Source organism: Danio rerio, chromosome 24 (genome assembly GCF_049306965.1).
Source record: "Danio rerio strain Tuebingen ecotype United States chromosome 24, GRCz12tu, whole genome shotgun sequence".
NCBI lineage: Eukaryota > Metazoa > Chordata > Actinopteri > Cypriniformes > Danionidae > Danio > Danio rerio.
In genome coordinates, this window is record NC_133199.1 from 33,307,172 (window position 1) to 33,379,260 (window position 72,089).

Here is a 72,089-nt window from a genome sequence, read left to right on the forward strand (position 1 = left end):
TAATAAAGGGACTAAGCCGACAAGAAAATGAATGAATGACAGACAGCAAGTGGAGCGCCCCCTACTGGCTTCACTAACCCCACTTCCAACAACAACCTAGTGTTCCCTTGTGGTCTCCCATCCAGGTACTGACCTGGTTGGCTTCAGTGAGTAAACATTCTTGGGCTGCATTGTGATATGACTATGAAATCCGGATGACAATGGTCTCAAAATGTTTTTATTATTTATCAGCTGAAAAAAAGTTATTTCAACAATTTTTTTTAAAACTCTGCTGTTATTGTCGATTCTATTTTTATGTAAATTAATAGATTTTTAGCTCATTATATATTATAGTTGACAGACCTCTGGCTCTTTTCTTTTGCACATGATTCTTGTTTACCACACTGTATTAACTGTAGATTCAATCCTTTAGCAAGCACTTTTATGATCAAATGAGACGTGTGCAAACACTATAACATTGTAAATGTTTGATCAATTCATAATGAAAACTTGTCCTCTATTAGCAGCATCTCACAAGCTTGAACATTAGTTTGTGCATGGACTACCTCGGAAATTAGCAATTGGTGTTCAGATTCTTTTTCTACTTCAAGTCTCCCCGTGTTCCTCGGGCACTTTGAGGATCAGACCTGATAGTAGGAGCCCTAGAACAGTGTAGAGCAATCTATCTGAGTCCCGAAATAACAGCTCTGACCGCTGACCCGTTCAAACTGATCAAAAGTCCATGATGTCTCCACCACAAGTGCCATCACTCCGCAGCTACAATAAGACAGGTGGAGAGAAGCTCTCAGTAAGAGGACAATCCCTCATAATCTTTAGATCTCCTTTATTGAGCGTAGAGCCAAGTTTCCACCGTCATGCGTGCTTGACACAGTGTAGTGATTTCTCACTGGATATTTGCCACAATTGCAGCAGCCACATCTGACAGAGATGGAGAGAATATTGTTTAAGGGTGAGAGGGATAGATTTATCGTCCGGCCCGCCATCAGAGCAAAGAGAGATGTGATAGATGGACTAATACTCTTTCTGTCCTCTCTGCTCTTGAGTTGAGGCGTCAGATTCGAATTTGATTCGGTTCCTCGCTGCTGCCAGAGTATTTAAACATCTGAATCAGTGGTGTAGTGTGGTGCTTGGTAAGGTGGGAATATTTTTAAAATTATGCCTCATGTTTAATTAAGGCGAGGCAGTGGCGCAGTAGGTAGTGCTGTCACCTCACAGCAAGAAGGTCGTTGGTTCGAACTTCGGCTCAGTTGGCGTTTCTGTGTGGAGTTTGCATGTTCTCCCTGCCTTTGCGTGGGTTTCCTCCGGGTGATCTGGTTTCCCCCACAGTCCAAAGACATGTATGTGAATTGGGTAGGTTAAATTTTCCGTAGTGTATGAGTGTGTGTGTGGATGTTTCCCAGAGATGGGTTGCGGTTGGAAGGGAAGTTGTCGGTTCATTCCACTGTGGCGACCCCGGATTAATAAAGGGACTAAGGCGACAAGAAAATAAATGAATGAATGAATGTTTAATTAATTTATTTATTCTAAGCAAGGGATAAATGCCTACTGTTATAACATGACCTGATGTAAGATTGTCTTGAGTATTACATTAACCTCAAAATTTGCCAGAATTATAGGTACATTGTCATTTAATGGGAATGTTCATCCAAAACCGTCTGGCTATTGTTCTATCTACTGTTCTATCTTTCTATCTATCATTTTATCTATCGTTCTGTCATTCTATAATTCTATATCATTCCATCTATCTTCTTATCATTCTATCTATCATTCTATCTATTGTTCCATCTAAAATAAAATATTTTGAAGAATGACATTGACTTCTGTAGTAGGAAAAACAAATTATAGGAAAATCAATGGTTACTGGTTTCCACCATTCTTCAAAATATCTTCTATAGTGTTCATCTGAAGGAAGAAACTCTAGGCTTGTGACAAGAGATGATGACAGAATTTTCAATTTTTAAAATAATATTGAATTAAATAATATAGAAGTCACCTAGTTGCAAGTTCTGCAATTAATTCTGGCCCACAAGCCATAGGAAGTAAATAACTAATAATTATGACACAATGAAATTGGAAAACTGTCCTGTCACCTAGAGAGAGATGTAGTCATTTAAATATTTTCTTTTTTTACACTACCTCCTGCAGCAGTTTATTGGTAACCAGCAGTATAGATATAATCAAAAAAGCAGCAAAATTACTAAAGTTAAAAACCTACAAAGCGTGTAACGTTTCGAGCACACCGGCTCTTCATCAGATGGTATTCAACACAGCATGTTGCTCTTTTTATACAATTACTAATCTCCCACATTTCACAACACAAAAACATTAGTAAATTACACAACTTGCATATTCAAAATGAAAATACAAAAACAAATCTTAATTTTATATCCCAAAGAAAAAAACATAACAGAATATAACATAAAAAGCAAAACATTATAGCCAAAAAGACTACCCAAACAACTGATTAAACATCAAGAAAAAAGATGAATATCAAACTTCTCATCTAAACTTCTTGGAGAGGTTTAGACCTATCTAGAGTGATCCAAAAGGCTTTACGTTATAACAGCAATTTATTATGATCTTTATATATATATATATATATATATATATATATATATATATATATATATATATATATATATATATATATATATATATATAAATATATATATATACAGTATATATATATATATATATATATATATATATATATATATATATATATATATATATATATATATATATATATATATATATATATATATAAAATGACAGCAACATAAATAAAAATTATAGACAGAGTGCATTTCAGGACTTGGGCCCTATGACTGGAATTGCTTAGGGCCCTAAAATCACTAAATCTGCCACTGAGTTTCATGATGGCAAATAGCACATCGATGTTCATTTATTCATTTTCTTGTCGGCTTAGTCCCTTTATTAATGCGGGGTCGCCACAGCGTAATGAACCGCCAACTTATCCAGCAAGTTTTTACGCAGCGGATGCTCAGAAACACCAACTGAGCCGAGGTTCGAACCAGTGACTACCTACTGCGCCACTGCCTCGCCCCACATCGATGTTTAGAAATACACATTTTTTAAAGGCCTATTTGTCTAGCTAACGTGACATAAACCACACAGGCATTGCAACATCCCGTTAGCTGTCTTGCATGAACCAACAGCATAGACCATTATTTTAGAGATGTATATATTGAATATTTATTTAGCAAATATTGCCAGTCCTACACAGGCCTAATAGATGAATATAAAAAAAAAAATATATATATATATATATATATATATATATATATATATATATATATATATATATGCATTCCATTTCAGATAGAGATTAGCTCTTTTTTTAAAAAAACATGAAAATAATCAAAGATAAAACAAAATAGCTTGATACAAACTATCTATTTGCTAAATGACATAAATAATGCATCTGAATTCAGGGTTTCTAAATAAGCAGAGAGTGTACTGTACACTGAATACCTGCATATACCAACCATTACACCAATGAACTTTTGGAATTGTATGCATTTTTGAGGATTCTAAAATCAGGCAAATAAGCAGATCAGAGTTACTGTAGAGACAGGGGGAAGAGGAGCAAATAAGAGATCAATTGAGAGGCGAGAACTTTCCAATAAATTGATGCGAATGGGACCGGCACCAGTCCGACACAGAGGGAGCATTGATTGGTCTGTGATGTTCTGATGAGACAGTTAGTGTCTCTTCTGTGCCAAGATCTGGTTCTTTAAAGACCTCCTCTTATAGATTGTTAGCACCAGTATCTACTAAAGAAGTAATAATATACCTGCCTGACATAGTCTATTACTTAACCTAGCCTGTTAATGAACACGATGAGATAACTAATGCAGTTCTGCAGCTGTTCTGTTCCTGTAATTCCTTTATATTCTATTCACATTTTTTGATTTAACAAAAAGTAATGAAGCAGCTTGGTAATGGTATATTTCTCAAATCATCGCTGACACATTTAAAGTTTGTGGATTTATGCCTTATGTTCATATTCATCTCCTTAAAGGGATAGTTTAGGAAAAACTGAAAATGACTTAGAGTCAAGTGGTGAAACCAATGCTAAATGCAAAAGATTTATTTTGAAGAAAATGGTAGCCATTTTTTTTTTTTTTTCTACTAGAAGGCGAATTTTGGAACAAACAGTGAGTAGATTTTGATACACTTTTGTTTTTTGGGTGAACTGCCCCTTTTATTTTCATACTTAAAACGAATTGAAACTACGGGAATGGCAAATTGCTTGGATAATGAAGATTCTTTATTATGTAAGCAGTGTTTTGTTTATGAACGTGAGAAGAGATTCAATGCTTTCTATAACACCTCCATTAACCTGCTGTTCAAAGGTCTGTGTTCCTGTTTTGCTGGGCCAATTGGGGTTGTAGTGTGATAATTATTCTGCCTTGATCCAATGCCAATATTCTCCAGATTTTTCTCTTCATTTACCCACACAAGTGCTGTTGTGATATGAAAGACACGTGTTTTATTTAGCAGACACTGACTTTAAAATATCATATTTTGAACAGAATTGTTCAATGAGTTTATTACTAGGTAATACCTTTACAGTGCATCCAGAAAGTATTCATAGCGCTTCACTTTTTCCACATGTTTTTATGTTACAGCCTTATTTCAAAATTGGATTAAATGAATTTATTTCCTCAAAATTCTACACACAAAATCCCATAATGACAATGTGAAAAAAAGATTTTTTTAAATTGTTACAAATTTGTTAAAAATAAAAAACCCAGAAAAATCACATGTACATAGATATTGACAGCCTTTGCTGCAAAGCTCTAAATTGAGCTCAGGTACATTCTGTTTCTACTTATCATAATTGAGATGTTTCAGCAGCTTAATTGGAGTTCACCTGTGGTAAATTCAGTCGATTGGACATGGTTTGAAAAGGCCTGTCTTTATAAGGTCCCAGGGTTGACAGAGCACAAACCAAGCATAAAGACGAAGGAATTGTCTGTAGACCTCTGAGACAGGATTGTCTTGAGGCACAAGGCTGGGAAAGATTACAGGAAAATTTCTGCTTCTCTGAAAGATGAGCACTGTAGTCTACATCATCCATAAGTGGAAGATATTTGAAACCACCAGGACTCGTCCTAGAGCTGGCCGGCCATCTAAGCTGTGTGATCAGGGGAGAAGGGTCTGAGTCAGGGAGGTTATCAATAACCCGACGGTCACTCTGTCTGAGCTCCAGTGTTCTTCTGTGGAGAGAGGAGAACCTTACAGAAGGACAACCATCTGTGCAGCAATCCACCAATCAGGCCTGTATGGTAGAGTTGCCAAACGGAATCCACTTCCCGCCTGGAATTTGTCAAAAGGCATCTGAAGGACTCTCAGACCATAAGAAACAAAATTCTCTGGTCTAATGAGACTAAAATTAAGCTCTTTGGAGTGAATGCCAGGCATTACATTTGGATAAAACCAGGCACCGCTCATCACCAAGCTAATACCATCCCTACAGTGGTATAGTGGTTGCAGCATCATGCTGTGGGGATGTTTTTTCAGCAGCAGAAATTGAAACACTAATCGATAAGGATAAAGGGAAAGATGAATGCAGCATGTACAGAGACATCCTGAATGAAAACCTGCTTCAATGCACATAGAAAATATCAATGGAGTGGCTTCACAACAACTCAGTGAATGTCTTTGAGTTGCCCAGCTAGAGCCCAGACCTAAATCCAGTTGAACATCTCTGCAGAGATCTGAAAATGGCTGTACTGCAAAGAGGTATGGGCAAAAATTCCCAAAGACGGGTGTGCCAAGCTTGTGGCATCAAAAAGATTTGAGGCTGTAATTGCTGCCAAAGGTGCATCAACAAAGTATTGAGCAAAGGCTGTGAATACATATGTACATGGGATTTTTCAGATTTTTATTTTTAATAAATTTGCAGCAAAAAAAACAAACAAAAAAAAACATTGTCATTATGCGGGTTTGTACGTAGAATTTTGAGGAAATAAATACATTTAATCCATGTTGGAATAAGGCTGTAACATTAAAAAAAATGTGTATGAAAGTGAAGCGATATGAATACTTTCCGCATGCACTGTATATTGAAACTGCCTAAAGGGTACCACTGAACTAGCCACTGTTTAATTTTGCAACAGGGATCCTCAAGATCAAACCCATCAAGACCAAACTAAACAACACCCTGCAATAAATTATTTCACTTAGAATTTAAAAAGAGCTTTTAGTTTACATTTGACAGAGAGAGAGAGAGAGCTGCTAGTGTCTTACACAAGCGTTTTGATAAGACTTATTGCCAGTACATGTAGCAGCCTTGTTCCCCACAACAACATTGCACACCTCAGTGGCTGCACAGGGCAGATTGTGTAAATCTGTTGCGAGATGGCATTATTAACTCTATTTTCTTTCCTGCTGTCCACACATTGTCACCCGTTCAACCTTATTTCAGCCTAAGTGCCTCTTAATCATTCCATTCCTGGGTTGATAGATATCCCCCTCTCCTTGTTCAGCCCCCTCTTTCTCCATTTCGACTGTGAATCCGCTGTGGATGTAACTTTCTGATTATATGCAGAGCGCCTTTGTCCAATCAGTGCTTCTGAGAGCCTCTTACTAAAAAATCCCAGAGGAGAAGAACCTATCTTGAATACATGCATACTGGATGGCTGCAGAGCTGCCCACTGCATGAGTAACAGAGGCTGGCTATTAGAAGCTGTGTGAGGAAACCTTGCTACTCTGGCCTGAAGAGACACTCTTGTGACTCATACTGTGGGCTGTGGTCTTTGGCGTGCTTTTTAGAGCACCTCCACCCCCCTGTTGAAGACACCAGTTCAAATTGCACTCAGCAACACGATTAGAGCCAGAGAGGTTACGCCTATGACCTGGATTGAATTGAGGTTTATAGGGGTAAGTGTAACTGATGCCAGCTAGCAAGAGTTGTGTAAGTAAACCTCACTCCCCTGGTCTCAAGGCGCACTAGCGACTGGCACTAGGGGCTACCGACTTCAGTGTCATTTCTAGTGCACCCATTTGTCACTGGCTCAAATCCTATTCAGACCAGAATGAGTGGAACCAGAATAATTATGTTGGTGCCATGAATGGACTGGGATTGATGTTTAGGATTGTAGCAAAGTTCAAACGTCACACTTGAAGAGTTAAAGTTCAATTTAGTTCCATCAGTGTGGTTTAAATTTTACTGCTGAACGTCCAAACACTGAAGAGCAATACATCGATGCGCAGCTCCACAAGTCCCAAACCATGCAAGAAAGTGACTACTGTGGCAAGAAACAAAACTTCATCACTTGACGAAAGTTAAAGGAAAAAAACCTGAATAGAAACCAGGGTCAGTTGGGCACGACCATGTCTCCTCTGGCAAAACTTACTGTTTAGAGTTTTACCCCTAGCCCCGGAGGCTGGAGAACACTGGATGTCCATCGTGAAGAAGCTGCAAGTGTGAGCAGGTCACCGGTGGGCATTCAGGTTGGCCCATGGGATCAGTGCGAAGACTTGCCTGTCACTTTGGTCCCCCAGGAATCCTCCATGACCACCACAGCATCTGCTCAGGATACGGCCTGGTCCAGTATCATGGATACCTCCATGAATGGGATGGGACTGATTTTAGGATTGTAGCAAAGTTCAAACTTCATACTTGAAGGGAGGTAGGAGCAGGAACCGGAAAACGTCCATTTACTTTGGCTTAGTCTCTAATTTACCAGTGGTTGAAAGTAACGAACCACCAGCAACTGTGGCATATGTTTTATGCATTTCCAGCTGCAGCCCAGCACTGTGCTGGGAAACACCCATACACACTCATACACAAAGACAAATTTAGTTCAATTGAATTTAGTTCAAGTTCAATTGCCACATGTCTTTGGACAGTTTGGGAAATCCGAGGACCTGGAGGAAAGCCAGCACTGTGAACACTGGAAAATGGCCCAGCTAGAATTCAAACAATTGACCTTCTTGCTATGCTAACCACTGAGCCACTGTGCTGCCCACAACCCACCCCCCACGTTGAAGAAAATAGGTTTGAGTCCTCAGACCTGGAAGAGTAGTACCAGATGTGTTACGTTGTTGCCATGACCCTGATAATAATAGGGGGCTAGTGGAATACAGGTGGACATTGCAGTAGCTTTTATAGACTGAGAATCAGCATTGTCTCTTGCTGTTATTAGAAATATATAAATAAATAAATACATAAACCTTATCTTGTTGGTCATGGTTATTACTCATCCTCTGACACAAGTGGTTCTTTTAGCCTAGTAATGTTTTGGTACTTCTGGTGAATAAGGTTGTCACGATAATGGAATTCGGTATCAATCAATACTGACATTTTCAAGAGTTCACACTCTAGCTGATGATTGATAATAAAGCGTATTTGGCATACTTTCCCGGGAGAGAGCCCAAAGCTCAGAATATCCTTGAGGCTGGGGCTCCCTCCGGTTTGAAGGGCAAGAGGGAAGTTTGAGCGCAGGTAGGTCTCGAACTCCCCTGCTTGTAAATGTGCTGAGATATATCTATATTTCTTTATTTAAACAGATAAAAACCCATTGGGATCAAGATCTCATTTACAAGGGTGACCTGGCCAAGAGGTCTGCAAAACATGATTAATATAAAAAAATCAAATAATAATGATAATAATAATAATAATAATATAATATTAATAATATCTAGATGAGAGTTTTCTTAAGATTCTATTTTGTAGTACTTTTGTAGTACTATTTTGTAGTACAATTTACTAATGGTGTATGTCTTTGGATGGTGGGAGGAAACCGCAAAACCAGAAGGAAACCCACATGAACACAGGTAGAACATGCAAACTCTTTTTGATACGATACCAGCCCTGTTCAATCATAAGCACATAATCCTCTAAAAATGAGTTTATAAATAAACCACACTTAAAAACGTCCATTTGCACGTTTAAAAATGTCAATTGGTGTTTAAGAACGTACTCAACAGCTAATTTTTTTAAAGACAGAAACAGAACTGATTTGTAACTTGCCGTTGGCTCGGAACTAGCACTCAAACTTTTTTAGTGGAAAAAGGGTATGCAATGCTTATTTGGTGCTGTGACCAAATATGTAAATGTAAATTGTGGGTGATTTGTAAGTGCTGTATCAGAGAATCAGAGTAATGTGCCCATGAGAGACACAAAGGACAGATTCTAAGGAACATGGTCTTTCTTGGGTGGCATTGTTAGTGCATCTTGCTCCCATCTCGCAGATTTGAGTAGAACTAAAGGAATTAACCTGAACTCAAATAAACTAGTTAAGTAACAATTTCTTTGGCTTTTTAAATAAACATGAAATGTAGGTTTATTTCAAACAGTTGTTACCTATATGATTTCATTACCTGGGTGCTCTCCGTCTAGACCAGGCCCAGTCCAAGCAGGCAGTCATTACCCGTAGAAAATAGCTTAATTATTCAGGCAAGGCATTTCGACTGCTTGGGAGAGAAACATATGTTACGCTTAACAACAGGGGGAAGTTTGGAGCTCAAGCAGCCAGGCTGAAACAGCTGACGGAGCCAGTGCATACGAAGGGCTTTCCCTAGGAAAAGCAGAGCAGGCAATAATCTAGCTATAATTAAGGCCTATAAACCATGTCAGACTGCCATTAGACCAAATGGCTTGCAACCAATCAGCTATGACATTAATAGCATCAGAGCTATATAAATCATGTTTGTTGTAATAAGAGAATCTGTTTAAGCATTTTTTGTTCAACACCTTCAACAGTTTGTGTGTGTGTGTGTGAGTGTGTGTGTGTGTGCGTGTGCGTGTGTGCGCTCTTTTTCTTCGCAGCAATGACCTGCTAGCCCAATGAACTGCAAATCTCAGCAGGTTCAGTGTTATTTTGGCTTGTGTGCAAAGTTACTCATTGTAAATATTTTAAAGATTCTGATTCTGATTAATTAATTTTATTATTTTTAATATTTGTTATTATTTTATACATTGTATTTGTACTTTATAGTCATTTATTTTTTTGTTACTGTTAGTAATATTCCTTTTCTATTTTTAATAATATGTAACATTAGACATAACTGTTGTTCATAGTTAAGTTATAGTCAAAAGCAATTGTTTTGTTTGAATTTAAATTATATTATTATTATTATTAGTAGTAGTAGTATTATTATTATTACTATTATTATATTATGCTGGGGCATTTGCACACTTACATTTCCTTTTTGTGTTGTGTGTTTTTATAATACTTACTGTATTGCAATATTTCAATACATACACTCACCGGCCACTTTATTAGGTACACCTTACTAGAACCAAGTTGGACTCATTTTGCCTTCAGAACTGCCTTAATCCTTCGTGGCATAGATTCAATAAGGTACTGGAAAATTCCAAAGAGATTTTAGTCATTATTGACATGATAGCATCACACAGTTGCTGTAGATTTGTCAGCTGCACATCCATGATGCAAATCTCCTGTTCTAAAACATGCCAAAGGGGCTTTATTGAATTGAGCTCTGGTGACTGTGGAGGGCATTTGAGTACAGCGAACTCATTGTCAAGTTTAAGAAACCTGTCTGAGATGATTCACGCTTTATGACATGGTGTCTAAAGATGGGTACACTGTGGTCATAAAATAATGGACATGGTCAGCAACAATAATCTGAAGGCTGTGACATTGCCACAATGCTCTTTTAGTACTAAATGGGTCCAAATTGTGGCAAGAAATGATCTCCCACACCATTACACCATCTCCAACAGCCTGAACTATTGGTACTAGGCAGGATGGATCCATGCTTTCATGTTGTTGACGCCAAATTGTGACCCTACCATCTGAATGTCGCAGTAGAAATCAAGACTGATCAGACCAGGAAACATTTTTCCAATCTTTTCACTAATTGTCCAATTTTGGTGAGCCTGTGCACATTTTAGCCTCAGATTCCTGTTCTTAGCTGACAGGAGTGGCACCTGGTGTGGTCTTCTGGTGCTGTAGCCCATCTGCCTTAAGGTTGGATGTGTTGTGCATTCAGAGATGCTCTTCTTCATACATTGGTTGTATTGAGTGGTGTTTTGAGTTACCGTTGCTTTTCTATAAGCTCAAATCAGTCTGGCCGTTCTCCTCTGACATCAACAAGGCATTTGCACCCATAGAATTGACGCTCACTGAATATTTTCTCTTTTTCAAACTATTCTCTGTCAACCCTAGAAATGGTTGTACGTATCATAGTAGATCAGCAGTTTCTGAAATATTCAGAACATGCCCATCTGGCACCAACAGCCATGTCACGTTCAAAGTCACTTAAATCAGTTCTTCCCCATTCTGATGCTTGGTTTAAACTCCTCAGATCATCTTGACCATGTCTACATGCCTAAATGCATTGAGACAGGTGTACCTAATAAAGTGACCAGTGAGTGTACTGTATACAGATGTTGTATAAATTATGCTTAATGCATTTAAATGTCTTTTTTATTTCTATCATTAAGGATAACCCATACATTTCCAGAATAACATTAATTAATAATAATTTTAAACATCCTATATTTCCTTCAAACTTTTGTTTAATGGTCTCAGGAAAGTTACCTGTATTCGAGTCATATTTGTATCACTTTTACCCAAGTAGCTGTGTATCTTCCTGCTTCGTGGCGACGAACTCTTCAATAACACAGAAATTGGGCCGTGCTGGGAGAAATGAACAGCGGGGTAAAAGAAGTGCGCTTGGCCTATTATTCACCTCTAGAGGTGCTTTTTAGGGCAAAAATACACTTTAATTCATCACCATGGAAACAGGGAAACATTCCTTTCTTGGTGCTTTTTAAGGTGTTCTTGGTTTTTTCATGTGTTAAAAAAAACACAAAAAAGCTATTATGTCTAGTTTATGGGTTAGATAGAAGATGTGACCTGGGTCAAAATTGCAGTTGCTTATCAGAGATGACGAATTTATTAAGCTACACCGGAAATCTCTTATGAACTTTAATCATCGTTGGGTTTGCAAACGGCATCTGAATTATTGCAATGCTCAGCAACATCACTAAAGTGCACCGGGGGAATCTGCTTCCAAAAACACATGCAGGCGGGTTTACTCAGCAGATTATTTTAACAGACAGTTTCTTAATGGAAAAAGTGGATCCTTCCCAACAGCTCTTTACCGGCGCATCTCCATGGCCTTCCGGCCTTTTCTGTGTCTGACATGCATTGATTCAGCAGTAAGTTCTTGCCAAAAGTGGACTGGTTAAAGGTGTCTGGCCTGTAATGTCAGCACTCAGTGGTGAAGTACATTCGCCTGGTTATTTACTCATCCAAACACTCGAGTTATGAGTAATAAATAGCTGCTTTTAACGTATTTACCAACTTGTATTTTAGGAGTAGGAACATGCTGTTACACTATACATTTTAGTGACTAAAATGATGAACAGTAATGATTATTTAAACGATTGGAATAATAATTACATATAATATCAACTTAATATATATTATATTATATTATATTATATTATATTATATTATATTATATTATATTATATTATATTATATTATATTATTTTATATTATATTATTTATATTATATCATATGTCATGTCATGTTATGTTATATTATATTATATTATATTATATATTGTTATTATTATATTATATTATATTATATTATATTATATTATATTATTTTATATTATATTATTTATATTATATCATATGTCATGTCATGTTATGTTATATTATATTATATTATATATTGTTATTATTATATTATATTATATTATATTATATTATATTATATTATATTATATTATATTATATTATATTATATTATATTATATTATATTATATTATATGTGCAATTAATAAAGCCATTTTTCCCCAATTATTGTAATTTCTCTGTAACTCTGGCTGAATGGCCATCCTGAATGTTGAGCCCTCCTCTTCTGTTTCTGGTATGAGGTAAAAGGTTTGCTAACTTTCTTCGTTTCTTGTATCGACTGACAAACAATGCCTGTGATTAGAGAGAAAAATGACTCCATCGTAACAATAGTTGACTTTCTGCTCCAAGATATTTTCACATAAATCAAACAGAGGAAGATAATAGCATCAAAATGTATTGATCTAAGTGAGATAACCCTGACTTAGAGCAGCAGGAAGCCCCTAAATGCAATATAAAGGTATTTTATAGATTACAGTTTATCTCATTTGGAATTGAGGAATCATTTTTCTTCAGGACGAACTGTTATCCTAATCAACATGTTAAAAATGCTTTCTATTTTTGCATCTTGCATGGTCAAGAGTAGTGCCGTCTGTCTGTCTGTGCTCACCAGGGGGTTAAATTTGCCAACAGAAGCTAATGATGAGGTGAGATTTATTTTTGTTTTTTATTGGGGGTTCTAAAAATAATCCACCCAGGCTTGTTCTGAAAACGTACCACTATATACATTTCTGGAGAGTGCCAAATACATCACAGGAGGTACATTTCTTTAAAGTTTTTGTTTTCACTAATGCACTAGAGGTCGCTACTTTGTATACTGAGAATTTGCCTCACATATGCTGTCAAACCACTAGATCTTATTTTTAATTTGCTGTTTATTTTGTGATTACATGTGCTTTCTTAAATTGCTATGCGTTAAGCTCTCTTTCACTGAAAAAAAATGTTTTATGCAGAACTGTTGCAAATTATTTATTTGTGTTGAATTTAAACAAACAAATTTAATTTAATAATGTTCAGCTTAATTTGTTTGTTTAAATTCAACACAAAAAAATTGTTTACATCCTCTTAATGTAAAAAAAAAAAAATTTAGTAAATCCAAGTAATCATCTTTGAATATTTTTTTTTTCCGTATACTGTATTAAGCTCAATAAATGACTAAAACTGGTCACCAGGTTACAATTGGCCGCTCATTGTTTCTACAGTTTGAGCTTATTATTTGTGTTTTGTTTAAGAATGTTAAACCTACATGATGCAGTAATGCATCGCTGAGAGCGTGAACCTGGATGGCATTACTAGCCCAGATCAAATCCAAACATTATTCCACCAGCAGGCATTTCTTGATTGAGTATTGACAGTCTGCAATTACTCTCTCGAGCGCTGATTGACTTCTCGTTAGAGGATGTCTGATGAAGGATTCACTGAGCTGATTCCAAGTAAATGTCTTGCCTCACAGCAAGTGTTTTGCAAGGTCAAATCTCAGCATCCATTCTGTTTACGCTGCACAATGAAGGATCTTGTTTGAAATTTTAAAAGCAGTTCAAAACCAACACTGTGTTTCTGGATACTTCTTTATTAGTAATGAAGATGATGACCAAATGCTGGCTTTTGCTACAAATTCTATAATATTTTACAGTGTTTCTCAACCACGTTTCTGAAGGATCACCAACACTGCATTTTTGGATGTCTCCTTTGTATGTCACACCCATTAGAAGTCTTTCAGCTAATGAGCTGATGATCTGAATCAGGTGTTTGGTTAAGGAGACATGGAAAATGTGCAGAGCTGGTGGTCATCCAGGAACGGGGTTGAGAAACACTGATGTAGTCCATGAGGAAAATATAGATTACTGTAACACCACAAACTACAAATTGTTTGGCTGTTGTCATCTAAGGATGATGATAAATATACTACTGCATTGTAAAAAAAAATGCTTCCTGCCTTAAATATTGTAGATGACTCAAACTAACTTTTCTTGTCATCTCTACTTAAATCAGTCAAACAGAATTAGAATATTGTTAAACCTTTTTTATAGTTAAAAAATAATTGGAACCTGATTAACTTATTAAATTCAGATAAAGGAATATAAAACATGTATTGTCATAACTTTTGTCATATATAATTTTGTACAGCGTATTAACTAAAATGAAAATATTGTAAATATGTAAAATAATGTGAACTGCGGTGTATTTATAACCATTATTATTTTCCTGATAATAGCACCTCCGATGGTAAATGCAGTTTTACTCATGGTAGGTATCATTTTGTAGTTCATTTCACTAATTTGGCAACCGACTAATGTCATCAGGGAAACGGTTTGAATTTCTGCTTGGTAAAAAAACGTAAGTGTTCCATTTGGGATGACACTACATACCTATACTATGCTGTTGAGGGTGTAAGTGTATAATGTAGAGGTCTGCATTCTCACGGCTGTACTGCAGGAGCCTCGGGACTCGACCAAATGTCTGGACTGTCTCTTTATAGTTGGGTGGTTTTTGTTGTTGCTCCCCCCAAAAAAAATTTAGTCTTGTGCAGATCTCTAGCATAGTATATAGTGTGCCATTTGGGACGCAGCTGTAGACTTTATTGCTTTAAAGCAACGCTCTCAAACACAATTTCTGGAGAGCATAGCTCTGCATAGTTTAACTCCAACCACCTCCAACTCACACCTGCTTAATAGTCCCTAGTAGTCTTGAACACCTTGATAAGTGGGATCATCTGTGTTTGATAAGGTTGGAGCAAAACTGTGCAGTGCTGCGTTCCTTCAGGTATCAAGTTTGAGGCCTATGCCAAACATTGTTATGTTAATGTTTTAAACAATAATTTTTTTTAGTAAAATAACTTTTTATAATGATTTTTATACCATATTTAAATATAATTTTACAGTAATTTTATTTTAGTTAGCAAGCCAAAATAAAATAAGTAAAAAAATAAAATAATTAGTAGTTAATTAGTAGTAGTGTTAAATAATTCTGCCGGGATACTTGAACATTACAGTAACTACAATGTTACTCATATATAATATTAAAATTAAATGCTTTGGAAAAAATAATAAATGTATTTCAAGCTGCAAATTGACATTAAAATGCTTTCTGAACGATTATGTGACCTTAAAATCTGGATTAATGATGCTGAAGATCATTTTAAAATTTGTTGCTGTAGAAAATAAAAACTATTTTAATTTGTTGAAATATTATCACAGTTATAATTGTCTCATAAATAATTAGTTTTATGGGTTTAGGTAAACATAATAACTTCTTTAGCAGCAAATCAACACATTAAACTAATTACAACTTATCAAAAAACATTTTATTTAAATTTCTATATATATATATATATATATATATATATATATATATATATATATATATATATATATATATATATATATATATATATATGTGTGTGTGTGTGTGTGTGTGTGTGTATATATATATATATATATATATATATATATATATATATATATACACCGTGGCTTAGTGGTTAGCGCTGTCACCTCACAGCAAGAAGGTCGCTAGTTTGATTCCTAGCTGGGCCAGTTAGCATTTCTGTGTGGAGTTTACATGTCCTCCCTGTGTTGGCGTGGGTTTCCTCCAGGTGCTCTGGTTTCCTCCAAAGTCCAAAGACATCCGCTATAGGTTAATTGGGTAAGCTAAATTGGCTGTAGTGTATGAGTGCCGACAGCTAGCTCTCTGCTACTCGCATGGTCGCCAACTGAAGCTCTGCAGGGCTGTGCACGGTCAGTACCTGGATGGGAGACCACATGGGAAAGCTAGGTTGCTGCCGGAAGTGGTGTTAGTGGGACCAGCAGGGGGCGCTCAACCTGCGGTCTTTGTGGGTTCTTGTGCCCCAGTATATTATGGAAGAGACGTAAACCGACGTAAACCGAGGTCATGACTCTCTGCGGTCATTAAAAATCCCAGAATGTCCAGCATTCTGGCCAAATTTGCCCACCAGCCTTTATCTATCATGGCCTCCTAACTGTTCCCATATCATAATTGGCTTCATCACTCTGTCTTCTCTCCATCAATCAGCTGGTGTGTGGTCTGGTGCAAAATGGCTGCCGTCGCATCATCCAGGTGGATGCTGCACACTGGTGGTGGATGGGGAGATACCCCCCAGTGTGTAAAGCGTTATATAAATGTAAGGAATTATTATTATTATGAGTGTTTGTGAGAATGTGGGAGTGTATGGGTGTTTTCCAGTTCTGGGTTGCACATGGAAGGGCATCCGCTGGATAAAATATAAGCCGGAATAGTTTGCAGTTCATTCAGTTGTGGCGACCCCTGATGAATAAGGGACTAAGTCGAAATCTGTGTCATCTATTACTCAAGAAAGTGCACATTTGTTGCACAAAAAGAGCGCAAAAAATTCCGACAAAATTGCTTACAACATTTGTCGTCCCGTGTACAATCTGTTGACTATATCTGTGACTTCAAATCGATGATCCGCACATCACAGATAGCTTGGGTCTCTGCAATGCCTTTAGGCTTTAAAAGTGGCGTTTTTTTTTTTTGCAAAGTTTTATTTGAGAGGAATAAAAGCCGAAAGTCCTAGTGTGAATGCAGGAGAAACTCTCTGCGGGCTCTACGCTTTCAGTTAGACACCTGGAAGCTTTACTTCAGTCATTCTGTCTGCTTTGTGATGCTCAGAGACGTTTCAAGGGATGCCCTGGAGCGAGAGCTGCCCCGCCAGCACCCCATCGCACCCTCTCATGGAGGACGGTGCTCGCATTTCAAAAGCCAAGACTAATTTGAAGTGCACTTCCCACCAGAGCAGAGCCACATTAAAACCCATGACTTTCTCCTGCTTAATGTCAATAACAAGGCTCAGGGCTGATGCGCAGTGGGGGGATGCGGCTCATATTGATGCTCGCGTGGTGGGTTTTGTTTTTTGTGTCAGAATCCTGCCTTGACATGCAAAATAATACTCCAGACATGATGCACAAAATACACGTTAATGCTTTTTAGGATATGTGTTATGTTGCATATTTTAATGAAGCAAGAAGTCATGGTTTTCGGGGAATGGGAATGATGTGGACTGGCTTTTTAGATCAGAGGTGTATTGCGTTATTTAATGCTCACTACAAAAGTAGAAGAGAGGCAATGTGCTATACTTGTCCTGACATGCCAAATAATAATTCAGAAATGGTACATAAAAATGCAGTTTAAAGGGATAGTTCACTCAAAAATTTTAATTCACTCACTAATTACTTATAATGGTTATAATCCTTTATTTATTGCTTTTTAACAAATAAAAAATGTATCTGTGCATTTTTAAAGTGAAAATTCTGAATGAGAAATTTGTTTGCTGCTCTTTATTCGTAATGTTTAAATTATACAGTGATGAATAGGTTAATGAGATTTGATTAAATTTCCTTATAATAGCTATTAATTTCAATAGGGCTAAACTATTTGCTAATTTATTTGCAGCTTTTTCTCAGTTATACTATATATTATATCCTTTGAAAATAATAATAATAACATTTTAGAACATTTCAGCTGTTTATTTACAATGTAATAACTTCAGATTAACATATTTTGTAATTTGGGGATATATATATATATATATATATATATATATATATATATATATATATATATATATATATATATATATATATATATATATATATACACACACACACACAGTTGAAGTCAAAATTATTAGCCCCCCTGTTTATGTGTTTTTCCCCAATTTTTGTTTTATGGAGAGAAGTTTTTTTTTTCCAACACATTTCTAAACACAATAGTTTTAATAACTCATTTCTAATAACTGATTTATTTTATCTTTGCGCTGATGATAGAAAAAAAATATATTACTAGAAATTTTCACACTACTATACAGCTTAAATTAACATTTAAAGGCTTAACTGGATTAATTGGGTTAACAAGGCAGGCTAGGGTAATTAGGCAAGCTATTGTATATCAATGGTTTTTTCTGTATACTATCGGAAAAATAGCTTAAAGGTGCTAATAATTTTGATCTCAAAATGGCTTTTAAAAATTTTTAAAACTGCTTTTATTCTAACCGAAATAAAACAAACAAGACTATTTCCAGAACAAAAAAATAATATCAGACATACTGTGAACAATTCCTAGCTCTGTTAAACATAATTTGGAAAAATAATTAAAAATAATTAAATCCAAAGGGGGTTTAATAATTCCGACTTCAACTGTATATATGGGGGGGTCTTGTAACTATTGATTTCCATAGTATTTGTTATTTCTTACTATAGAAGTTAGTAGTTACAAGATTTTAGCTTTCTACAAAATATCTTCTTTAGTGTTAAAGGGCACCTATGATGGAAATCATCTTTTTTTAAGCTGTTTGGACAGAACTGTGTGTGTATAGTGTGTCCACAGTCAAATAGGGGTGATATAAAGACAATAAGTCTCTTTTTTTAAAAGTATTTTCTGATGTTAAAATTAGATCCAAATCCCTCCTAATATAGGGCCGACCGCAACTTGACATAGGAGTGCTGTTTCCCTGCCCACCGAATTGATTGTCAGCTGCGTATTAACATGTCTCTTTTGTCTGATTTGTGGACGTTAAATCAGGTTTATTTTGTACATTAACATAAGTGATATCCAAACAGCAGTGGATATTATTGTGTATCCTATCACATTTGTCATGCAAAAACAGTGCAAAGCTAAACGCACACAGTGTGTGTGTGTGTGTGTGTGTGTGTGTGTGTGTGTGTGTGTGTGTGTGTGTGTGTGTGTGTGTATATCTGTGTGTGTGTGCATGAACTTTGTAACAACCTTGTATGTGACTCATAGTTGCATCTCCACAACAAATGCATCAAATAATCATTGGGAAAGTTCTTACTGTAGTATTTCTCACAAATGTTATGTGAGATCTGCTTGCTTCAAGTCTGTCTGATGCAGCTGAGGGCAGAGATTGAGGTACACTGACAGCAGTGGGAACAGTGGGCAGGTAGGACTAACATTAAAGGCACAGTCTGCAAAAACAGCTACAAGATGCTCAGAGCTAAAAATCCAAAACTTCTGAAAGGTATAATAAATAATCTGTTGGGTGTTTTGAGCTGAAACTTTACAGACACAAAACATGTATTAAATCTGGGAAAAGGGGTAAACTCAGTGCCCTTTAAGCAGAAAAAAACTTAAAGATATGGCACCCCTTGAGGTTGAGTAAATATTTATTTATATTTAAATGTTCAAATATTCAGCTCGGCTTTGAGACATTTTCTGAAAACTGTTTTTATGACCTCGTATACAGTATATGTCTAAAGTTCAAGAGGTCTTTGAATTTTTCAGTTCACAATCCCTTTATATGCAGTTTTCCTACTGTAAAAATCATCTGATAGTGAAAGTAATCGGCAAGAAAATATTCCTAGATGTTCCTTGAAAGTTTCATCGGATGGAGCTCAAATATGTTTAACCATTCTATCAGACTTTTTCGCAATATAGCACACCTCGAGTGCTGCTTATTGCTTTTATAAAATGATTACCACAATGTACTTGAAACAACCTGATATTGAAATGATGTAATAAACTTTTACTTAAACACTCTACAAGGAAATGCAGTTAAAGCAAATATATTCCCAGCTTGCCTCATGTGAATAGCAGTTTCTATGGAAATGAGTTTTTATGCTGCTGCTTCTTTTAATTCTGGTTGTGCAGACATCATATGCATGCTCAACACTTCTATCCCTACCTGCTATTTCTCCACATCTGTATATATGTGAATGCAAAGGATGATATAAAGGTGTATATAATTTTATAGTATTAATATAACATGTTAATAGACATTATTAGACATTTTTCTCTTACAGTGTTTTTGATACTCTTCAACAAAATATTTGATTGCCTTGTATGTGTTGGTATAATTTCCACATTTTAATGAGCATTTAAGAAGCTCCAAATACAAAGATGTGCATCACTGCTGAATAGTTTGATTTTACAACAAGAGATAAAAAGAAACCAGTTAGTAAAATGCAAAATGTTTTCATGAAGTAGCTGGCTATTCATAGACCAGAAGCTTTGTGAAAAAATTTATGAATTTGATTTAAACATTTGTGATGGTAAATATAACGAGTAAGGGGTTAATCTGTTGCCATGAAATGTCCAAAATGCATGCACATTTAATGTTTTAATTAAAATAGAGATTAATTTATGAAATAAAAATACAGTACTATTTGTGTATCCAGATAAGGGCAAATAGAATAAGAGGTTGGGTTTGGTGTTAGTGCAGAAGTAGCAAAACTTAAACATTAACAAAAATGGTGAAAGATTCTTTAACATCATTGAAAAAAAAACACAATTTAGGTTACATGGATAGGTGAATGGATGAATTGAAAGACATGGATGGATGGATGGATGGATGGGTTGAAATACATGGACGGATGGGTGAATTTAGAGGCATGTGGATAAATGGATGGATAGATAGACTGAATAGATAAATAGATTGAAAGACATTCATATGTATGGATGGATTGATTGAAAGACAAGGATAGATGGATTGATGGATGGATTGAAAGACATTCATATGGATGGATGGATGGATTGAAATTCATGGATGGATGGATGGATGGATGAATGAATTGAGAGACATGTGGATGGATGGATGGATGGATGGATGGATGGATTAAAAGACATGGATGGATGGATGAATTGAGAGGCATATAGATGGATAGATTGATTGAATGAAAAACATGAATGGATGGATGGATGATTAATAGATGGATGGATTGAAAGACATTCAGATGGATGGATGGATGGATGGATGGATGGATGGATGAATGGATGGATGGATTGAAAGACATTTTTATAGATGGATGAATTAAGAGACATGATGGATGGAATGGATTAAAAGACGGATGGGTGTATGAATTGAGAGACATGGATGTATGGATTGATTGAAAGACATGGATGGATTGTTTAAAAGACATTTGAATGAATGGATGGATGGATGAAAAAAAAATTAGAGATGGACAGATAGGACAGACGGATGGATGGATGAATGAATAGAATGATAATTGAACAGGTGGACTTATGGAGAATGGGACAATATAGAATGATGGATGGAACAATATATCTATGATGGGTCTATGACTTGCAGATAGATAGACAGACAGACAGACAGACATATGACATAGACTCATGGAGACATGGATAGCTGTACATGCTGCTACTAATGCACTTGAAGATTGATGCTAACCTTTGCACAGTTTAAATTGCACTCGTTTTCAGTAAAGCCAACACACTCAGAATCAAACATCAGTTATGATCTCATTTCATAGTTCAGACATATGTGATTAATAACAAGAGATGAAGTGCAGGGGATCTCTGCTGTGTGTGCTGAAGGAGCTGTTGTAGAGCAGACCAGCATCTCCTGCTGTCTGCCTGCTGGAAATTTTCAGTGCTGATGGAGCTATTGATCATGCACACATTAAAATGATGTCTACTGCTCTAAACACCAATGACAGAGAGGTACATTAATCAGGAAATCAATGACTGTGTCGATGGGCTGCTGGGGCTTGACAATAGATTGCAGTCTAAAGACAAGAGGCCCAGAAAGCCCTCGCTTACAAAGTCACCGACCCATTCAAACTCCAAGTGTTTATTTTAATCCATGCCATTAAATCAGACTTGGGGTATAAAGCTTTTTAATACATTTAAGAAGCGATCCGATCAGTCTTGTTTGGAGGAGCTCAGACCCTTTGAGGGGAAATGACTTATAGCCCTGTTGCTTGTTTGACATAAAGTAATGAGTTGATAAAGACTGAGCGATGTGTCAACGTATCACTTACGTCAGCCAACAAATTAGCTCTGTTGCGAAACCTAGTCAGCTGCCCACCTAGGCGATATTTTTATAGGCATTATAGACGCAGCCTTTATGTTCAAAAATCTGTTCCAAATAGTAGGCAGATAAATTATTCTTCTAAAATACCTTGTGGCTGAAATGTAAAGCAGCATTTCATGTGTGCTTCATAAGATAAGGTGATTGCCAATTTATTTCCCTACAATTTTCCTTGGCTTTTTGCTTTTATAAATATAATATTATTTCAGTTTATAGTTGTAATGTGTGTGTGTGTGTGTGTGTGTGTGTGTGTGTGTGTGTGTGTGTGTGTGTGTGTGTGTGTGTGTGTGTGTGTGTGTGTGTGTGTGTGTGTGTGTGTGTGTCTGTGTGTGTGTGTGTCTGTGTGTGTGTCTGTGTGTGTGTGACATATGAGGACAAATTTGTATGACTTGGAGTATAGGGCCAAACAGAATCTGCGGTAATTTTTTTTGCTATTTCTGCGCAGAATGTTGTTAAAAATCTGAGGATTTATGTGGAATGATTTTGCGTGCATCGTAACTAAAAACCTAATATATTGAAGGAAAAAATAATAATTAATTTTTAATTTTTTTTTTACTATTATTTAATGTTGACAATGCAATTCCAATTAGATCAAAGGTGCCCAAACTCGGTCCTGGAGGGCCATTGTCCTGCATATTTTAGTTCCAACCCCAATTACACACACATGAACCAGCTAATTAAGCTGTTTCTAGGTATACTAAAACTTCCAAGCAAGTGTGTTGAAGGAAGCTGGAGCTAAACCATACCTGCCAACACTTCCAACACTTCCGTTTTTACCAGGAGTCTCCCGTATTTCAGACAAATCTCCCACAACTTTCCCGTTTTGTTATTTCTCATGGAATTTACACCCCCCCCCCCCTTTTTTTTTTTTTTTTTTTTTGTAGTCTGTAACACGCCCAGGTTGTAAACTTTGGTACAGTATCCAGTATCTGATCGCAGTGCCTGCCCAAAACCCTGTGCATAACGCCAAAGTATAGTTACTTTCCTATCCCGGTTTTCAACAGAGTTATTCTGAGACCTCACCCCCTGCCCAATCCTCTCCACCCACCTCCTCCCTCTGGGTGTCCCCAATTTTCAGAGACAAATGTTGGCAGGTATTAGCTACACTTTGCAGGACACCGGCCCTATAGGACAGAGTTTGGACACCTCTGTATTAGATCCATTTATTTGGGAAACAAAGCAAGTCTCTCATATAATATATCTACTAAAAGACAGAGATTATTACTTAGCAAACTGTATTGTAAGTAATGAACATTTTCATATTAGTCAATATTATTACTGAAATTCATTTAAAAACTGAATTGCACAATTACACTCAACTGAATAAATAGACTCAATGATAGGCCGTAAATCTGTGGATTTCTGGGCCCAAAGTTCCTGGGCGGCCTACTTGTGAGCATAATGTCCATGTCTTCATTTTTCAAAAACATAAAATAAATTATAACAAATTAGTATTTATTTATTTGTTAATTTTTTTTACGTGACACCCGCGCTTCCTCAGTTATTTCCGCGAATAGGGCGGCAGAATAGAGAGAGCAGCGTCGGCGACACCTCCCTCCCTCCCTCACCACCCGCGCTTCCTCAGTTATTTCGGCGCATAGGGCGGCAGAATAGAGAGGGCAGCGTCAGCGACACCTCCCTCTCTCCTTCAGCACCCGCGTGTCCTCAGTTATATCCGCACATAGAGCTGCAGAATAGAGGTCCGCGACACCTGCGCGTCCTCAGTTTTTTCCGTGCATAGGGTGGCAGAAAAGAGAGAGCAGCGTCAGCGACACCTCCCTCTCTCCCTCAGCACCCGCGCGTCCTCAGTTATATCCGCACATAGAGCGGCAGAATAGAGGTCCGCGACACCTGCGCGTCCTCAGTTATTTCAGTGCATAGGGTGGCAGAATAGAGAGAGCAGCGTCGGTGACACCTCCCTCCCTCCCTCAGCACTCGCCTGTCGTCAGTTATATCTGCGCATAGGGCGGCAGAATAAAGGTCCGCGACACCTCACTTCATTTTCATAGCCGGTCACTTTCGTTTTCACATAGGGGTTGAGGGCGGCGTGATCGTCCTCTGCCTAGAGCGGCAGTTGAGCTTGCTCCGGCCCTGTATAGAGCTGCCATTTTAGTACAGGGTAAAGCTCCTTTAAAGGGCCATGAAACCCCCTCGTTTCAGCAAGGTGTTTTCACACCTCTACTTTGGAAAATTGGCATTACCCCGAGTGTCTGTTAGCAACAATCTGGCAGAATAAGCAAGTCGGAGGCCCTCATTGATGGTAATGACCAATATTTTATAAACCAAGGATATGTTGGGCTTAAAACACAGAAGCCAATTTAAACATAAACACACATAAAGTTTATAACAAAATATCCCCTGTACTGAACTAATATAACACATAAAATAACTCTAACCCACTTCCCATGATGTAGCTGGCTATGGTACTGTAGTACCTGGTCAGTACAATAGCTTAGCTACATGCTAACTTTGCTATTTCTGAGGTACGCATGCTGTATGTCTAGTTTTAAAGAAAGTTTGTTGTCATACATTTTAAAAGTAATACCATTTATTTAGAGTAGTGTTAAATAAATTGAGTATTAGCTTAGCAACAATATAAACCTAATATTTGTTTAAAACACACTGTATGTCAATTGTGAGAAATAGCTTATTAACAGTTAGTTTAGCATCTACTGAACAGAAACACAATAGCAAAGACAACATTCCTAGCCTGCATAATGAACTCTGTTGTGAAAATTCCTGGACAAGAGACATACATGCTAATGCTAACTTTCACTGACCATTATGCTTGATGGGTATGTTCTGGTTGAAATAAAGCAGTACATATTAATGTGCTAAGCAATGTGCTAAGTCTACGTTTCATCTAATTTATTTCTCACTCAGATTACTCCCATGTTCTCCGTGTCAGCTCAAATCTCAATTATTTATACGGCTAACAAGCTAAAGCTGAGGTTAATCAGCTGATAAATCTACAATGGCGTCACAAAGCAATGCCTCACCTGTCAGCATTCACAGCAACTCAAGCTGATATTAGCCGTAGTGTCATTATCTGTTGCTGATATAGTCACTCAACTGTCAAGCTAAAATATGGCCGCTGTGGTCTATTGAAATGAGCCCCGGAGCATCTGTGGAATAATGATATTCCAAATAGAGCAAGAAAGTTACTTTCATCTGCCATGGATGCCCATAACTCACAAGAGATCAGTATTTCTCTCGCCGCCCATCACGGTGATTGCTATTTTTCATCTAAAGGAAGATATTGCTTAGTATGCATGTGTTGTGCTGTTTTTAAAAGGCCTCAGGATTGCGAACCGAAAAGCCTGACTCTGTTTTCAGACATTTCTAAGGCATGTGCATGGGACAAATATTAGTCGAATGGAGCGTCTTACATTTTTCAATATTTTCAGACAGCAGGGTAAGCATCAGATAAGTATATTGGATATTTTCCCTGGACGTTTCTTGGGATACAGTCAATACGAGCACTGACTCCAGTTATTACGAATGCAGACTCATTTGGACTTCCTGCCATGTCTTTTCAACCCACTGTCTTTTTTTCTCTCTCTCTCTCTCCCATCAGGTTAAACTGAATTGCAATAGTCTGCCTGTAATTTGACTTAAGACATAGGCAATTTCTTCCCGAGTTCTGAGCGCGGCTGACTGCTGTAATGGACAGGGGGCTGACAGCGCAGAGAGGAAGACTGACACCTGTAACAGAAAGCTCAAATTAAAGACAAGGAGAGCCGGCAAACTGTCAGGAGGAGACGCTGCAAGATCTAATAGATCTGTGGGCAGGAAAGGTGAGCATGGTCACAGTCCAGATATCCAAGACACACACAGTTGAATACTGCAGTTCGTGTCTGGTGATGGATTCCATCAAACTGTTGTTATTTTAGTATTTTTACATTTTTACAATCTTATTATTATTATTTTTTTTTTAGCTTTTATTTTCAATGTTTATCAGCTTATTATTAGTTGAATGTGCTTTTGTCATTTTTGAAAAACTGTTTTACATGTTTTGTTTTAGTTTAGTCATTTTTGGTCTTCAATTTTAATTATTTTTATGTGTAGTCAAATGCTTTTATTTTCAGCTTGATTTCAATTAAGTGGTTTTGTTAAGTGATTAAGTTGTAGATTAGTTTACAAGAGCCTGTTATCGAATGTGGGGATTTGAATGAAATGATTAAGGATCATTTCAAATAAGTTCTTTCACTGGATCTTTTTTTAGATGACGAAAAAGAACTGTATTTCATATTTTTGACATTATGGAAGCATTAAATTTTGTTGGAATGCAAAAATAAACTTCTAACTAGAAAACTTTGAATGCTGTGAATACTGATATGATGGATGGAAGACAATGACTAAATAGGGGATGGATGGATGGATGGATGGATGGAAGACACTAGCCCCTTTCACACAGTAATACCTTACCGGTAATTTAGCATTCCAGCATTTACCGGTCAAAAAAGTGCTGTTCATGCAGGCGAGGACATCAAGGAATTTTTCCGGAAAAGACCGTTCACACATCTATTCCGAAGTGAAGTTTATTCATAAACTAATTTCGAGAGGATCACGTGCTTATGATTTATCACGGCCAGTCTCGCATTTGCTAATCACTAATCTTCCAATCATATGAGCCCTAAACCACTATAAATAGCCTCAGTTTTCAGTTCACTTTATCTTTGTTTGGAAGAAACCCCCCTCCTCCCCTTTTCTCCTCCTTTACCTGTGATTAGGCGGCACGGCGGTCCAGTGGTTAGCACTGCGAGCCAGACAGCAAGAATACTACCGGCCCTAGATCCATAGGACCGGTGGGTGTTTCTGTGGGGAGTTTGTATGTCCTCCCCGTGTCCGCGTGGGTTTTCCCCGGGATCTCCTGTTTCCTCCCACCATCCAAAGACATTCAACATATATAACAATCAAGCTTGTCTAATCCCTTACGTTCCCTTAGCTACAGCAGCAGGAGAGTTCTGAGATCCACCGAGCTCGGGCTCCCTTCTTGCTCTGCCAACGGGAGGAAGCCCCGGGCTCGAGGAGCCCTTGAGCTCGGGGCTCTCTCCCGGGACAGCATGCCAAATAAGCTTTGTAAATCATCAGCTAAGTGTGAACTCTTGAAATAGCGATAAATTCTGACATCATGAACCAGAAATAAGCTCTAAACGGCTGCACTTGTACTAGTAAACATTTGACTACATTACAAACTCTGTGGATAGATTAGTATTGTGAACAACTTTGATGAAAATATAGAGGAAGACTTTCGCATGTCGAGATGTACATAATATGTGTGTGTGTGTTGGCACTCACGGGCTGCGTCACGGGCACAAGCGACGCATCAAGCAACTGAAGGAAGCAAAGCTTGAAGGTAAACTAAACAAACAACAGCTTATCATAAGCACCTTATGGATAATTATTTACACAGTTGGCATTAAGAAGGAACATAGAAACGATGGATGGATGGATGGATGGATGGATGGAAGACAGTGATTGAATAGGTGGAGGATAAATGGATGGATGGAAGACAATGACTGAATAGGCAATGGATGGATGAATACAATAACGAATAAACAGACAGACAGATGTATCGAAGATAATGGGTGAAAAAATAGGAGGATGGATGAATGGAAATATGGACAGACAGACAGATGGATGGGTGGTGAAACAGGAATACTCAACACAATCTCACTGCAATTCATAACTTTTTGATTTAGTGGCAAATTCGTATGAATTCGTACTATCTAATTCGTACAATTTAGTACGATTTGCTCATCCCCAATGACGGTTGGGTTTAGGGATGGTGTTAGGTGCCACGCCTCCTTTTTAAAATCGTACAATTTTGTACGACTGAACTTGTATGAATTCGTACGAATTAGCCACTAAACTGGCAAAACGTAAAATACGTACGTTTTCTTGTGAGATCAGGCTGGAATACCACAGTAGTGTAAAGAACATTATTCTTCAGAACAAACTTTTTCCAACACTGCTCATATATGCTCAGACACGCACGCACCAACTTTACGTTGTGCTCATATTGTCAGATGGCTCATTCTCACGCTGGAAAAACAGCAAGTTCTCTGATTGCAGTAAATGTAATCACTCATTACTCTGGAAAGCTCCCAGTGGTAGCAGCTGTTCAACAGCTATGAGGATTCTTATTATTTATGCAAATGCACACCTTTTTGAAAGGTTTTCTTCACATGTGTAGGTGTTATGACTGTCAATCATTATTAACAGTTTCCAGAGGATTTATTTATTTCTTTTTCGAACAAACCAAGTCTTCATAGGTTAGGATATTTACTATAGGATATACTAGGTGTCTGAAACACTATGTACCACTAACCAAGAAGGCAGATCTTTGCCTCAGGCTTGTCCTTTTAGCCCCCCTTTTTTTAGTTTTCAAGATTGTTCAAGGACAGAGATCAATTCAGATTCATCAGGTGCAACTGGAAGTTCTCAGATTTATAAGTTTTCACACAGTTTCCAGTCTAGAATGTCTGACTGAATGTCTGAATGTCTGTATGCTTGCTGCACATGTAGGCAACATGTTTTTTTTTCTCTTGTTTTATCTGTAACCTTTCACACATGGAGTGTGACTGCTTTGAAGACCTTTGCCATTTCTTGCATTCGAAAGTGACTTTATTTATGAGTCAGATGTGAACACTGAAGATCACTCATAATTGTTGCTTTTTTTTATCTGCAGCAGTATCTAACATGATTACGGTACATGCACACATTTTTCAGTTTAAAGTCAATGTTATCCTGTATTTAAGTTTTCATTCTGAACATCCAACAGCCACTTTAATGCATGCTGTATATGGGCAACACACTATATAACCAGCTGTTGGGATAAAAATGCAATTACAAGTAAATTTAAAATGTAACCTAGTGGTTGCGCTTGTCAACATTTGACCCTAATCTAGAACACAGCATTTTGCATTTTTACCATGATGTTTTTTATTTGTTGATAGTAAACTACATTAGTTTTCTATAAACTTAAAACTAAGGATAAACAATACCTACCTATATTGCTACACTGTAAAAAAAAAAAAATAAATAAAAAATAAAAAATCCTGGTTGTCTTAAATGTTTAAGCTGAATCAAATGAACCTTATGAGTCCATTGAACTTATATTATGTTAAACTTGCTTAGCTTGCGTAACTTATAAAATTAAGTTAGAACATGATTTGCTAAGTTTAATAATTACAATGAACAAAACACATTTGCTGTCATAACTAACTGATCATATTTTTTTTTCAATCTACATAAATTGTATAAATACTTACAGTTAAACATTGCAATAACATTAAACATTGAATAAACAATTTGTGTTGTTCAATTTGTTAACATTAGTGATCTATATTACTTAGCATAAGCTATATTTCTTAAGCATTTATTAGTTTATTTCATTAACAGTGGCACGTCTGATTTTAGTAAAGTACTAGTGAATATTAAATAGGAAATCAGCTAACAATTAGTAAATGCTGTAACAAATATATGTGCCTGAAAACACTTGGTGAGAGAGAGAGAGAGAGAGAGAGAGAGAGAGAGAGAGAGATTTTTATTATAAATGGATCATTATACTCACTATAAAATTTTATTATTACTATTTTATCCTTAAATGTTGATTTCGTAAATGTACAGTTAATTCAAATTTATTATTTTTTTTATTTGCATTTTATATATATATATATATATATATATATATATATATATATATATATATATATATATATATATATATATATATATATATATATATATATATATATAATATATATACACACACACACACACACACACATAAATATATACATTATATATATATATATATATATATATATATATATATATATATATATATATATATATATATATATATATATATATATATATATATATATATATATATATATGTGTTCTTTTCAATGTAAACTTTATAAATGCTTTGGCAATACATTTGTAACATTTGTCATGCCAATAAAGCAATTATGCGGTATATGCAGAGCTTGTGTTTCTTCCCATACCGATAAACTTTCATTATTGTGACTTTTTTTTTCCTTTTACAGCATTGATGCTGTAATGTAAATAAAATATAATCAGTTAAATAGAATTATGCATCCATTTAGCTCTTGAAATGTAAACTGAAATGAAAAGCCATTTACAAGCACTACTTGATTTTCATAAAAGTCTGATTTTTAAAGAAATCAGATCCTAAACGCAATGATTTTGTAACGGCATGCAGAAAGCGTTTGACCCTGGCAAATTAAAAGTCCTTATGCATGCTTCTGCACATACCCTATACAGTGTTTTCCACCAAGGCAACTCGGGGTGCTGAAATAAAATTAGATAAACTGGCATTGGGCAGGTTAAAATTACCAAAACAAAGACAGACATTCCAGCACGGAAAGCACATTTTCAAAGCAAAAAATTTGACTTCAGCACTGTTTTTCAGATAAACAAGTATGTTCACTTGACATGGTTCTTAAATATCTGCAAACATATTATGGTATTTTTGTGCTTTAGAAGAGTTAAAAACTTACATACAGCGTGTTTCGTCACAATCTTCTTGAACCAGTATTGACAAAAAATCCTAAACTTTTATTCAGCCCATTAGACTCTAAAATCCCAAAGAGGCAGAATGCATGTTAGTTTTATTTTTATTTTTTCATTCTGACTCATTACGCCCTCTCTCACTTTCTCATTATCCTCAAGTGTTACCTGAAATCCAGTTATTGACAAAAAAGCACTTTGATTTAGGTTTTAAGAAAAAGCAAGCATGTGTAGCGAAAAACAATTTTTTTTTTTTAAAGAGACGCTTAATATGCAGCAGACTTGTTTTGGAGTGTGTTCTGCAATTCTAATCATTCCGTCTCCTCTTCAGAACAGAAGTCGACACTCCAAGATTCAGAGCCGGGACACTTCTGCCTGTCTCTTATCATAATCCAGATTGGCTGCATGCATCGTCGGAAATCTGTCCCTGCATCTGGGACTGCACTGCCAGCCTGTGTCACTGCTCAAACTGGATTAAATCATACAGCATTGGCAGAACAACAGTGCAACACCTACAAAAAAAGAAAAAAAAAAGTCCTTGAAATTCGTCATGGCTGTCAGGGGCCCAAACTCAAGGTCAGCGTTCTCATTCATTCTTTAAGAAGCTTTCTGACGGATGCTAAGGTCACTTAGAGGCAAGTGTACATCTTTCCCTTTCCCGCTGTCTCTTTCTTTCGGCTAGAAATCTGTGCCAATCATGAAAACTGTGAGGGTTTTTGGCAGAAAGAAGAGACGACTGAATTCAGAGCCGCTGGTGGGGATTGAGAGTTAGAAAGAAAAATTGTATTGCAAAGGATGAGCTATTTGTGCTCAATACAATGCGGCACTCTTATATTGTTCAATATATTTACAGTAACTGAGCAAATGTTGTTTTCTAATATGCCTTTAAAGAGACTGCGGTAATAATGGTCACTTTCTGCCCCTGACATCAATCTCACTATTCTTGACATGTTTACTGGTAATTAAGAGCAATTACACATAGCTTTTTCTCTAATGTCCTTGACAGTAAACTGCGTTTTTGTTTTAATTGTTTCGTTTTCTTGTTCAGGCTTTGTGTTGTAAAAACCACTAGATTTAAAAACTGTTGAATTCTTTGTTTTAATGCAAGCATTGGCTTTTTTTCTTTTTTATTTATTTCTTTTTTTTTTTACCCAGAAATTATTTCATTTGAGTTAATGCATGTTATGTGTCCCTGGACAACACATCCATTTAAAATGGTAAGTTGTTGTTGTTGTTGTTGTTTTAAATAGAGATGTAAACATCACCGAAAGCTGAATAAATAAGCTTGTCTTTGATACTTTGTTAGTATAGGACAATATTTGGCGAAAGCACAACTTTTTGAAAATCTGGAAAATATTCAGAGAAAATCATCTTAAAATTATCCATATCAAGCCTGGTTTATACTTCTGCGTCAAGTGATCGGTGTGATGCATGGTGCATGCAATGCGCGTAGTTGTGCATTCATACTTCTGTGCGCTGTTTCTGTTGCTCTGCAATAACACTTCCAAAACGCTAGTTGGCAGTGAGGTGTTTATGTTCCTTTGTGTCAAGTTTCTTCGCTGGTGTTTGGTTTTTCTGAACGCTTCCTTAATGTACAAGTGGTTCAAACTCACTCATTTTAAGGCAGGAACCTGTGGTTGTGCAACAACTTTAACCATGAGGTAAACACAAAACAAAACTTTCTATTTGGAGCTCCTTCACGTAATTCCACCCTTGTAAACAATCACTCTCGGTCCCGCCCACACTTGTTAGCACTACCAAGCCGATCAATCACAGAGCTTGTGCATTTTTTGAGAGGTGCACATCGGCGACAGCAACGGCGAGGGCTATGCGCCCACACGTAGATTGCGTTTTAGCATACGCGTGCGCTTGACGCAGAAGTATAAAGCAGCCTTTACGTGTTTAACTAATTAAAAAAAAAAGTATATATTACAGTGGGTCATTCATAAAAGATCTTAATGAAATATGATCTGTACTTAATATTGTTATGAATAAATGTGTATAATTAATTTATTCATTCATTTTCTTTTCACCTGTCTAGGTCACACAATGAAGACAAAGAAAGTTATCTCTTTTTGTCAATTTATTCAAAACGATGTGGATAGTTCAACAGGAGAAGCAGGTAAGTGATAATCTTGGGATGAGAAAAGCAGTTCACAAGGTAAACAAGGATCTTCATTCAACCATCAGAGGATCAAAGTCACTTCCCATAGTCACAGCATGTGCATCCACAGGTTAGGAAAAACGTCCACGAGAGAAGGGAAATATCCACGGAAGGAAGCGAACAGGGGAGAAGGTGAGGTGAACCATCTGACTTCGATTCCAGACGATGATCGACTGGAAACGGTGAGTCTTTATCGTGAATGGTGATTGCTGGTGCAGGTGTGTCTGATTAGAATTGTGTCTATTTAGAATGGTGAGAGGTGGCTGGAGAGGGAGAGTGATGATTGGAGCTGCAGGAACAAGATGGTGAGGGAGAATGGTGATTGGAGTGGCAGGAACGAGCCAGGGATGTGACATCTGCTTAGTCCCTTTATTAATCAGGGGTCGCCACAACGGAATGAACTGCCTACTTATTTTTATATAATTTATAATTTTTATATCAGCATATGCCGCCAGCATATGTTTTAGACAGCGGATGCCTCTCCAGCCACAACCAAATACTGGGAAAAAATATATTACTCTTTATTTAAAATATATAAATTATATTAAAAATTTAATTAAATTTAAAACTTATATACCTGTTTACTAGTTTTTTTTTTTTCAGTATGTTAAATAGAATATAATAGTTTTCCATTTTTTTGTCTAAAATGAAGTATGGTTTGTTTAAAAAAAAAAGAGCTTGAACAGTTACTAAACAGCTTTTTTAGAAGCCCACTGTCTTTAAACTGTGTGAAATCTGATGCAAACATTCACCATCCAAAGCAATCTCACGGCAATTCGGAACCTTTTGTTTCAGTCGCTAATTCTTATGAATTCGTACGATCTCATTCATACAATTTAGTACGATTTGCTCATCCCCCAATGAAGGTTGGGTTTAAGGGCGGGGTTTGGTGCCATGCCTCCTTTTTAAAAATGTACATTTTCTTATGACTGAACTTGTACTAATTCTTATGAATTAGTCTCTAAATTGAAAAACGTAAAATAGTTACCTTTGCTTGTGAGATCAGGCTGCCCAACCAAGTCAATGTGTTAGCAAGCACAACAGCCAATGAGATTACTTTTTCGAGACTATACTTGCAAATGTAAGGCATCCATATAAACAAAATTTCAGACGTTTTACAATGTGGCCGGTCCACTGGTTTGTCCATTAATGCCATACCTTAACATCCAATTTTACCACATGATCTGTTAAAACTAAATCACATGACATTTTCTGATGTGCATGCGTGTTTACATTGTAGTTTCTGCACATTTTTTTTATACTTTTTTTAAACGAATAAAAATATTATTTCTCATAATTTAGTCATAAAATACACACACAAACACACACAAACACACACACACGCACACTCGCACACACAAATGCCAGATTTATTTATTTTTAATCTAATAAATCAAACTTTTCTAGTCTTCAATCAATCAAACTGACAAATAATATTAAGTTAAACTTTGTTTTAAAAATGGTTGAAATGGGATTAACTTAACTAAGTTAAAGCAACATAACATTTGTTATCTTGACTTTTTGTAAATAATTATTTTTACAATGTACAAACATCAGATGTTGTTTGTTTGTTTGTTTATTTGTAAAACTCAATATGCAACACAAAATACTTTTCATGTGTTATGTTTTAAGATTTTATCAAATTCTGTACATTACCAAACTTATGTATAGACAGTTGAATTATTATTTTGATATTTCTTTCTTTTTAAAAAAAATTCCAAAAGATGTTTAACAAAGCAAGTATGTCTAATAATATTTTTTTCTTCTGCAGAAAGTCTTATTTGTTTTATTTTGGCTAGAATAAAAGCAGTTTTATTTATTTATTTTTTAAACCCATTTTAAGGTCAAAACTATTAGCCTCTTTAAGCTATATATTTTCCCCTATAATCTACAGAACCAACCATTGTTATATAGTAACTTGCCTTATTACCCTAACCTGCCTAGTTAACCTAATTAACTTACAATAAGTCTTTAAATGTCACTTTACGCTGCATAGATGTCTTGAAAAATATCTAGTAAAATGTTATTTACTGTCATCATGGCAAAGATAAAAATAAATCAGTTATATGAAATGAGTTATTAAAACTATTATATTTAGAAATGTTTTGATAAATGTGTCCCTTAAACAGATATCGGGGGAAAAAATAAACAGGGGACTAATAATTCAAGGAGGCTAATAATTTCAACTGAATATATGCCTGGTGTGTTTACAGTACATAGTGTGGTGTCTATATAATACATTTACAGGTGTATTTATAACTTGATGTCAAATACAGTATGTTTGTAAGCATGATTGCACAAACTAGATCCCAGAATAATGACTGGCTCCTTGCCAGTGATGGCGTCAGAAGCACTCATAGGAAAAGTGTTAGCGTAGATCCTAAGAAAATTGACAGATTTAAATGCTTTTGAGGATTGGCAGTATATAATGATGATGATGATGGCACACCAAGGGAGGTCTCATAACAAAACTACTTCAGCTACTGACGCAAAATGATTTCAGCAAAGATTTTGGCACATTTCTGACAGCCTGTACTTGATATTCCCAGAGACAGAAGAGATTTGAAAGGATGAGACATTTGATTTCAGGACAAGAGAGAGAAAACACTGTGTATGAGCCATCTGGGCTGGTTTAATGATGGCGATGTCTTGTGTTGGGATTTCTGGATCTGTGTATTTTCTCTTTCTGGCTATCTTTGCTATTCTGTCTGTCCCTTTCCTCACTGATATCGTATGATATCTTTGTGTAATTCCGGTTTAATGAAATTTAAATTTAAGTTCAAAGCTTTGAGGGCACACATGTTGACAAATCACTTCTTTGAGATTACACATGAAACATTTGCAGTTTTTTTAAGGGAACTACATCACAGATACTGACAGTACTCTGAACCACAGTGTTTTTGTCCAATCAGATGCCTTCTAGAATAAGAAACCTCAATAACCGAACATATATATATATATTCACAGACACACTCACCTGCCACTTTATTAGGTACACCTTACTTGTATAAGGCTGGATCCCCTTTTGCCCCTAGCTGACAGAGTGGCACCTGGTGTGGTCTTCTGGTGCTGTAGCCCATCCACCTCAAGGTTGGACGTGTTGTGCTTTTATAGATACTCTCCTGCATACCTTGGTTGTAACGAGTGGCTATATGAGTTCCTGTTGCCTTTTTATCAGCTGGAACCAGTCTGGCCCTTCTCTGATTTTTGTCATCAACAAAGCATTTGCACCCACAGATCTACTACTTACTCTCTAATCACTAGAGATGGCTGTGCATAAAAATTCCAGTAGATCAGCAGTTTCTGAGATACTCAGACCAGCATGTCTGCATTAACAACCATGCCACATTCAAAGTCACTTAAATCGTCTTTCCTTCCCATTCTGATGCTCAGTTTGAACTGCAGCAGATTGTTTTGTCCATGTCTAAATGCCTAAATGCATTGAGTTGCTGCCATGTAATTAGAAATTTGCATTAACAAGAAGTTGGATGGACAGCTGTACCTAATAAAGTGGGCAATATATATATATATATATATATATATATATATATATATATATATATATATATATATATATATATATATATATATATATATATATATATATATATATATCCTCCTGAGATGCCGTCTATTGACTTGTCCTGTGTAGAGGACATTGGGTTTTCATGAATTCTCTTTACATTTTAAGCTACTTTTTCAAGTCCTGTTGTACTGTTCAGAGGACTTGGGCTTTCTAGTGATATGTCATTTGATTGGCTGGCATGCTAGGAACCACTTCTTACACTGCATCCTAAATTACCGAAATACAAAAAAACATTTTATGGGAAGCAGAGAGCCATGTAAAATTTAGCTTTTAAAGTTTTTTTTTGCTATTAATATTACATATATTTGTTTATTAAAGTGTCAAGAACAATACATTTAGCTTAAAAAGCTGTTAACTTGTTTGTGTTTTTAAATGTCAACTATAGTGGGCACCAGGACTATCTTAATGTAATTAATGACTGCATGTTGTAGGGGGCAGAACTGAAGCAGAGAGGATTCTTTATAAAAGAGTTGATGGAGACTCTGATTAAGAGTCTGACAACCAGACAATTAGAGAATTAGAAACAATTAGAGAATGACAATCACTTTTATTAAATTTTTTATTTTATTTTATTTTATTTTTTTTCGATTTCGGCTCTCTTTTAGACTAAACTGTTCCAGGAATTTCAATAGAAAAGGAAAATGGCTTTTGTTTTGTTTTTGTTACAATAATAATAAATTATTATCCTTTTACAGTCATATCCTGTACAGTTTTGTTGTCCGAGAGGCGGTCATTTTGAACTAAAATGGTCCTGTTGACCACTACAGTCAACCTGCTGTAAAATTAAAAACAAAAGCAAAATGTAATATATATTTTATATATAATATATATATTATTAAATATATTTATTTAAATATATATATATATATATATATATATATATATATATATATATATATATATATATATATATATATATATATATATATATATATATGTATTTATGTTTGTATGCAAACTGAAACTTATCAAAAAACAAACAAACAATAACAAACTTATTTTTGCTGTCCAAAAAGCTTTCTAATATGTTTGTAGTTATTTATTTGTTTATTTACTTATTTATTTATTTATTTATCGATTTTTTTCAGCAACTCATTTGAATTTAAATGTATTATTCTTCTATTTCTAAATATTTTAGGTAAAAAGTAATAAATAAAATTATTATTTTTAAGATGGGGATGTGCTCATTTATGCAGAGCACTTTATATACAGTCTGTTCAGTCTACTTTCAAAAATTCACATGATCCACCCATTATTTCTGCGAAAACATGATTTCATTATTTATCAAAATATTGATAAAAAGTTTTAAAGCAAGTCCCCATGTGAGGAACCATGACTGTTGATTTTATTTTATTTTTTTTTATAAAAAAAAAAAAAAAACATTTTAAATGAAAAGCTGTTTCGTTTAAGGAAACTATTTGAGTTAATCCAAGAATAAATATTTATTAGATCTTGCTCTCTTCACTTGTTGATTAATCCCAAACGTACTTATTTTTCTTTTATTTTAGCGAACCAGTAATTTCCTTTTGAGCAAATGCTGTTTTCTTTCTAGACATGTGTTTAATAATACTCATTTCACTCACAACATACGGTTCTAAATACCATTTTAATCTGTAACATAAGCAGTCACCCATTGTTCCACTTTCCCCAGATACAAATTCCTTGAAGTTAAATATGCTTCCCAGAATTAACACTGCGAACCAGGAATGCAATATGTATTAATCTATAATACAATTGTGTTCAACAACAGCGCTTAATCCTGTTGTGTAAATCCTTTGATATATTGGCCAGCTGTCTACCTTTTTTATACATTGCTGGCATTATTTCACCTTCCTCAATCAATTGTGACATCTCCAACTTAATCTGCCTAAACAGACCTCATTTTATGATGAATATTATAGTCGTAGATGAGTTTAGCTTTGCTAGTAAATAAGCACATATGATTATCAACGCTCCGTTCTGTTTGTTAGACGCAGTGCTAGAGCGCCGAGGAGATTCAGAGTCATTTTGCATGCTACGCACTCAGGGCATATTACACATTCATTCCACACAATGTGATTAAATGCTTGTTTTCACAGAAAATGCACTGAATATGAACAATACCACCACTTTCCTGAGGGAAAACACTGCTTTTATGAGCTTTTAGACACTTTGCATTCTAATCTGTGAATCTGTAGGGGGATTTGCCATGCTAACCATGCCAGTTAATCAAAACCTCACCGGCAGTTTATTTATTCTTTCATGAATCCCCACTTGTGTCTTTCTGTAAGAAGCTTCTGAAACCATTTTTGAAGTTCTTGCTGTTTTCTGAGGTGGCGAGGTCAATAGTGTTTGTTGAAGTTTTAATGACCTCTGTCTTTTCTTTCCCCCCCTTTCTCTCTCTATCTGTGTAGTTTGATTAATTTGCTTGGCCAATCATACCACACGCAGCACAGATTAAATCTAGCTAGGATCCTGATAATTACACACAATCCTTGGTCATCAAGGAATGTAAATCTACCACATCTCATCTTTATTCAGGGACAGATTTTCTCAACGTCTCTTAGTTCTGAGAGCATGAGGTAAAATGGCCTTTTCACTTTATGTATTTATGTCAAAGCCACATGTCTATTCACAAAAGCCATTAGATAAATAATAATAATAATAATAATAATAATATATATATATATATATATATATATATATATATATATATATATATATATATATATATATATATATATATTATTATTATTATTATTATATATTATTATTATTATTATTATTATTATATATATATGATTTAAATATAGTAAAATATTGTAATATAAAAAGTAACTAAATATATATTTAATGTATTTTTGTATAGATCGACTTATATTTCTATGATAACATACATCAGCAAGCAGAGGACACTCTACGTTTTGACAAATTAGGCTGCTGTTGGACAACATAATGTACTTTTGAGGCTTTTTTATTTTAGAATGTAGTTGTTTAGATTGCAACTATGCAGTTTATTTATAAGGATAGTTACTATTTTAAATTATTCTGATGATATATTTTAAAAATTTCTTAGAGACAGCACATCGGCGGCCATTAGCCTGTCATTGAGCAGACCAAAGATGGTTGATGTTGTCCATTCACAAGATGGCAACAGAGATCGCATAATAAGCCCTTAGATGAGGAAAAATACAGTATGATTTTAAAGTACAGGTGATCAAATCATTATTAAACTGTTTAGTGACTTTTTAAATCAATCTCTCTCATTTGAATGTTGTAGTGCTGTATTTATACCATAGTAATTGCAGTGTATCGAGTGTGAGATGGGACTCATCTTAAACAAGGCACACAAAAAAGTATTGGAAATCAAGTTTTACATTTTCTTTAAGTGTTCAAAGTGTAAATTTGTGCGCTTCATTTATGTGAGAAATATCCTTCAGAAGAGGAAGCTTAAAAGCTGCTGTTATTGAATTTCAGCCACACAATATGTTTATATTTTCTCTAAGAGAGAAATCAAATGTCAGTATTCCCAACTGAGCACAATTAGTTCCGCTCGAGTGTAAAACGGTCTGAAGACATGAAGCTCTGGTCAGCGTTATCGACGGCTATAGCAGAGGTATTGAATTTTCCAGTTGGCCAGAACACGATGATTAATTTTCAGCTGCTTTGAGTCCATTGTCATATCATTTTACCAGACCATTGCTACTGCATGGACCAACTAAGAATAAACCAGGCTGTGTGCTGTATGGAAATAATTAAAAGAGAGAGAGAGAGATAGAGAGAGATAGAGAGAGAGAGAGAGAGAGAGAGAGAGAGAGAGAGAGAAATCTTTGGCTCAGGCATATTTGTATTTGTGCAGTAATTGGGTTGAATGTTGAGTCAACTCAAAAATGTCTTAAAGTTTGAGATGAAAAAAAAAAAAAAGCTACATAAACTTAACAACTGCAAGTTTCAATAGTTTTACTTATTGTTTAAAAGTAAAATCTACTTTTTGCGTTTAAAGGGTCATGAACCCCCCCTCCTCCCTTTAGTTCAAGTCTACCTCAGAATTGTTTTCAAAACAATTCTCCATAATGGGTGTGGAGTGGAAGGAGTGGGCGTGGCCAGCAGTGCAGGGGGGAAAGAGGATGGCAATCAACTGTGAGTTGGTTCACAAAATCAGACAAAAAAAATCTGATACAAAATGTGAGGAGACGGATAATTTTATAGTTTACAAAGTTAAAATGCAAATAAATAAACAGTAAGTAATTTAATGTCGTAACATACATACATACATTTATACACACGTACATACATACATACATACATATATATTATGTACGTATGTATGTATGGCTATTTGTAATTTCATATTTAACCACAATTTGTTATATCATTATAAATATAATCTTGTATATATGTTATACAAACACTGTAAATGAGGAGAACTTCTCTCCTCTTCAATCCCCGGGTCTGAATGCAGACACATTGAATAGCAGTGCAGCAGGTCTTTTTCCTAATTTATTTCAACCCTTAGCCCTGCTGGCAATCTGGAAGATTTTAAGGTGAACAAAGCAGCATGCCCATGTGTCTGAATGGTAACAAACTTAACTAATAAAAAGTCTGCCATTCTCCAATTCTTGTACAGTTCTCCCGACAGAAATGCTTGCTGTACACAAACAGCTTTGCTGTATCGGCCCTGACAGCATCGCTGGGAAAGCCATGCAACAAATGCTGTGGATCATGGAAACAAACACATATGATCTTTCATAAATGGCTAAATTCTGCATGCCATGGTCTTACCACTTGGCAGGTCTGTCTATGGAAAGCAGGTGCAGTCATGAATAAGTCATTAGCAGGGTCTTCTCATAGGGTAAGAAAACTCAGTCTATGAGTAATAATAAGAAACCGACACGTCATCTCATGGAAGGCAGATAGCACTGCATCACTGATTATGATCCCTTCCCAATAGTGATTTTAAACCCGGAAGATGAAATTAGCTGACAAAAGCTCAAAATCATCCAGTTTTCCCCACAAGTAAAGCTAACAGGTGCTAACATTGTAATAATTGATGCTAAATACACACAAATCTGTTAAAATCAAAATAAAAGTACTTCAGGGTTTCTTGAACTTTTAAAGCATATATATATATAATAGGTTTACTTACTTATTTAAAGTAAAATAACTAAATGCTTTTTACAATGAGTGTAAGCATAATACACATGTAAATAACATCAAATTAAAATGTTCTAAAAAGACAAAGATTGTATTTCACATGCGTGATAAAAAAAAAACTGCCCTCGAGAAGAAAGCTGAAATTCTGCCGTCACAGAAAAGAGACTGTCAGCTGTCAGGTCTGTTGTGGCAGCCCAGAGGAGAGTGAAGGAAGATTCTCCTGTCTCGTTCACAGTCGTGTCATTCGTGATAAATAAAAGAGAGGCGCTGGGTGGTCAGAGTCTGTTTAATGTCTAGACAGGGGGAGAGGGACTGAAGCCCATGGGAGGCTAAAAAGAGCCTGAAAGTGTTCATTTCGCATGCAATAGTCTGTCAAACGCAGGAAAACTAAACCCTGCTCTCACACTTTGTATTATGGAAATGTGGCTACTGTGTTTTATACAATGAAAGAGACATTTACATTTCTTTACCCTTCATTCCAGAGCAACTCCTGAGGCCTGACCGTGTGTGCGAGTTTGAAGAAATGTTCTTCAGCCTCAAGCAAAACCATAACTGTGCAATGCAAGGTCAGTAATGCATATTTAACAATGCAAATTTCTCCTTTTTAACTTAGTTTTGTACATGTTAATAAAAATTAAGGATTTTCTGTGGGAAATGTGTACATAAATGACAGTTTAATGATGCATATTACTATACAAGCATAACTCATTTGAGCATAAATAAATATGATTTCAAGCTCAGAAGAGTTTGTTATGGACATAAGGGAGTATAATTTAGAGATGCTGGACAACAGTTGAGGATCTACATGCAGTTTTATTTAGAATTGTCAGGCAGGCAATGGTCAACAGGCACAAACAGGAGCATAAGGGTAATCCAGAAGCAGAGTCGAAAACACAGGCAAAGAGCTCGATATAGGTGGCAAACAATGAAAACAAGGCAAGAGTCAAACACGGAAAGACTAGACAAGGTTACGCTTTGTAGTGTTACAGAAAAACAAGACTCAGCAAAGTGTGTGAGAAAGTGAGTGGTTTAAATAGTCTAGGTAATCATTGATCATGAGTTTCAGATGTGTGTGTGTGCGATCTGCAACTGGTGATAATAACAGGTAGAACTTTAGCAAAAATATTAGCTATTTGAATAGATGACCTTTTTATCTGATTGCTACTATATATATATATATATATATATATATATATATATATATATATATATATATATATATATATATATATATACATACTGTATAGTGTTATAGAAATGTACACAGGCTTATTTAGACACAGAAGATTTTTTTTTGCTTTGTTTGTTAAATATTTTTAGCACATTGGTAAGTGTTTGGTACAGTTATACAGTAATAAGTTTATGTCGTCTAAGAGCAGTCCTCATAAAACATGAAAAGCATGTGTGTGTGAATCTACTGTGCAGTAAGTCAGTAGGGTATATTAGTGAAGGTAGTGGAGCATCTCTGTTCTGAGCCTCTTTCCCTTCCACCTGTCATTGCTGACCCAGTCGTCCTCATCCACAGTCCCACATACAGTACAGTCCTTATACCATTCACCCCTTAACAACAGACATGCAACACTGAACATAGCTCAGCACTTTCTTTTTTTTCCTCTCTCTCTCTCTCTAACTCTCTCTCTAACTCTCTCTCTCTCTCTCTCTCTCTCTCTCTCTCTCTCATCATTAGCTGCTGTCTCTGACACCATAAGCTCACTGATAGCATCACAAACCAGTGTCCTTCGTACACTAAGTTGCAACTAACAAAAATATCCATTGTAGTGCTACCGATTTGTATTTCCCCATACATTATAATTGGTTGTTTAATTATATAGCTTTAATCATTTATTTTAATGATAGAAAATTACTAGAATCACAGTAGTTTATATACTACAATAATCATCAGTAGTTGGAGCTGACACAATCGTCGTAGCAGCATCAGCCAATGAAATTAATTCTCAATCGGCTACTATCTGAGCTGGGGTATTTGCATAAAGTGATCTGATTGACTGATGCATCCGTTGGCACTTGAAGAATGTAAAAAAATTCCCAGCTTCTGCAGGGAGCAACGCCGCTCAAATGGCGGCGGTGGATCCACAATTCAGTTCAGCAAAGCTTGACGTCACCCATTCAAGGTGAATAGGAAGCCTTCTGTGCCTGACGATCGCGTTGTCAAATAGGGAAAATTAGGTTCATGTCTAGCTATCACTGGAAGCAAAATCAAGCAATAAAATAGTGACTAGCCTGTTTGCTCTCTGCATCCATCTTTGTTCCAAAATCTCATATGGTTTTTCCTTAACAACTCGCTGTCTGCTATAGAACTATAGAGAATAAGATTAGCATGTGAAGAACAAAGCTAATAACAGTTTATCACTGCTGTCTGACCACAATTCCCTCACAAGTCAAATCTTCAGCAGTAACACCTGATTCACATGAGTTTCAGCTTGACAGAGGGCATGGCTGAAATTCAGGCTGATGTGATCATCATAGCAGTGTCAGCCAATGAAATGAGTTCGCAATCTGCTACTGTCTGAGCTGGGGTATTTGCATAAAGTGATCTGATTGGCTGACGCATCTGTTGGCACTTGAAAAGTATAAAAAACTTCTCAAGATCTGCAGCGAGCAACACAGCTGTAGTGGCGCCAGTGGATTCACAATTCATTTTGTCAATGCTTGACGTCACCTATTCAAAATTAAAAGGAAGCCTTGATGCTGACACCCTGTGTAAATCGGGTGTAAGGGCCATGTCTAGTAACTATAACCAAGATCTAAAAAGGGGCGTGGTCATGTTGGATTGTGTGTGGAGTGTTGGTATTTTCTAAAGTTGTCACAGTACTGGAATTCAGCGCTGATTTGTCATTGTGTTCACATGCTCAAGAGAAATTATGAAGGTGAAGGTCATCAGTTTACCAACTTTGTGTGGTTTACTGAGTGTAAACAGATACAGGGACACTGGAGTGTTTCAAAGTCACATCCATCAGCTGCTTTGTCTAGAAGCTGACATACAAGCAACCTGTTGATAAATCACTAACGTTAAAAATGGACATTTTTAAAATTTCAGTATCGCTTGGTACCAAATTGCTGTATCGTGCAACCCTAGTATTATTTAAATATATAAACATAATTTGCCAGAATTCACTCAGTGAACATTTAATGTATAAAATAACATTAAATCCTGTAGACCTTCTAGCAATACTGAAAGATCTTAACAACCCCAATCGATCATAAAACAACCTGCCCTCTTCATCCTAGAAAACAAAATGAGTTGACCTGAGGTGCTTGTATGGGAAAATAAGGCTCACTTCTAGCTATCAATGGAAGCCTCCTAAAAAAAAAAACAATAAAAAAAAATAAAGATTAACCTGTTCATCCATCTTTGTTCTAGAAGCTCACACAGTTTTTTTCTTTCTGAGCTGCGTGTGACACGATCGTCTATAGAGAGTGGAAGATTAGCATTAGCATGTGGAGAAAAGAGCTAATGAAGCACACATAACAGGTTACCACATCTGTCTGAGCATGATCCTCTCACAAATCAAATCTGCAGCCAATCCTCCTGATGGATAATTGCGGACAGGAGTGCGATAAGCTTTTTTTTTTTTTTTTTGGTAATCGAGATCTGTCAATCATGAATGCCACACGACTTCTCGATCTGCGGTGTTTGCTCAACGGAATGGAAGAATTCGGCCGGTGTCGTTCGGGCCAGTTCCTTTTCTGCTGCTGTGAAGACTGTTCTTGCTTCGTTTCATTAACTGGGTGGGAGTAAAAGCAAATTTGCCTTATGAAAAGCAATTACTGCACTGCTGACTGGTGCTTTTGTGTGCAGAGGAGAAGTTCCTGTCCCTGGCGCTCACATTCAAGACTTCTGCATCATTGATTTTTAAAACACAGACAGACTTTCTGCTGAGGTTTAAGCCCTTCAAGTCTGTTCAGCTGGCTGTATTGAGGCCTTATTTAGATACTGAGATAAACATGTTTTGCTTTGTTTAATAATTAGCATGGCAGTTGAAGTCAAAATCGATAGCCCTCATGTGAATTTTTTTTGCTTATTCCAATATTTCCCAAATTATGTTTAACAGAGCAAGGATTTTTTACTGTATTTCTTATCATATTTTTTCTTCTGGAGAAAGTTATTTTTATTTCAGCTATAATAAAAGCAAGGTCAATATTATTAGCCCCTCCCTTAAGCAACATTTTTTTCTGATTGTCTACATAACAAACAACTGTTATACAATGACTTGCCTAACTACCCTAACTTGTCTAATTAATCTAGTTAAGCCTTTAAATGTCAGTTAAGCTGAATAATATTTTGAAAAATGTCTAGTCAAATATTATGTACTGCCATCATGGCAAAGATAAAATGAATTAGTAATTGGAAATTAGTTATTAAAACTATTATGGTTAGAAATGTGTTGAAAAAAAAAAATTCTATCTGTTAAACAGAAATTGGGGAAAAATATATAGGGGGGCTAATAGCTCAGGAGGGCTAAAAATTCTGACTTTAACTATATGCTCAGCTATTCTTGAACATTGTTTATCAAATAATACATATTTATGAAGAGTCATGTGGCTCTAAAAAAAAGTATTGGCTGTTGAAGATGATCTTTGCCATCAGTGGAATTAATTATATCATTTGGTTAAATGTGATGTTTAATTTATCAATTATATATTTTTTTCTCAACACATTTATTTTAGTCTTTGCCATGATGACATTTAATAGCATTTTGTAATATATACTAGTAATTTTGCAAGAACCTTGTGTTCAGCTTAAAGTACAATTTAAAGGCTTAACTAGGTTAATTAGTTTAACTAGTAAGATTAATTAAGCCATTCAATGGCATTGGACAGCAGCAGATAGCACTGTAGACAATTTTATTTTATAATATATAATTTTATTTTCTAATTTAATAAAATGTTTATTTTATTTTTTATATTTTATTTTATTTTTTAGTAATTTAATCATTTTTTATTTATATATATATATATATATATATATATATATATATATATATATATATATATATATATATCTTGTATAACGATGGGTTGTTCTTTAGTCTATCGAGAAAAAAATATAGCTTAAAGGGGCTAATAATTTTGTCCCTAAAATGGTGTTTAAAAAATGGAAAACTGCTTTTATTCCAGCTGAAATAAAACAAATATGATTTTTTCCAGGAGAAAAAATATTATCAGACATACCGTAAAAATTTCCTTGCTCTGTTAAACACCATTTGAAAATATTTAAAAAAGAAGAAAACTTTTGAAGGGGGCTAATAATTCTGACTTCAACTGTATATATTGTAAATATTTTGTTGTTATTTATTTACATAAAACTAATAACAAGCCATCATATTTTCGCATTTACTTTGAGCAACATACACAACAGCAGTACATTTTTACACCCCTAGTTACGTGTTTCTCAAATATTAGCCAAAATATGACCGCCTGTTCTGATTTTAGGGATGTTTTCAGAAAATTTTAGGAAAAAGCTATAGACCTTCAGGATTTTGTTTATCGGAAATTGAATGAATTTATATTAAAGTGCAAAGAAAGCTATTACTGGTTCTTTTAATCTAGGTACTGAGTTTAGCTTGGTAAGAGGATTGTAAGTGCCAACTTATTAAATGCAAGCAATTTGCGTGATTGTGTTTCCTGTAAGCTGCAGTGATTCACAATGTGTGATAACATCTTTTAGCTTGTGATCTGTCATGATATATGTGTATTAGATGGGCTGGAAGTGTATGAGATACAGAGTGCCAGAAAGAGGAAAAAATGTAGAATTAACAGGTTCATCAGCCTTAAATTGAAGTAATGGCTTGTGGTAAAAAAAATTAAATAAAAAATATTAATTAAAAAAATTAAAAATTACATACATACAATTAAATACATGCAGATTGCTAAAGGTTTAAAATCAGGCATTATATGGACTATAGATCCAGTCATGCACTGATCACACGCACCTGTTCAGGATTCCATTGATTTCACACTTTCATGGCTGGGAGCTGCTCATGAACTGATTAAATGGACTTAATAAACCGCACACACACATCCACGCTTCAGAGTCTTGTTTAACTGTATTGTAAATTTTATGACTTGTTTTCCTTGCCAGTTTTGACCCATGCTTTGTTTTGTTAGTTTTCTTTTTATTCCTGTCTGCTGCCTGCCTTTGAACATCTGCCTGTTTATCGACCATGACCCTGGATTGCTTGTATACATCAGTTTATTCCTGTATTGACCGTTGCTTGCCTGAGCATTCTCACAATAAATCCTATAGATTGGATCCGCACTCCGTTGTCAGCGTACACATTACAGAAAACAAATAAGTAAATACAAAATTAAATAAAAAAAAAACAATTAAAAGTATAACTAAAGTATCCAAATTATAATCAACAAAATTGTTTTTTTAATTTGGTTTTCAGACTGAGTAGTAGTATTATTTTAGTTTTGTTTTTGTAGCATTTAATTTTGAGATTTAGTGCTGATAGAATGTTATTTCACAATTTTTACAAATATTTTCTGATTATAGTTTAGTTTTATTAATTTTGCTATGTGGGTTTATGTTTTTTATATTATATTTAGTCATGGTGCTTTTAACAGATTCCTCAACCTTAAATTGAAGTAATAACTTGAGGTCAACAAAAAAAAGCAGACCAAATTCTGCTTAAATAGTGCTGTTTAAAGTGTAATTAAACAATCAAACAAACAAATAAATAATTATAACTAAAATATCCTTATAATTATTAGCAAAATTGTTTATTAGTTTTGTTTTCAGACTGATCAGCTGATCAGAATTTTCGTTTACGTAGCATTTCATCTTGCGTTTTAAATCGGATTTCTTTTTTCACTTTGAACAAAGATTTGATGATTTGAAGATTTGTTGGCTACATGTTTTCTTTTCTTCTGATTAATATTATAATAATACAATTTTTTATGGTCACATATTATTTTATGTAATTTCAGGTCCAAAAATGATATAAATTTTTACCTAAATACAGGTATTTTTGATATTCTGAGTGCCGATGAAACATTATTTCATCCATATTTTAACAATTTTTACAAATATTTGTAGATTACAGTTTAATCCTAATAATGTTATGTTTTTATTTATTTTTTTATTCATGTATTATTTATTTAATTTTGTCAAATTGATTTCATGTTTTTCATTCAGTGCGCATGTTTAATTTGATTTAGTTTAGTTAAGTGGTAACACTTACTATAAGTTTGTATTAGTTAATGTTAGATAATGCATTTACGACCATGTACAAACAATGAACAATACATTGCTTACAGTATATGTTAACGCTAATTAAGCTAAGTTAATGCAAACAGTCATGCATGGTTAATACGTTAACTGCATTAACTAATGTTAACAAGCATAGATTTGTATTTTAATAATGCATTAGCAAATGTTGAATTATGATTAATAATTGCTGTACAAGTATCGTTCATAATTAGTTCATGTTAGTAAATACATTAACTAATGAAAGCTTATTGTAAAGTGTAAGCAGTTAAGTTAGTTTGACATTAACCATACTGATACTATACATTCATTGTTCTCGTGTCTACAGTAAATCAATCCACCAAACTTGCAGGCTGCACACAGAAACCTCTTGTTTCTCATTGGGCCCTAATTTACAAACGTGTTCTAATTTAAGCTGTTTTTAACAACAAGGTGGCGAACAGCAGGTAGAAATTCCCACAGCTCATTCTAATAAGGCAATCACCACACCTGTGTCTTTTTGTAATAAGAGACTGCATTTTTTTTTCTTCACCTGAGTTCAACAGCAGTGTTCAGAGCTAATAAAGCACGAGTGTATGGACTGACTGGAGAGAAATAAAAAGAAGAAACTATGAGAGCGACAGAGTTTTTGAAATAATATAAGAAATAGACTTGCAATTTTGACAGTCTGATTTGTGAGATAAAAACTTGCATAAAGGCAAAGTAAAATTGTGAAATTGAGATGTAAACTAACTATTCAAGTCTGAAATTGATATAAACAGAATTTTTACATTAAAATAAATAAAATTGCAAGACGTAAACATTATACATTTTAAATAAGTTATTTAATTACCAATTATTATTTACTAAATGCGCAATTACAGTAAATAAAATACAAAATAAATAATTTCATCTATACATTACTAGTTCAAATAATAATATAATGTCTTTATTTATGCTGTTGCTTTTTCAAAATGTTGCCAAACTTTGACATATGCTACACTGTAAAAAATTTGACCTTAAATTCACAGTAAATTACTGGCTAATAATTGCATTACTTTCCCAGTAAATTACTGTATGTAAATTCACAGTAAATTATTGTGAGGTAGTTCACAGTAATTTACTGTGGTTTTGTCACATTAAATTATTGTGAAATTACAACCATATATTGTAACTTTACAGTAGATAATAAAGTCCGTTACTGTAATTTCACAGTATTATCTTGTAGAATTAACTATATTTTACTGTGAATTTGCAAAACGATTACTGTGATTTAGCAGTAGGTTGCAGTTTAAATACCTGATTTAACTGTAAAGTTACAGTTATATCCCGGATTACTGTAATTTAACAGTTTGGTGCTGTAAAATTCCAAAGCAATTTTAGGTCACACAAAAATGAAAATTCTATCTTGATTTACTCACCCTCAGGTTGTTCCAGCTCTGTTAAAAATGTTTTTTTTTTTGTTAAACACAGGAATAAAAATATCAAATATTCCTCTTTGTGTCCAAACAACCTGAGGATGCGTAAATGACGACAGAATCTTCATTATTGGGTGATCTGAAAAGACTCTAAAATCAAAATAAAAACAAACACACATACATTTTACAGATTTATTTAACAGCTTAATGACATCCGTGTAAACATTTCAGAAAACTTTCAAAAGGTGAAGGTGAAGCCTCAAAAAATACTATAAGAACATATTAATAAAAAAATCTGACATCATATGTAGCATACATATAAAAAGCAGTGCTTCAGAGTGCGCTCTCTCTCTCTCATTTTATATATATATATATATATATATATATATATATATATATATATATATATATATACACACATGAGAGAGAGAGAGACAAAACTTCTTGCTAAATTAGGCCATCGTCTATTCAAGGTCAATCATTTTCCTGATAATTTTACACACTTGCTGGTTGATGTGTCTTCTCTGCTTCTTTGACTTCGTCTGTCTTCCATCTCCAAACTGGTGCACAAAAAGCACCTATAAGCAAAAGAGCAGACAAACAGTTAGCTTCATACAACACTACTGGGACACTACTGCTGCACTAGAGAGCAAAATTACTGTTAGCTCAGTTTGAACATGCTGACAATACTGTAGCTCAGTCAAACTGCAATCATTTAAACAAAAACATCTGAAAAACATGTCCATCACAAACACACAATCAAGAACAGTCCAACAACAAATAGTGGTTTTAATGACCTAGGCAGAGCATTTTAAAACAGTTGATTTGATTTACACCTTCTGTTTACAGACTATAATCTAATGCTGGGTTCACACTTATTGCAAAGTTAACACATGCATCACAGTACTTGCTCTTGAATACTAGCAGGATGTTTCTTGCATCAAGCTAATTTTTCATGATTTGAATATTAGGAAAATTTTGCAAAAAAAACTTGATTGAAGTGATATAGCACTTGTGTTGTATTCATTTCAATCAAGTTTTTTGCAAATATTCCAAATATTTTTCAACGTTTTTTGAGTTTCACTTAATTTGTGCTGCCCAGTAAAAAATTCCCACTATTTATGCATTTGCAATGACTTGCATGTAATCCACTCACCTGAATAGGTAACTTCACATATGGTATAAGAGCCCCATTCTTTTAAAGACAGCTTCCCCTCTGGTCTCCAGCACAGACAAACAAATTGTGTCTGCAACACGGCCCTTTATAACAAGGGGACAAGGGGAGTCATGACTTGTGCTCCTATACATTCCTTGTTTAAACCCCCCCCCAAAACAAGCCCTCAGTTACAATATTTATTGTTGACATTACCTTAAATTCCAGAGTGCAAAAGGCATCTTCAGCATACTTCAGTTTCAGACCAGATCCAAAGTCAGTTGTGAAATCCAGGTGAGGTCCCATGACCACTCGACCCTCCGAGTCCAAGGAATAAGACTAAAAGGGGGAAAGAAGGACTAAATTAGAGGTGTTTGTGAATAATTAAATTTTTTTGTAGAAACAAAGTTGACATTCCATGCTCTGCCTATTAAAAACCAAGCAAACAAACACACATGCCCAGTAAAATTGCTAATAAAAATAAAAACTATAGTTTAAAAAAATCTTTGTCTAATATTTACTACTACTGGAGGTACTGGTGGAACTTCTGGAAGAAGAAAAAGAGTTTGTACAAGAAACTGCTCACAACAAATCTGTGAAAAACCTGACATTTAAAAATCTAATAAAAATGAGGAAGGCATCAACATTACCTTTAATAATCAAGCGAGGGTTGATTGGTAGCATCAGTGTTTCAACATCAATGGCTGTGGCTGCAAAAAAATATGAATATAATAAGATTAGAATAAGACTCAACCTAACACACGCACACACATACTCTCTCTCTCTCTCTCTCTCTCTCTCTCTCTCTCTCTCTCTCTCTCTCTATATATATATATATATATATAGGTTTAGATTGTGATAATGAATTTAGGTTATATTTGTGTGCTCAGAATTTACACTCACCTCACACTTCAGCTATTATCAGGTACACCTGAACACCAAAAAATAAAATCTACAGTTAGTGACATTATACAATTAGTTCTCATTAGTAAATGTTAGCACTGCATTAACACCAGTGAGAAATATACAATATGTACTGTGTTAGTGTTAGTTTAAAAGAATACAACTGAATTGTATTATAAGCCTAATTTAATAAAACAGTTAAGACTTGTTTCATAATGAGTTTATTTAACTAACTTAACGTTAACGTTACAGTGAACAAAATTAACGTACATGATGGTGACTAACCGTAACGTTAACTTAAGAGAAGGTCAGAGCTTACCTTAACTTTAGTCATTTCACCTTTACTTCAGTCTTGTACTGAAACAGAAAATGCAGTTAACAAGAAGTTAATTAAAGAAAATTCCCTTTCTTTTTTCAGGAACTAACGTTAACGTTATGCTAATACCTCAGAAAACACTACAATCACCATCTGGCGTCGTTAATTTCTTGTTTTAAAAAAAGGCGCGCTTAAACCCTGTACGTGCGAGTACAACTAAAGTACTCGGTAAATTCCTGTTAAATGACATGCACTATACAGAAATACACATACAACAATCATTTAACGGACAAAAGTCATATTTTAACACTTACCGAGGATGAATCCGTTGGGTGAAGAGACGACGCGTTGTCTGTGGTGATGGCGCTTGTTTGCGGTTGAGTCGAGTCAGTTCTGTTAAATGAATCGGCTCCTTTAAGTGAACAGTAAAGAGTTGAATTCGGCTCCTTTAAGTGAACAGTAAAGAGTCGAATTCGCCTGAAAACGATTCCGTTTTGTATAATATTGTAAGACGCAAACATATAATTCATTAATATTTCATCATATTGCTTGGTTCGTGTACTGCTTGTACACGAATTGCTTGTTGATGACTATGAGCTCATGAACACGTCTGATAAAATATCTGAATCTGATTCAATGTCACACGAGTCCTGAACCGAAGCAGTGCAAAAGTAATTTATTGATTGAAATATAAAGTTAATTATTTTCTTCGCCATTCAAAATATTACATATCTCTGATTTTAACAATAAGAATAAAGTTCGTTTGGAGTGTATTTATTGAGAATTATTATTTTTTCCTCCCAGGATTCATTTTGCACCAAGCTGCATCAAGCTGTAATGGTGGATGAGAAGGCACATAATATTATAAATATTGCTTGTAATATGTAATGAAATAAAGTTTTAACACTTTTTCATGCGAGAATGTAGTTCTTCAAAACTCAAATCTGTGGATTGTTAGTAAAGATTGTGTGTAATTTTAAGTGTGTTTTGCCGGTAGCGGAGATCTATGACTTCCAGGCGGTAACGGCGCTCATTACTCATGTATCCGCCGAGAGGCGCCTGTCTTCAGGCTAGACATTGGGACAATTGCCCCGTCTTCGATGGCTCTATATGCGTCCGAAAATGAAGTTTTAACTGTTTTTCATGCTAGAATGTAGTTGGTTAAAACTCTAATCTGTGGTTTATTTATATAGATAAAAATTTATATATATATATATATATATATATATATATATATATATATATATATATATATATTTAATTCTAAATTAAAGATTAGTGACCTCCAGGCGATGACAGGTGCCCAATACTCATGAAACCGTCTAAAGCAGACATTTACCCTGACATTGAAATAATTGTTGGCTGTTTAACAGTCTTTGGTTTCATTAATTAATTACTTTTTATTCCAGTTTATTATGTTTTGGCTAAGCACACAGTTATGTTCATTAAATATTATTTCCTATTCTATGTTAACTGTATAAAATTAAATAAAGGTGCAGTACAACCAAAAAGATGTTGGTAACCAAATCGTTTTGGGGGCTATAACATTCTGTTATTATCTGTTAAAAGTTCATTTGTATTAATTTCTACGTTGAATTAAAAAAGGTTTGAATTTCTATAACTAACGTGCAAAAGATATAGCCCTTTTCACAGTAATTTGCTGTAATCATGCTACCTGCCGTAATTTCACAATAAAATTATGAATACAACATATTACTGTGAATTTTTCAGTTAAATACTGTGAAGGGATACTAATGTAATTTACTGTGAAAAATTACAGTAACTTGTTGTGAAAACCTGGAAATTTTTTACAGTGTATCAATGTCTGATGTGGAAAAGCTTATTCATGCTTTAATGACCTCACAATTAGATTACTGTAATGCGTTACTAGGCTGTTGCCCTGTTGGCCTAATTAACAAACTTCAGCTAGTTCAAAATGCAGCTTCTGCTTTCTAGAACAAAGAAATATGTTCTTATTACTCCAGTTCTTTCATCATTGCATTGGCTCCTTATTCAATATCGTATCAATTTAAAATTTTATTGACTACCTACGAAGCCCTGAATGGCTTAGCTCCCCAGTATTTGAGGGAGCTCCCGGTGTATTATAGCCCCTCAGGTCCACAATGCTTAGTTAATTCTGGACAATTGATTATTCCCAGAATATCAAAATCAACTGTAGGTGGTAGATCTTTCTCATATCTGGCACCTAAACTCTGGAACAGCCTTCCTACAGTTTGGGAAGCAGACACACTCTTTTAGTTTGAAACTAGATTAAAGACATCTCTTTGCATTAGCATACACATACAACAAACACATACAAAATACTTTTGAAATCCAAATCCTCTAAAAGATTGTTTGTCTGCGTTATTTAGGGCTACTGAAGCCGGGAACACTTCCCAAAAGACATTTTAATTTGAACAGCATGTGCGATTGTTGTTAGTCTGTTTTTATTAATCCCAAAGTCTCCAAAATCCTGGACCAGGCCATATCCTGAGCAGCTGCTGTGGTGGTAGTTCTTAGCAGGACTTAGGAGGACTAGAATAGGAACACATTGGGCCCTGGGGCTATGCTGTAACAAAGGGTACCTTTTGGTTTTAATTTATTTCCTCCTATTTTAATTATATGCGTATAGTCTATTGTAATTTTTTATTTGATAATTAATACTATTTTATTGCAACACAAAATTAGACCTGTCTTAATCAATCAAATAATTATATAAAATGAAATAATAAATAGATAATGTAGCCTATGATAATAATAACAACAACAAATAGCAAAAAAAAAAATAAATAAATAAGACATGAGTTCTTATTCTGGTCCTGCTAACAACTATTAAAAAAACACTAGTAAGTAATAATAATGATAATAATAATAATAATAATAATAATAATAATTATTATAATAATAATAATTATTATTATTATTATAAAGACCTTGCTAGAAAACAATCATGCAAACCAGGTTCTGCTAAGAAATGGCCATTTTTGCTCAGCGTCAGGTGCACAGTAGCAAGACGTTTGGCAGCGAACTATGAATTTATTTTGATGCCAAATACGTTGACCACTTAGGCCTATTAAAATATTATTAAAAAACTGTACTGAAAAACCAAAAGCTAAACCAAAAAACAAAAATGTGAGCAAAAGAAAAAACGAAAAACGGCAGTTTTCTTCCTTTACTTTATTCCGCTTAAAATTAGAAAAAAAATCAGCAAAACGTATACAGACTGAGAAGAAGCAGGAGAGGAAGTAATGATGATAAAAAAAAGAGAAGAGTTTATTGAATAATCTTAGTTGCGTACATGAGTCAATGCTCAGACTTCATCTGATCAGGATAAATCCAACAAGAGTTATTATACTACAAGCAACAGCAATGGAAAATTACTGCTTCACAACAATGTCCAGAGACAACACAGACCTTGAAATGGGTATATTCTCTTATCTCTTTCTCATGAAAACAAGTGTCGCTTGACTACACAGTCATATAACAATATGGAAAAATGGAAATAATAATAAAGCAATAATTATAGGAAGCATTATTAATAAAATATAAAAACATAATAAAATGATAAATAATAATCAATAACAATAATCATTAAATCATCAACTAATGATCAATAAAATGATGTAATATAATTTAAATGACTAATGATCATATGATTAAATAAAATAATTAAATGAAGAATAAATTAATATAAACTAATGAAAATAAAATGCAACACAATTGAATGGATACTTTCTTAAAACAAAACACACATACTGTAAGTTTGTTTTCAGATCCTTAGTAAGATTCTTCACCTTAAATGTGAAATACCTCAAAATAAACATGCAAGACCCCCAACTCCCACAAACACACACACACACCCTCCAAAAAAAATTAACAAAAATAAAAAATCACTTGAAAGCTTTTGCATCTGAACTCTTCATATAGTTCCAGAGATGAAAGCTCATATTTGCTGACACATAATGAACAAGAAATGAAAAACAGCCTCCTAATCAAATTTATTTCACATCGACATCCTTTCTGTTCTGAATGACTATGGTAACAAATGTGTTGCGGTGTCCGCCCTGAAAGTTCTAATGCGTGTCTTGTGTGATTTTTCAGGTCGCTGTGACACAAAGCGAAAGGTCAGGCATAAAGCGGGCACTCAGTGGCAGCAGTGTGAGTTCGTCCCTCAGGCTTTCCGGATCCAGTAGGTGGCATTTAGCTTGTACTCGCTTGCTGTGTGACTCCATGTTCTCAAATTCCAACAATATCGCTCTTCCAAAGAAAGATCAGCAGGTCTCCGTGGCCTCACCAGGACTTCTGCACTTTCAGAGTCACTGAAAGCCCAGAAAGGTTCTGTCTCTGAAAGCCCTGGTAGAATGTGTGCAACATCGAGGGCGCAGGAGGCCAGACTTCTGCTGTCCGTGGCTTTCTTGCGCTCCAGAGGGGGTTCGTTCTGCCGAATAAAAGGAAATCAGTCCCTTGCATTAAAACCACTGGAGACTTTTGATTCGCTACTTTTAAACACCAGATACAAGGGGTTTGGTCAATAGAGAGTTGTTTTCTTATCCTTATTTTTTAATTCTCAGTTTTTATACGCCTCGCATGGATCTGCGGATAGATTTCACTGTTTCACTAATGGAGAACAATGGAACAACATGAAAGTGTTTAAAAAAGGTAAATTCGTCTGTTTGTTTGGGTAGGAAGGGACTGATAGTTACTAAACGATTGTTTCACTTGTTAAAGGAATAGTTTACACACAAATTTACTCATAAACGACTCATCCGTGGTCCCAAAGCTTTATTTCTGTTGAACTTAAAAGAAGATATTTTGAAGAATGTTGTACATGTAACCACTGACCTCCATAGTAGAAAAAAAGACTATGGAAGTCAATTGTTAGTGGTTTTCAACATTTTTAAAACTATATACAGGGCTAAACAATAGGGACTGCCCAGAGAGACGCTTGGGACAGTAGATAGAATCATTACTGGCCCGATTGGGACAATGCTGTCTTGTCACTAAAGTTTAATTTGCCTATTTTTCCTACTACAAACTCTATTTGTCAGTTGCATGCATTTTAAGTTTGTGCTTTTTAAGTCTTTAAATACTATCTTCTTTGCGATGTCGTAAACACCATATTGCTTTTCAGTTCCTCTTATCTGATTTGATGTTTTGAGCATGTTATTTTTTTCCATGTCCCGGTAACAACCAGTACAGCGATGAAGCGGCAACATGGCGACAACATCAAATTATGAGGCTAAAAAAAATGTCTCTCTTGGAAGCAGACATTTACTTGGTAACAACAGGACAAAAAAAAAATTAAGAGATGTTTTGCAAAAATTTGCCGTCAGTTAAAATTTGTTAAATAATTTCAAACTGCAATAAAGTACCTCCACAATTTCCATACTGCTCTTTTTGTTTGCATAACACTTAGAATTTTGCGCATTATACATTTATTAGCAATTTTTTAAGTATTGAAAATGTTAGATTTACAGACATAATTTTTGACACATTATTTAGAACATGTGGCTAAAAACAGATATTAACTTCTTTTTCTTTTTTTTTTTTTTTGGTGAGGCCAGTGAAAATTTTGGCAGGGCAGGTAAAAATCACAACGAATAAACAACTGGCCCGATCGGACCAGTAGAAAAAATCCTCAGTGTTGAACCCTGATTTAAATATTTTTTATGTTCAGCAGAGGAAAGAAACTCAAACTGGTGTGTGAGAAAAAAAAGAGAGTAAGTGATAACAGAAATCTTCTTTTGGGTGAACAATCCTTTTAGATTCTTCTATTTATTCACTGGCCACTTTATTAGGTACACCGGTTCAACTGCTTGTTAATGCAAACATCTATTCAGTCAATCACATCACAGCTTAGTGCATTTAGGCATGTAATTGTGGTCAAAAAGATTAGCTTAAGTCAAACTAAACTTTATAATGAGGAAGAAATGATGCTGCCAGATGGACTAATGGTGTTCCTCATATTCAGTTGATTTGGACTGTCATTGAAAGAAGTGCAGATTATACAATCACTATCTGAACAAGGCCAGAAAAAAAGTTTAAGAAGTTAGGGGAAACTTTTTTTTTTTTTTTTTTCAATAGTTGCCAAACTTTATAAAACTGCTTTATTTTTTCCAGAAACTAATATGAATTCCTGCCATGTGTTTTCGTATAAAATATGCCTCAAAATACAACACTAATAAATACATCTCTGTCGGGTAAATTAAAGTTTAATTTGGCCCATATTTAATCTACAATACAACTTGTTGGCAAAATAGGTTACTGTGACGGTATAAAGATAGCTCACTCACTCCTTCTAGCTAAAATAAACCTCTTTACCACTTCAGTTGAAAATAAAATTAACAAGGAATTTACTCAATTTGTACATTTTTTTTGACAGAATTTTGTTTATTTTGCATGTGTATTTTAGAGTACATCGTGTGTGTGTGTGTGTGTGTGTGTGTGTGTGTGTGTGTGTGTGTGTGTGTGTACATATATATAATTTATTTTCTTTTTTTAACTGCTACAACTGTTTACTGTGTTTTTTTTATTATATATGTATGTTTTTTATGTACACTTTATAAATGCTTTGGCAATTATTGAATTGAACTAGAGAGAGAAAGAATTAGAGAGCAAGCAGTGAGAGCAAGCATTGACCTGAACTGCTATAAAGCAAAACTCATTAATATTCGTGACCATTCCAAATATGGTCAAAACCAAGCCTTGTATTCCAGGGGTAACTCCTGTGTCTGTAAATGAGCATATAAAACTGTTCCTGGAGAATTCCTAAACTCACCCAAGCCCTATGTAGCTATCAGAGAACAATTTAACACAGTGCTCCTCAACCTTTTTATCACTGCGGACCGGTCAACGCTTGACAATTTTACCGCAGGCTAGGGGCGGAGGGGGCATGATTCATAGGTTGCTAACCATCAACCATTTTTTAGAGGATGACAAGCTGACAAAACATTGCTGTGACTCTGTACAAGTTTTATTTTTGGTGAAAATTACAAACCACTGCAGTGTTTGGGTGTTCTGTGTTTATCTGAGATAATTAGTCTACCAAAATCAGTGTATTTGATGCAAGCCGAAGGCCTTCCGTCTGTTCTTGTCATGTGACCTACTGTGCGCTTCAGGAATTCACTCAACTGCGTGCGTCCAGAAGGCACAAGCACGTCACAACCATTGGAAATAACAAACTTGCTCGAACTCTAGAAAATACACCCTAAAAGGCCACCATCATTTGCGATCTCCAGCAGTTGATTTTCTTGCACAGACATGGTGGATTCACCTGATTTGTTGACAAACGGGTTGTGGATCTATTCCTTGGAAGTTCGCAGGTAATTCACTGGGCGTTTTCACCGTAGCAAAGAAACTTTCCAAAGACGTCTGTTTCTTACTCATTTTGCTGCTTGTCGGTTAAATTTGGGCGCTCAGGTGACCGAAATGTAAGCAAGCGAATACGGTCATTTTTCAAAGTAAAAGATTTTTCAAAATAAAAGATCGTTCAGACTAGCATAATAATTGAAACGGAAATTAATGATTTCAGGCCTGGCCTGGTGGTTGAGGACCACTGATTTAACATATTGAATTAATCCACTCTATGGCACCTTTAAAGCATGGTGAAGTTTGTTCACCCCCCCCAAAAAATAAATAAATATATATTATATAAACTAAAAACAAAAATCCATTATAAAATATAAAATAAAATTTTCCACACTTAGCATCCACTTTCACTCCAAAAAATGTCCCATTAAAGAAAAAAAAAAAGAAACTTAAAAGTAACCATGGTTAAAATGCTGCATCACTCCCAAGACTAAAAAACAAGAGAAGCTGCAGGGACGTAGATTTCATCCTGAATTAAGATGCTATAGATTCAACAGTGACAAGTCCATGCACATCCAGAGAGTGAGCTGCCGAGCGCATCCTTTAATCAGCTTTTACTGTAGTTCTGCTTGCACATGCCCTTGCTCTGCTTTAGATGCTTATCACTTCTCTCATCTATTGCATTCTAATGGGACATTTAAATCTAAAGACCTCTGTCTTAAATTGGGGAGTGTGAAGCGATTACGTGTGGCGGGTCGAGCTCAGCACAGAGTCAGCCTGCCTTTGGCTTTCTCATTTCCTACAAATAGCGCAGGCTCTGGTTTTGAAGCCCTCTAATGCAGCGGCGCACTTGCATTTGAATAGGCGGATCAGTTTACTTGATGACATTGTTAGATACTGTGAAAGGTATTGCGTTATGGTATATCGTATCTCATTTCCTTTTACTATGAAACTGTGTTTTCTGTTGTAAGTCTATAGTGCAGAAGGATATTATTTACACTGTACACTGTGTCAACATATACTCTATAAAATAATAGACATAAACCAGAATAAAATAGAATACAAATTATTTTATTTACTTTTTTTTCAATTGGGAATTCAGAGTTTAGAGTGTAATACTACATTTATGTTAGAGTTTACATTTTACAAGATTTTATTTTGAGATTGCATCTTAAGATTTAGACAAGTTACAAGTTTATATCTTGCAATTTGAAATGTCTTTTTTTTGTATTAAAAAATAAGAATCGCAATTTTAACTTTTTCTCCCATATTCCTGCTCTTGACCCTTTAACTGCCGCTCTACCAAATGCTTAACCATGTTTTGACTGATTTAAATAATGACTGTTAAAGTAATTTAACCAGACTTACTGTTTTTAATAATATTTTACACACACAATATTGTTAGTTTACACAGAAATCAAACAAACATAATCCTACACTTGATTTTGGTTTTATTGTACAAATAATAAAAAAAAAAACATCTTAAATGAGAATCTGAAATATTTTGTCATACTTTAAAAAATAAAGATGATTTAGTATTCTAAATGTTTTTATTTATTTATTTTTATTTTAGTTTAAATTAGTCTTACACGTCATATTTTCAGATTTTTCATGGTATATGTATTAATTCTAGTACTTTTACCATACACCAACATTTCTACAATTTAGTAGAGGCTGATATTTTAGAATTTGTGATGTGTGGAAAATAAAAATAAAAAAATGCTAGCGACATAAAGATTTAAAATAAAAAAAAGGGCTAAATCTGACAAATCTGCATTCCCCCACTAGAATTATCAGTTTGCATTAAACAGATTTTCACATTAATAAAATCCAAATTTACAACTCAAATAGTTTTGGTTTTATGGATTTCATAGTAAATATATATATATATATATATATATATATATATATATATATATATATATATAATTATTATTATTATTTTTATATATATTTTTTATATATATATTTTTTCTTTACATCTTGCTATTTAGATGTTTTAAACATTGTCTTTATTAACTTTAAAAGCTTTTAACGTGTCCTACAGAAATCAAATGCAAACATACAAAAACTGTAAACCTGACTGTAATTTTTTTCTTTTTTATTATAAGGCCAAACAATAAAACAATTTTTGCAACCACTGTCCACCATGCAGGTTTTCTGTATTTTTCCAAAGACAAGCTATTAAAACTTCTGCTTGTATAAAACAGAAAGTTAATTTCTTATCTGAAGTAAAAGGGCTTGTATTAGGAAAAATATTTTTATAGTTTTTGGACTTTTGGTTATATCCTTATTTAATAGCATGGTTAAAAAGTTTAGAATTCCAAAAACTAAAGGAACTATTTAGATTTTTACTTGGTATTTTTATTCATATAGAACCAAAGTTATATTTTTATTTCAAATAAAACTGTAATTCAATTATGGAACGACAGTAAAGGAAGTTATCACATGAACATTGTGTCTTTTTAATCTACTTGAATCAAGTCAGATGCAATGAAAAATATATTTAAATGTAAATTCAAATGTAAATAAATGAATAGAAAGTGCATGAATAAACAGAAAAAAGTGCTAACAGAGAGAATATTATAACATATAAAAACAAAAAACAAAAAATTGAACCTAAAATAATCACTAAAATGTCCCTTACCTTACATTAAACTGATGCATTTACATTAAATTATTATAGGTTTTGCTGGTGAAATAATACACAGACTTTAACAACTGGAAACACTTTATTTTGATGGTCTGTTTGAGTATTAGTAGACTGTTTGCTTAATGTTGATACAGCTCCTTCAACTGACATTTAACTGACTATAAGAAACTTTGCAAGTACATGTCAACTTACAGTAACCCTAACCCTAACCTAACAGTCTACTTATAATCTAATGAGAATTAGTTGGCATGTAGATGCAATGTAACTTAAATTTACCAAACGGATCATCAAATTAAAGTGTGACCTACCAATTTTCTTTTTAATTAGCTTTTACAATTTAAATGATTTGTTCAAAATTGCTCATTCATTAAGAACCAATATAAGTCTTCACAAATGGATTATGTACAAGCAAAATTTTGCTGGAAATAATGTTATTCATGTTTTAAACGATCAGAGAATGAGTTACTGAAGTGATTGCATAGATATTTTAAACGCAACCATATCGGGACAACCAACAAACGATTTCCCTCTTTACACTTTCTTTCTTTTGCTGGCAGCTTCGTTCATGTTTGTGGCTCTAGAGCATCATTCACAAACCCACGCTGAGTTTCATTGCTACGTTATAAGCCAGATGTGCCCCACAATACAATCAGCTCCGGTACATTATTATATAGCAGAGCAACTACAGAGAGTCAAATAATGAAACATACATGTACAACCTGAAATAAAGATTTGCTGTTTCCAAAAAAAAAAAAAAAAAACCCTGAGAATGTTGCTTAAATTATAAATTTATCCATCAGAGGCAGAGCGAGACCTGCTTTTGCTCGCCTACATGCTCCTAAATTGAGTGATTTCATTACACCGTGTGATAAATATATGAATTAAATGAGCTTTGCTGTAAATGAGCATTGCTGTAAATAGAGATTGTGGCTGTGCTCGACTTTGCATTTGGTGTTCATTTAGCTGTACTTATGAAGCAAGTAAACTTAATTAACCAAACAATTATCTTCCCTTTTGCAGCAGACAATGGTTTAAGTGCTTTTTTTTGTTTCAAGTGTTGAAGCTGGCTTCTGCTGATGAAACTGAAAACTATGCTTAGTAAACTTTATTTATTCAAATCTCTGACTGTGGCTCTTCTTCATCTGACAGACTGGTCATTCTTTGGGTTAAACTGTATACCATCCCTACAGCTTGGTACGCACAACAAAAAAATAAATAAAATAAAATAAATAAATAAATAAATTTTTAGCAATTACACTTTCTTAAAATTAAGATAGAGATCCCAAGATTAGTTTTTAAATCTTGTTTTCGAATGTATCATAGTTAGGTGAAATTATTATTAAGAGGGGAGGGAGAAAATTTGCCAGAGAGGGTATGGATACAAAAACACTTACAGTATTCCAAAAATGGAAAACAAGACTTTCATAACATGCAAAAATGTTAATGTTATATATATATATATATATAATATTCTTTCCTCTGCACTACCTGACAAAAGTCTTGTGGTTGATCCCAGCTGTAAGAGCAACAAATAAGAACTTGACTTCTAGTTGATCATTTGGAAAAGTATCATCTGTTGAACTGCATCCCAATCATCACAAATACTGCAGAAGACCAATCAGAACTCGCATGGACCCAAGATTCTCACAGAATCAGTCAAGTTTGGTGAAGGAAGAATCATGGTTGGGGTTACATTAAGCATGAGGGCATGCGAGAGATCCATAGAGTGGATGGCAACATCAACAGGCTGAGGTATCAAGACATTTGTGAGAGAGCAAATTCTTCTTACTTCAGCCTCCACATCAAAGTTCCTGAAAGCAAAGAAGGTCAAAATGCTCCAGGATTTGCCAGCGCAGTTACCAGACATGAGCATTATTGAGCATGTCTGGGGTAAGATGGAGCAGGAGGCATTGAAGATGAATCCAAAGAATCTTGATGAACTATGGTAGTCCTGCAAGGATGCCTTCTTTGCCATTTCTGATGACTATATTGTTAAGTCATTCAAGTCATTGCAGAGATGTATGGATGCAGTCCTCCAAGCTCATGGGAGTTTTACACAATACTAATTATTTTCCCACTGCAGCAGTGACAAGGCTTTTGTCAAAGCAAAGTCAGACATTACTGTCCTAATTTACAATCAAGTCATGATCAATTTTTTTATTTTGGTACAATAAGCCTAATCTAGAGGCCTTTGCCTTTCATATAAGCCACTTCTAATATCAAATGATCAGCTAAAAGTCAATATATTGCTTGTTGTTCCTAAAACCTGGATAGGTGATGAGACTTGTCAGGTAGTGTTAATAAATATTTATTAAAAATGATTCAATTATCTACTTTAATTTTGTAATTTCAGCTGTAAAGGTCATAATTTTGTAAATACTTCTAAAAATAACAGAACTAAGCTTCACAGCTGAAATAATGCACAAGTTTTAACAAATAATTCTGTGCTTGGTTTTGTAAAAACATAACATTGAAAATTAATATTCTTTTTCAATACTTAAAAGAAATCACTCTATTTTCTTCCACTGAAACTTCATGACAGTAGTTAGGTTAGGTTGTTGCTGTATTGAAGAATAAAAAAATACCAATAGGTGGCGACAAGACTTACCAAATGATAAACTGAACAATTTAAAAGATTTTTCCAAAATAATTTAGAACCAAAGTCCTCACGAAGGGATTGAATCATTGACTTACTTGATTCTTTCAAAAACAGATTCATTCTGGAATGAAACACCGCAGTGTTGCTCGAAAAAGCTATAATGTTCAAATGCTTTGGAATTATTTTTATTGCTCCATATCAAATTTGAGATTACACTCACATGCTGATATATGTACAAATGAATCTCATACTAAACGCTATCATATCCTATAAGTATATATATAAAAAACACAAGTTCTTTTCACATCTTGAATCATATTTAAACTAACTGCCTTCTAATAGGCTTATTCATACTGTTTATTTATACCCCCCTTGATATAAAATTAATTGCGTGTTTAATGGCTAAAATAAAACCCTGTTCGTTTTAGCTACTGCTTTTTAAGAGCTAATAATATTTTTTGTCAGCTGACTGCTCAAATTAACACAAATTAGCAAACCCATCATCATCAAAAGCATGATTTTTCTGCCTCATATTAACGTTACTCTGAGCTGTTTTGTGAAGCAATGTCTGGGAGCACTGAGCACACGTTTGGCCTTATCGAATGAAACAGCTCTGGAATATTTCAGATTGGTAAATATGTGAACAGTAAGGAAACAGACCCTTGGGCCAAACTCTGCCAGGTCTGCTGGTCTCAGCACAGCCTCGGCGCTGAAGGAACGTCTCATTAATGAGAGAGCCAAATGTCACATACAGGCATGCGGGCCAAAGCATTTTGACTTGCCCCATAAAAGTCCACATAAAATAATGAGATTCCCTGTTACTCGCGTTTCTGGCCGTACTGCACCTCGCTCACGATTTACAAAATGGGTTTCTTTAAAAAGAATCTGTCGTTTTTGCACAGTGCACACACAGGTGAACTGTACGTCAGGAAAGTGCACAAACCAGCACTGCCTTTTGACTATTTATGATGTGAATCGAACAATAATATACAATAGATTCCTAGGGATTCATGGGCAAATTATGCAAATCTTCTGTGTGCAAATTCCTGCTTATAAGACACCATGACCTTATACAGTAATATGTGAGAAGAGATTTCTCATGGAATTGTTTTAAAGTATAACATTTAAATTCCTAAGATGATTTTAAAGATCAACGCATGTTATGTTGAAATTCTTGTTTCGGTATTTAAAGGTGCTGTGCTTTATGTAAGGTTTTGACTCTTCTAAAGCATAAAAATACTATGACAGGTTTGCAGATGTTTAAGAAGCATGCCAAGTGAACATTCTTGTTTATCTGAAACACAATGGTGAAGTCAGTTATTCTGCTTTAAAAATGTCTGTTACATGCCGAGACGCTGTCTTTGATTTTGGTTCATTTAACCCACCCACTGCCACTTTAGCCAATTATGTTTCAGTACCTCGGGTTGTCTTGAAGAAAAACAGCATATTTCATTCATTTATTCATTCAGAAAGGCTCTGAAAGCATGCGTCTATGACTGAAATGCAACCTCTGGTGGACAGTAGCAGACTCTGAAATGAAATGCAGATTCAGAGTTCCACATGAGGTTATTAATTAGCAAATGATATACATATTACAAACGTAAACATTAGGTGAGCAGGTTACATTGTAACCCTGGGTCATTACAACATGCTACGTTACGAAATATGACTGTTTGTGCTGGACGAAACATGACAGAAATTTAAATGCAGCCATTCAGAAGCACAGAATATGCACTCTTTCACAAAATGGTAAGGTTCATAATCTAAATAAAACGTATTAAATCTCTTTAACATTATTGAATGTACATGCTGAATTACTGATATGTGTTGGTTTTGAGTCAGTTCTAAATTTCAACTTCAAATGCTTTATTTTATTTTTAAGATCTGCTGCTTTCAGTATATGGCAATAAATGACATTCAAACTCACATTGTTAGCATATAAAACTAAATAAAGCACATGAGGTGTACCTGAGGTGATCATTTTCTGTTGTTCAGCTGCAAGAAATGGAAGCTGTTTTTAAAATATCAATTTGAGGTGTTGTTTAGAACAAAAACTCCTCTAATATGGAGAATAGTCCTTCTATCGCGTGATGTTGCTTTTATACAGAACACGACTGAAATCAGCCTTTAGGCTCGATCGTCAGACTCGCTCCTGTTGGTCCTCAATCTGGCAACCTGCGTTTGCATTTGTTTTGATCCAGGAATGCAGTACCGAGTTCAACCACTGGGTGTCAAACTTAAATGCTACACCTTTAATCTCAAATGACAGTATTTTATATTATTATATAAAAAAAATAAATAAATAAAATATATATATATATATATATATATGTCGTATATACAGTAGCAAGTAAAAAAATAAACTTACTTTTCTATGTAAACGTATATGATTTCATGTTTTATTGCTATGACAACAAATATATATATATATATATATATATATATATATATATATATATATATATATATATATATATATATATATATATATATATATATAAGTACAAGTAAGTAAGTACAAGAATAATTTAAGAATAAATTTCAATTTATTCATTTGCATTTTTGAAGCTTTGTTGACTTTAAATGACTTGAAAATGATGTCTGAGTTGCAAATTTACTTTGTATTTTACTCAAACAAAATGGAATATATCATACTACAGACATGCTGCCTTTGTAATAATAATGTTAAAGCATTCTAGAGGAAACATGTTAGCAGTGTAAACTTATCAAAAATAAATATTAGAAATATATAAGAATATTTTTAATAATAATAACATGTTAGCAGTGTTAATTTATGATAGAAACATGGTACGCGTGTGTTTGAACATACCAAAAGTATTTAAATTCATGTTATAAACATGCTATTAGTGCTAGCTGTTTTAACATGCTAACTGTTTTAAAATGTTAGCAGTATGCAACATGATCCCCTTGAATTCATGCTAGAAACTTGCTAACAATGTGTTAAACATGCAGGCAGCGTGCTAAATAATTTTAGAAACATATTAGCAACATGGCAAAATGTTAAATCCTCAACTAACCATGCTTGAAAAGTATAACACACTGAAAACTTAGAAACATATTACATGTGTGCTAGAAATAGGCTATGTTAGAAACATGCTATCAATGTACTGTTAAAACATTATCAGTATGTTAAATCATATTAGAAACATTGGTACATACAATATTGATTATACTGTAGGGCTACTATTTTTTATTTATTTTTATGTTTGTAGTATTAAAAATAAAACACATATTAGCTTGATAATTTGCCGTTTGCTTATCTTGCCAAATCATTGTGTGAGTTCAATACCTTCTGTATAACTCTTCTCTCCTCATTGGTTATGGTTTAGATGTAAATGTGGACTATTAAAAGCATATTTTTTGCTTTTGTTTCCCTTCAAGCATCACTTTTGACCATTTCTGCATCTAACACAGGTCATGCAGACAACCAGAGAATAAGCATTTATATACTTCAAACACTGACAATAATGTGTGTAAAAGCACTGAAATTGAATGCTTGGCATTACAATCTAACTGTGTGTAAATCACATTCAATCTAACTGGAGCTTAAAGCTTTAAAAACACTCTAAGAGATGATCTAATCCAGGACAGACATGAGAGAGGAAATTCATATGTAAAGGCCATTCTGAGCCTTATAAAATCAAATCTTCAAATGGGACCCTGCTTTGTGGCAGAGGATGAGTTTGATATCATGCATTTTTGATTAGTCTGGCCTCTGCCAATCGCCCGATGTGCCGGCGTGTGAAGGGCAGAGAGAGAGAGAGTTTGGAGGTCAGGCTCACAGTCTGAAATCCCTACAGCAAACAGCCCTCCTGCATCCCAGGAAACAAACACTCTAATATGCCAAGTGCTTATCATTTATCATTGACTTCCACTAGTGAAATGGTATTTGAACTCAGGTCAGAGTTTTTTACCCATTTTTTTAAGTGTAGACAAACTGTTCTTTCGTGGCTAAAGCCTTATTGAGGTCTCTCAGTCAAAAATGTAATGCAAATGTACTAACTTTAGTTCTCTGACAACCAAAAGTACAAGAAACATGTTAGCAGCATGCTAAATCAGGCTAGAAGACAAGTGAAACCATGTTTGCTCTATTTTTAATAAAGCAAGACATGCTAACATTTTGTGCAGTCCTAAATAATTTTAGAAACATGCTAGCTGCATAGTAAACCATGTTAGAAAGACTGCTTGTGTGGTATCATGTGTGATGTCATCATTGTGGAAACATGCTAGCAGTGTATTTAAATATTTTAAACACTAGCAATGTGTTTAAACATGCTAGCAGTGTGATTTTATTCACTAAACATGCTGGCAGTGTTAGGTAATGCTAAAAGCATGCTATCCCTGCTGAAAAATCCAGCTTAAACCAGCCTAGGCTGGTTGGCTTGTTTTAGCTGTTCAACCAGGCTGGTTTTAGAGGGGTTTTGGCCACTTCCAGGCTGGTTTCCAGCCATTTCCAGCCTGGTCTTAGCTGGTTAGGCTGGGAGATGACCAGCTAAAACCAGCTTGACCAGCCTAGCAGGCTGGGAGGCCAGCCAAAACCAGCTATGTCCAGCTTAAACCAGGCTGGTCAAGCTGGTTTTAGCTGGATTTAGCTGGTCATTTTCCAGCCTGAAGAGCTAAGACCAGGCTGGAAATGGCTGGAAACCAGCCTGGAAGTGGCCAAAACCCCTCTAAAATTAGCCTGGTCAACCAGCTAAAACCAGCCAACCAGCCTAGGCTGGTTTAAGCTGGCTTTTTTAGCAGGGATCAGTGTACTAATTCCTGCTTGTTGTATCCTAAAACATGTTAGTAGCGTTAAATCATGTTAGAAACATGCTAGTTGCATAGTAAACCATGTTAGAAAGACTGCTTGTGTGAAAACATGTGTACTATCATCATTGTGGAAACATGCTAGCAGTGTTTAAATATTTTACAAACTAGCAGTGTTACAACATGCTAGCAGTGTGATTTTATTTCCTAAAACTTTCTGGCAGTGTTAAATATTGCTAAAAGCGTGTTATCAGTGTGCTAAATCCTGCTTGAATTGTTAGTTGTGTTCTAAAACATGTTAGTAGTATTAAATCATGTTAGAAACATGCTAGCTGCATAGTAAACCATGTTAGAAGGACTGCTTGTGTGGTATCATGTGTGATATCATCATTGTGGAAACATGCTAGCAGTGTGATTTTATTCCATAAAACATGCTGGCAGTGTTAACGAATGATAAAAGCATGCTACCAGTGTGTTAAATCCTGCTTGTTGTGTCCTAAAACATGTTAGTAGTGTTAACTCATGTTAAACATGCTAGCTGCATAGTAAACCATGTAAGAAAGACTGCTTGTGTGAAATAATGTGTGCTATCATCATTGTGGAAACATGCTAGCAGTGTATTTAACTGTTTTAGGAACTAGCAGTGTTAAAAAATGCGAGCAGTTTGATTTTATCCCCTAATGCTGGCAATAATAAATAATGCTAAAAGCATTCTATGTGTGCTAAATCCCACTTGAATAGTTAGTTGTGTCCTAAATCATGTTAGTAGTTAAATGTTGGAAACATGTAAGGCTAGCCGTCAAGTTAGAATTCAATGTAAAAACATTGAAGTGTACCAAGTTGCTAGTGCTTTAAATTGTGCTGGTAACCAGTGTTCTAAATGCGTTGGCAGCATGCTAAATAGTTTTGGAAAGTTGTCATCAGTATTAAAACATGTTAGCGTGTTATGTTATCATACTCCTTGCTAGCTATGTAATAAAACATACTAACAATCTGATATCATGCTGTATACATGCTGTCAGTGTGCTACATGTGTTAGAAACAATGTTAGATAACTATGTTAAATAACTCAATGACACATCCTCATCTAAATTATTTATAACTGTTTTGAACTTTCAAGCTAGGCTTTTTAAAATAAATCACAAACTAATATATCATAGAGTTCCTCTAGCAAAGTTGCATTTGAACTTGGGTCAAATGTTTTTTCACGAAGTGTTGCTTCTCTTTTGTGGCTGAAGGCTCAGTGAGGTCTCTCAGTCAGAAATGTAATGAGGACGTACCAGCATTTGGTTCTCTGACAAGCTCCAGTCACATTAACCACCTCTGGCATTGAAGTAACTGGCCCAATTACACTCAAACGACACTCATGCACTGACAAGTGGATAATTATGTGGGAATCAAAATTTTGACTGATTCTCAGCTTCTTTTTTTCTTTGAAATTGATTCCTTAATTAAATGAGCTTGACAGTCATGTGTGGTTTTTCCAGCATAAGGAAAAGCACATTCATTCATTTAAAACTACAGTGATGTTTGTGGCCACCTGTTTCACTTTAGCTGATTATTTTATTAAATATTATTTTAGACTATTGGTGATAAAGTTAATTATTTGGAACTAACAGATTTGCATTGTAGCTGACATGCTCTGCATAAAAAAATTTTAAAAAATGAGACATGGACTGATTATATATTCAAGTTCAAAACGTTAGTTATTATAATTTCTCTGGATGTTTGGAGAAAGAGAAAAGTTTGGCCACATTTTATTTTAATATACAGATTTTTTCTTAACTATGGCTTTTAGCTCAGTAAAGTCTAAATTTTCTTTTTCTTAACAGGTATTGGTTTGGATTAG

General features: G+C 34.8%; 2 long non-coding RNA genes across 3 annotated transcripts; one reads left to right on the forward strand and one right to left on the reverse strand.

Annotated features, from left to right (window-relative positions):
• The first annotated feature begins 26,057 nt into the window (after window positions 1-26,057).
• On the forward strand, window positions 26,058-57,902 carry LOC141380728 (uncharacterized). Its single transcript, XR_012399457.1, has 8 exons — window positions 26,058-26,277; window positions 31,356-31,600; window positions 31,707-31,778; window positions 32,180-32,241; window positions 33,066-33,146; window positions 33,259-33,370; window positions 42,390-42,473; window positions 57,012-57,902. It is a non-coding gene; the product is annotated as an uncharacterized lncRNA (long non-coding RNA).
• LOC137489254 (uncharacterized) lies at window positions 50,717-53,299 on the reverse strand. Of its 2 annotated transcripts, none has more exons than XR_011008656.2 (7): window positions 53,225-53,299; window positions 52,914-52,951; window positions 52,595-52,622; window positions 52,342-52,401; window positions 51,908-52,030; window positions 51,695-51,798; window positions 50,717-51,116 (listed from the first exon to the last, which is right to left on the reverse strand). It is a non-coding gene; the product is annotated as an uncharacterized lncRNA (long non-coding RNA). The 2 variants fall into 2 exon arrangements; XR_012399737.1 differs by lacking the exon at window positions 53,225-53,299 and adding an exon at window positions 53,040-53,104 and having other exon boundaries at window positions 51,020-51,116.
• Window positions 57,903-72,089: the final 14,187 nt, after the last annotated feature.